At 38.3% G+C, this 72,089-nt stretch overlaps 1 protein-coding gene and 2 non-coding genes across 4 annotated transcripts; 1 reads left to right on the top strand and 2 right to left on the bottom strand.

Moving 5' to 3' along the window:
• Window positions 1–14,768: 14,768 nt before the first annotated feature.
• LOC107630696 (GDSL esterase/lipase At4g10955) lies at window positions 14,769–17,502 on the top strand. 2 transcript variants are annotated; one of them, XM_016333900.3, is made up of 3 exons: window positions 14,769–14,971; window positions 15,790–15,890; window positions 16,285–17,502. In XM_016333900.3, exons 2-3 carry the CDS (start codon window positions 15,829–15,831, stop codon window positions 17,300–17,302), a joined length of 1,080 nt encoding a protein of 359 aa, XP_016189386.1. In that variant the 5' UTR covers window positions 14,769–14,971; window positions 15,790–15,828; the 3' UTR covers window positions 17,303–17,502. The 2 variants fall into 2 exon arrangements, with proteins under 2 accessions (XP_016189386.1, XP_016189387.1); XM_016333901.3 differs by lacking the exon at window positions 14,769–14,971 and having other exon boundaries at window positions 15,695–15,890.
• Window positions 17,503–36,832: 19,330 nt separating this feature from the next.
• LOC148571826 (small nucleolar RNA R71) lies at window positions 36,833–36,939 on the bottom strand. Its single transcript, XR_015908896.1, has one exon. It is a non-coding gene; the product is annotated as a small nucleolar RNA R71 (small nucleolar RNA).
• A 15,540-nt stretch (window positions 36,940–52,479) lies between these two features.
• On the bottom strand, window positions 52,480–52,587 carry LOC148571825 (small nucleolar RNA R71). Its single transcript, XR_015908274.1, has one exon. It is a non-coding gene; the product is annotated as a small nucleolar RNA R71 (small nucleolar RNA).
• Window positions 52,588–72,089: the final 19,502 nt, after the last annotated feature.

Below are 72,089 nucleotides of genomic sequence, written 5' to 3'. Positions count from 1 at the left end.
AGTAGAAGTTGTCAAAGAGAGCTTGATGATATGGCTGATGAGGCAGCAACTATAGAAGCAGAAGAAGATACTACTACTGCTGCAACTGGAGGGTAGATCCCAGCCCAACTTGCACGAGCATCACCACCACAAAAAAATCCTCTTATTAATGCATTCCAACAATAAAACCCTACTCATGCAGCTATAAATCCAAGACCCAAATATAACCCTATGGTCTCAACAGAAACAATAAATGTTGCAAGCCCAGCTATGAGAAGGAAGTTTCTATAGTTCATGCTAACCCCAAGTCTGAGACAAAAACATGCACTTGGTCCAAGACCCTCAAAACTGGTCCTAAGAGGAGTTCCTGGGAGAAGCGCTAGCCCAACTACACCAAGTGGCCCAGGTGGCCTAAGTGGAGGTGGGACAATACAAGAAGCTGTAAGTGGAGGTGGGACAATGCAATTAGCTGCAACTCAAAAATAGGATCCAGGATGAAGGCTATTTGCATTTTTTTGTTATTTCATGTTTGCACAACTTTTAGATTTGCTATTTTGGTTATGATGATACACTTTTCTTAGTTTGGTTTCTGGTAATATCTCGTGCAGTATGAAAGTGATTTTTATCTTAATTAGGTGTTTCTACATTGTTTGGTATGTTTTTTGGGAAGTCAGTGACTACTATCACTGTTATGACTTGTTTGTTTTTGTGATGGAGCGGTGACTTCTAAATAATTTTATGGGTATTTTTGGTTGTTCCAATGAAAATGAATTGCTTGGTTATGATTGACAATTACTACTATTAAGGTTGAAAATTGTTTGTTTTGTCATTAATTTACATTACACAGGTTGAAACTTGTTTGTTTTATCATTGATTTGTATTACACAGGTTGTAATATGGAATTTACAATGACACATAACTATTTTCTTCATTTATTTATTGAATGTAAATAACAAAGTCATTACACATAATTCTCACTTTTGAACATATACCATAAAGATCCATAATGCACAAGATCTCATCTTAATACACTTCATTTCTTCACTAATCTGATTAACTGTCTTCTGTAATTTCTGCACATCTTATTTCACCTTTTTTGCACCCTCTGTAAACTTAATCATCTTTGGATATGATTGTTTCCATGGGCTTCCTTTAAATTTATCCTCTGTCCCTACATTTCTAAACTTTTCTTCAACTTCGTCAACCCATACAAAATACTCACATCTATGTTCAGCACTTTGTGCATTTGACACAATTATCATATCACATACAAAAGAAAAAAATGGATGAAACCCTAAAGCCAATTTTAGAAAGCAAGGCAACATGAAAAATACCTCCTACAGAGGACATCGCAGAAATAATCTTCTTGGATAATAGTCCGTTCCAGACTTCAGTACTACTGCTTCAATCCTGTACAAACACTTGCCATTGTTGTAGTCGAATTTCTTCTTCTTCTTATTTTTCAATAACGAAGATCTGCCACCAATAGCGCTGTCACAACCTAGGGATAACGAGCTCAATGTTTTCTAGAGTGAACCTCTGTTCTTAGTTCTCCGTTAGGATTTCGAGACTTTTTGTAATTTTTGGGGATAAAAGAGACGGAGGATTTTAAATTTAATTTTCCTTAATAATTTAAATATAAAATTAAATTATTTAATTTGAGTTGGCAGTAAAAGAGACACATCATTCACAGTGACAATGCCATCATGGACTATAGCCCCATGTATGCACTGAAACTAACGATGACACACGCTGATGGCTGAAAAGGTGAATGTATGTGTCGGAGTAAACAAATAGTGTACACGCATGACTCATTAAATAGTTTAGGTGTAATTATAACTAATGTATAAATTTTTTTAGGTGTATTTTTGTTTATTCTTCCTTAAATTATACAATAATGCTCCACATCCATGCAAAATCAATTTTTCATTAATGCGCGTCACCCCACCTCCCAAGTCGTTTGTCATACGTGCACTCTCCGATATTAATGTAAACCTTCTCTGCTCAACGTAAAGCTCTCGAGGTTCTTCTCTGCTCTCGTCGTCCTTCTTCATTTTCTTTATCGATCTGCATTGCATTTATCTTTAACGTAATAAGCTTCGCCGTTCTTCCCTGCTCGTATCCTTCTTCTTTGTTTTCTTCTTCGATCTGCAGTTGCATTTATCTTCTTCCTATTCTTCTTCGTTTTCTTCTTCGATCTACACTTAGCATTTATCTTCTGAATCAAAACAAATAAATGATTCAACTTCAAATAAGTTGAATGAGAGCAATTTGGATTATTCTTCTGAAACGAATCAAGCAGACAAGATTTGGATTATTCAATTTTGAATTGAATTGAATAGAATGCAATTGCTAAATTCTAGACGTAGCTGTTCTGATTTGGATTGAATTGAATTAAATTAAATGGAATGCAATCTCTAAATTCTAGATGTAGGTCTTTCGAATTTGATTTCATATATATACAATGTTTGGTTCATTCAGCATTTCATTGAAAGAGTATTACTCGGTTATTCTAGATGCAGGTTTTCTGAATTTTAATTTATGTAATGGACAACATTCGGTTCATTTGGTATTGTACATTGGTTTCTTTTTTATTATATGTTCGGTTCATTCTGTATGTAGGTGTTCTAAATTTGAATTTATATACTGGACAGTGTTCGGTTCATTTGGTATTATACAATGGTTTTACTTTAATAATATGTTCGGTTCATTCTACCGTCCAGGTGTGTTGTGGATGAACAATTTGTCCTAAAAGTTGGGATGATTTTCAAGACACTAGAAGAAGTTGGAAAGTTCTACAAAAATTATTCCAAACTTGCCGGTTTTTCTACCAAAATAAGGAACATGACTCGGAAGGGAGATGAGATTCAGAATCAACTAATCGTATGCAGTAGAGAGGGGAAGTGCAAATCCAAGATATTTCCAACTCTGAAGACAAACCCCTCAGTCGGCATAAATTGTCCAGCTAGGATTTACGTATATATATTGAAGGACGTCGGTCATTGGACAATTTCCAAAGTTGTTCTGAATCATTCACACCCTTGTTGTCCAGACCGGGCGGAGATGCCGAAACAACACAGGGAGCTAAGCATGTTTGTGCATCGCTGATAAATCACTATTTTACGGTTTATCTTGTATTGAATTGAGTAGATTCTATCAACTTTACTCACACTTATCCATATAATTTTCATGTTTTTAAGTTTTCTTCCGAATTTTGTGCTATGATTAAAAACATGCTTCTTAAGCCTTAAAATCACTAATTTTTAATCCTCTCTTATTACTATTCGATGCCGTGATATGTGTGTTAAGTGTTTTCAGAGTTTATAGGGCAGGAATGGCTTAGAGGATCGAAAAGAAGCATGCAAAAGTGGAAGGAACACAAGAAACTGAAGATTTGAGAAGCTAGTGCCGACGCGCACGCATGGATGACGCGTACGCGTGAATGGTGCAGCAGACAAACGACGCGCACACGTGGCTGACGCGTACGCGTGACAAGCGTCACGTGCCTCAGTTACGAGAAAACGCTGGGGGCGATTTCTGGGTTGCTTTTGACCCAGTTTCAGGCCCGAAAATGAAGACAAGAGGCTGGGGAGTGGAGCTGGATCATTCATTCATCATTTATTTTTTATTTAGACACACTTTAGGTTTTAAATGTAGAATTCTAGAGAGAGAAGCTCTCTCCTCTCTCTAGGTTTAGGGTTTCTTCTTTCAATTTCTCCTTAGGTTTAAGTTTCAGTCTTATTTTAATTTAGTTTTCTCTTACTTTTATTTGTTCTAGAACTTTAGTTATCTACTTCTCTCATTGATTCCTTTATTTTGCCCATTTATTTATGAACGCTTATGTTACTTTTAATTTTCTTTTTTAATACAATTTTAGTTTCCATATCTTTTTTATATTTGCCTTGGTTTCTCTTATTTCTTTCTTGCTTGTGTTAGTTATAGCTTTTATTAATTCTTGCATTTTATGATGTTTCTCTTTATTGCATTCTATGTGTTTGATGAAATGTCTCTTTTAGCTATAGAGTAGATTTTTCTATTCTTGGCTTGGGTTGGTAACTTGGGTGATCTTGAGTTACTAATGTCCAAGTGATTGACGGTTGATGTCCATTGACACTAGCTTTCACTAATTCGATTAGTGAGTGGCTAGGACTTATGGATTGGGATTGATGAAGCTCATTTGACCTTCCTTCAATTGTTAGAGGATGACTAAACGAGATTGATCCCCACAACTATCATATTGTGGTTAGTGACAATGATAGAGATCCTTAACCATTAACCCTTGCCAAGACCTTTTTACCATTTGAGTTTTCCTTACTTTCTTGCTATTTACATTTCTTGTTCCTTATTTCAAAATCCCAAAATATACTTTTCCATAACCAATAATAAATACACTTCCTTACAATTCCTTGAGAGATGACCCGAGGTTTAAATACTTCAGTTATTTTTATTGGATTTGCTTAAGTGACAAACAATTTAAATGTTGACCGAGGATTGCTTGTCGGTTTAGAACTATACTTGCAATGCGATACTTTTGTGAAAATATTTACCGACAAATTTCCTCCGTCAATCGCACCATCGAAAATAATGAGGAAGCTAGAATCAGACTGATCAAAACATACCAATGATTCATAGTAGCAGCGGGCAGTCATCGAGAACTAAGTTTTATAGAAAAAGCCGTGAGAAATTATATCACAAGGGAAGAATGGAATATTTCCGAATAGGATGATGCCAAAGAATTCGGGAAGTACTTATTAAGAATGAAAGAGAAGAACCAAAATTTCTCTTTCGAGCTCAAACTCGAAGGCGATCACTCCATCAAAAATACATTCTAGGCCGATGCAAGAAGCAGGGCTGCATGCGAGTATTTTGGAGATGTCGTTTCATTCGACACCACTTACAACACAAACAGGTATTTGATTCACCAAAATTAAGTCTTAGGTTCACACAAGCAACACATTTCAGTTCATAACTGTTGCCAGTGTCCATTTTGCAGGTACAATCTGGTTTTTGGTTCTTTTGTGGGCATGAATCACCACGGTCAGTTGACACTTCTTGGATGCGCTCTGATGAAAAATGAGAACATCCAATAATTCAAATGGCTATTCGAGTGTTGGCTCCTTTGCATGAGAGGGAAGGCACCAAAAGGCATTCTCACTGATCAATGCACATCGATGCAAAGGGCCATCGAGATGTGCATGCCAACAACAATTCATCGGTGGTGCATCTGGCACATCATGAAGAAGATCCCAAGCAAACTAAACGGCTACAAGAGACATGAAGAAATCGAACAAGTGATGAGCCACATCATTTGGAACTCGTTCACAAAAGACACATTCAACAGAAATTGGAACGATTTTGTCACAAAGTACAACATCGGAGGCAATAAGTGGCTCTCAGGTAACCGAGGTTTTAATTTGAATTATTTGATGCGGTTACTTTTTGGTTAAAACATGCATAACTTTCAGTTTATCTGAGCTCATGTTTTTAGTTCATTCTGCAGAGCTATACGAAGATCGACATTTATGGATTCCAGTTTATCTGGATCACCACTTTTGGGCCAGGATGAGAAGCACACAAAGGAGTGAGAGCATGCATATATTTTTCAATAAGTTCATCACACAGAACAACTCCTTGATTCAATTTGTGAAGCAATACGATAATTGCCTAGCAAGCAGAGAGTAAAGAGAGAAAGAATTTGATGCTGCAGATTTTTACACCGTAATACCTGCGCAACAAAATCAGTAATAGAGGCTCAATTTCAGCACGTGTATACTCACAAAAAGTTCAGGAAAGTTCAAGCACAATCAGAGGAAAGGTAAACTGCATCACAAGATCAATGCACTCCACCTTAGGTTTTACGACATACGAAGTCGTAGACCAAGTTTCTAACTCCACAATCAACAAGTTTTTTGTCACCTACGACGTAGTATCACGAGAAGTAAAGTGCCATGCCTGCTGTTCGAGTCAATGGGCATATTGTGCTGCCATTCCCTGAGCGTCTTAAGCTTTGAGCAAGTAGATAAAGTGGCACCGAAATATATACTGGAACCCTGGAGCAAGAACATAAAGAGGAGGCACACACACATCAAGAGCAGCCAAGACGAGCTTCTATTAGAGTCGAGAAGCAAGAGATTCGACGATTTGGTGTTTCAGTCGCACAACATTTGCGAATTTGCGTTAAGAGTCCAAGGAGCTGACCGGAATTTTGCATCGGGCTTTTGACAATGTCATGGCCGAGATGCAAGAATATCAATCGAAAAGCAAAGGAAAAAGTTCGTTATCTCACGAAGAAGCGACGTTGAGCGATGTGAACGACCTCCAAAGCCCGCCACGTGTTAGAACAAGAGGCCGTCCCAAGAACAGGCTGGGATCAAACATGGAAAAAAAGATCGCAAATGCAACAAAGAAAAAGAAAAAGATAGCTCTAAGCGAGGTAACATTGATTTACCTTCGCTTAGGGGAAAATTCGTTTATGCATTTTGCTAATATATGATTTATTTTTGTCTTTTGCAGCTGAACCGTTTAGACGGTGGATCAATGATTCAGTCAAGTTCTAGCTTTTACGCTGCACAGGATATGAATGATCCTAGAGAGGATTACAGGAGTTTTAGTTTTTATTAACATAATTTTTCATTCATGTATGAGTAAAATTCGGTTCATTGAAGTTGTAGGATGGTTAATTTTTGATTGATGTTATTCTTTACTGAACAGTCACCTTTTTGTTATATCAAAGAGTTTAGGTGTTTCTGAAATTGAACTACTTTCGGTTCATCTAGTGAATTATTTTCGGTTCATTTGTATTTTTTGGGTCTCTTAATGTTTGATAAATACCCTCAATCCATTCACTTTGATCCTAGAAAAAAACAGTAGCCTAGACAGTTCCAATAGATATATACATTAACATTAGATTTCCATTAACATTACATATATACATTAACATTAGATTTCCATTAACATTTACATTAATATTCACATATATACATTAAAGAAGAAGTGTTTGCTTTTTCAAACAAGTTAAACAAAATAGTGTTAATTACAACGAGTCAAAGAAACTATAACCCATTTACTGTCTATATCCCCAGATGTGAGTTTACAAAAAAGGGATTGAGAGGGCAGCAGATGGCTTCGGGAGTCTTATGGCTTTAGATGCCTGAATCACTTGGTCTCTTATTTTGTTAATTTTGTAAAACAGAATGTTTGGCCCATATTCGCACCTGAAGGCATCAATTTCTTCCTACAATTCAATTGAAAGGAATTAGTTAATCTGAACCCAACTTACATAGGAAATGAACCGAATTTTATTAATTTAGAAATTACTTACTTGGGTCCAGTTTTTATCTTGATACCGCTTCCCTGTTTTGATCTTTTGAGGATCAATTGTTTCTAGCCATTTCATCACATATATCCCGCAATCATAACTAAGCAAGAAATAAGTAAAATATGATTAATAGGATACATAATAAAACACATTAAAAATAGCACTATAGCAAAGAAAGATTTTTACTTTGTTCGTTGACCGTTGAGCCTGATATACTCTGTTTCAACTCCCTCTCTGTCCTCTATCAAGGGTTCTGCCCCAACATAAACCCTCATCTGGGATACTATTAATCCCTGAAAAGGATACAAAAAGTAAAATCAGGCACCCTTAACAAGAAAGAACTCAACTAAACACTTAACAATCAAGTGAATCTAAATCACCAACTCCAATTAACCAAATTCTAATATGTTTGAATAATTTAAAACAAAAATATGTATGATGTAAATAACTTACAACAAATTTGCTCAGTTTAATTCTTGTCTTAGGTATTTCATCTTTCTTTTTGTTGACAGGGTCAAGCACATAAAAGGCCTTCTTCTTGACATCGGTAATCCACAACCACCAATGGCCTCCATTGCAAACCAGTGCAAACAGCTGAAGTTTGGAAAAATGATATAATATTTCAGTATAAATAATAGCAAACGACAGAATTATTAAACAAGTTTTTAGAAATCACAACTTACAAATGGATGCGATGCCAGTTTTTTTTTTGTCAAAAAAACGGAGGTAGTTCGTATATTGATTGATCCGGTAAGCCTTGTTGGTATTTGGATCAATGTAATCCACGCCAAGGTTTTCCAACATAAAATTCTGCAAAATTTGGCAGATGAACCGAATTATTTATTAGAACCAGTAAATTACTTAAGGAATAAAAAATTTGGCTTACCACAATATCTGTCGGCACACAGTAGATTTTTTCCTCAAGCCGGCAGCATTTTTTGTCGTTGAGAATCATATACACTACACTGAACACCTATAGAAAGAAAATTTATTAGATATATGGTATAAAAATTTTTAGAAAAATCATTAATATTAATATAATAGGCAAAGAATTTATCGTGTTTTCTACATCTTGTTCGGGCATTAGAGACAAGAAGTGATGTCTAAGCCCCTCCAAATGTGCTTCATGGTTCATGGTGAATATGGTGTCATATTCATTGGTAGTATCTTTGGTTTTCTTTAAATGTGTCATCCAATGATAACACTTCTCCTTCAACTCCTCCATGATTTCTTTTTCTTTCTCCAGAGTTTTGTACCCTGTCAAGCTCGGCTCGGCACTTGTTTCCTGAGCAAATTTCAATGCTGCCGTCACTCCAGCAACCATCACCACATCCGCCAGCACTTTAAGTTGCATTATTGTTAGTTGAGAGGCCGGGGGAGTTAGTTGAGATGTTGGAGGACTTATCCCAAGGTTGAAGGAAGGTGCATCATCTTTCCAGTTCCAAGGAGGAGCTCCACTGCAAGACGACAAACGAAAGTTTTAAGTAATAATGAAAAAGCATTATGATATAACATGAAAGCTAATAAAAAGGATATTAATTAAAACTTACACATTTAGCCGAGGTTCTGGCTCCGTCTGCCTTGGGAAAGATTCTTCGCTAGCCTAGTTTTCGGGTTCCGGAGGGCAGTTGTAACAAATAGAAGAGAGTCTAATAAAGAACACATCGAATTTATTTCTAGATTCAAATAAACGATGTAATGAATTGAAATTACCCATATTTGAACAAGCGGTAAAACTTACACATCAAGGTGTGATTTTTCTTCCAATTGCTTTGCCGTCGGAGCTCCTTCGCACGGTTGTTGTCGTTCTTCCAGAGGGCTACTGCATTAAACAGAAAAAAGTTAAATAAGGACCCGAAATTATTATTCTATATCATTAAAACTAATAAAAAGAATTTTAAGTGGTACTTAATCATTAACAGAAGCTTCTTCTGTTTGACTCTCCGAAGGGATATAGTTGAAGATGTTTTGCTCTTTTATTATCTCTTCCACAAGAGAACTCGGAAGAGACACCGCAATAGGAGCTCTAAGGAAGATAAACAAGGAAGAAGTTAATATTGAATTACGAAAATAGGTATTGAGAACCTGAAATATGCACATTTAAAAACTCACATATCGAAAGGTTGAGAAAGAGTTTCTCCTTCAACAACAATGATTTGTAGTTGAGGATCAGGTGTAGTGCTGTTGACAATTAAACACAAATTTTGTGTGATTAACTAGAAAAAAATTATTACCTAAATCTAAAAGACCAACATAAATATTTCAACTTAAATAGTTGCAGATTTTAAACTCTGTTTTTCCTTTTTTTGGTGCAGTTTCTTTCTTCGAAAAACTTTTACCGGGGTATTTTTCCTAATAAAAAAAATACTAAATTAACATCATCAGCCAAGATTAAAAGCAGAGGATTAAAAACACATGAAATTCATTTTTGGAATCCAATGAACCGAATTTAAACCAAGAAAAGAACCGAATTTACCTGGTATTGGCCGGTGGATTTACAGATGGTGTCGAGCTCGTTTGAGTTTCTAACAGAGGTTCGCTGCCCAAATTTACAGTCGGCAGTCTAAGCAAAAAAAATACAAATATTATTCAGTAAATCCAGAGAAATTATATGAGGTTTTAGGAAAAGTTAGCAAACAAAGAAAAAGAACTCGATATAAGAAGCTCGATATTCAATAAATCTAACATTTGTTTTCTTTTTGCAGCAGCCCTGTCCTCTATTTGTTCACTTTTGAAAATTCATACAATAAGTATCAATGAACCTAAAATAAATGTAGAAATCAACCGAAATAATCATTTAAGAAACTTACTCCGTTCAGATTCAGTTTTTCTTTTTGAATCCGTCAGAACAAGCTTCCTTATTTTGGTTTATTTTTTTGCCACCCTATGTGGTTGTTTTCTCTTCTGTGGCAGCGTTTTCACGATTTCTTTTTCTTATATACAACACATACAAAAAACACATCAAATGTATACCGGAAACAAATATCAGAGCTGTAATTAACTTTACAATCATACATGAACAATTTTCAGCAAATACAAGCAAAACTAAACTAAATGAACATCATACAAATACAACAATGAATAAAAAAATAATCATTTCCTAAACTTACTGGTTTTTAGATTCACTTGTGCTTTCTGAATCCGTCGAAACAAGCTTCCTTATTTTACTTTGTTTTTTCACTACCCTCTGTGGTTGTTTTCTTTCCCTTGGCAGCGTTTGCTCACTTTCTTCTCCTTCTCCGTGACACATACAAAATGTTTCATTAAAATAACAAGATAAAAATTTAAATAAACAGATATTTTTCAACAAGGGATGGTGAGAAGTATACTCAGATTCAAAAAAATTGTCTTCTTCCAAAGACGAATGCAGCACAACAATTTTCTTTTTTTTCTTTCTTCTCCTTTTTCTTCTTTTCCCCCTTCATAAAAACTGTTTTCGACATTTCCGCTATCTTTCTCCCCTTTGATTCTGCTCTGTACACAACTCACTAAAACACAAACTTATTTAGTTAGCAGTATATTTTAGAAGCAATTGAACTAAATTTTCAAGGGAAATTTTTGTTTAGTTTACAATTGTATCAGTTGCTTCTTCAACGATCCGCTCGAGCATCTTCTTCCGTGTCCAATAGGCCACCCACAGTGGTCCAGGAGTGTCAGGTGCATATAGTCGAGGGAGCTTGGATTCATGAAAATATATTATCATCAAGATAAAGTTGCAGCCGTCAACGGACTGTTTCTTTCCCTTTTTCCGAGCTTCGATCCCCTTCCTCAAGAAGCTCAGCACATGAGTTGCCCAATCCCATTGTCGGATGTTGTCATACAAAGGCAGGCGGCTTATGGACCGGGGAGGCCATGCTTACCATCATGGGCAGCAAGAAGCACTTCTCGACAAAGACGACAAAAGTCCTTGAATTTCTTCCGGTTCTCCTCCCTTTCAACACTCATATTAAGGACATATTTTGTCAAAGATGCCAATGTAGCACCTTTGAAGCTGTCAATTATCTGCTTGTTTTCCTCACTGAGTTTGCTGTACTCAATTTTTTCAGGAAAACGATCCCCTACAATATTTTAATAGCAACAAATTAGTAAAAAAGGCCCAATTTCATTTTCTGTATTCAAATGAACCGAAATTAAAGCAACTATAGAACTGAATTAAGCACAAGGTGGAAAGTATATTACCGTCGTGATTTATGGCCAGCGCATGTGCTAACTTGGCAAGTGTTATGTGTATTCTACCATAAAGAGTGTCTAAGTATCCATAATAGTCATCATAGGAACCGATCAATTCTCTCAAAAGTTTGTGAGAGACATTCATTTTCGGGACATGTACCAGCGCACCGAATCCCATTTCTTCAACAATATATTTCTTTTGCTGACTCATTCTCTTGAACACCCTTGCTATTGCTTTTGTCTGGCATCTAACATCATGAGTTTTCTACAAGGTTTTCAAACAGTATTTTATGATATATCTATAATAAAATAATAGAGTTTATTTAATATGTATATGCTTACATTATAGGTCATCTTCTCCTTTTTTGTCACCATCGTCTTTTTCATTTTTGCTGTAAGGACAAAGAAAGTTGGTCAATACACCGACAAGCACGATCATGCATATTTCAATCAAGTAAACCTAACTCAAATCCCAATGAACCGAATTTTCTTCATATTTGAATAAAAAGTGATAAACATTCAATAAGCAAGAAAATCAATTTTCAAATTATTTCTGCATGCAAATTAACTCAAGTGAGCACTTAACAATCAAGTGCACCTAACTCAGATCCCAATGAACCGAATTTTATTCAAGTTTGAATAAAATGTGATAAACATTAAATCAGTAAGAAAATCACATTTCAAATCATTTCTATATGTAAATGAACTCAAATGAGTACTTAACAATAAAGTGAATGTAAATCACCAATCCAATGAACCGATTTCTATTCATTTTTGAATAAAATGTGATAAACATTAAATCATCAAGAAAAATATTTCTGCATACAAATGAAGTCTAGTAAAGTAAGTGATGAACCGAATCATATATCAGAGAAAAAAATAACAACACATTTCTATTCGTATGCCCTAGTTACGAAAAAAAATCGAATCAGAATAAGTCAATCTACTAAACGAACTAACTCAATCCATTAAACCTAAAATTGAACTAGGAAAAACGCGAGATTTGCGAAAAATTAAATGAACATAATAAGAATAGGTTTTCTCATACCTTGCGGAATTTTTGTTGTTGTTTTTGTGTGTTTTTTCTTCTTTCTTTCGAAAGCTTTACTCAATTCTTTAGTAGCAGCCGTTACGAACGAGGTTTGAGAGATTTTGAGAGAGATTTAAATTTCTCCAATAGCGATTTTGAGGGAGAAAAAGAAACGTTATTTCATATTCAAAGCGCGAATGAATATTAACGTTTTTGGGAGTTTCAGCGCGTGTAATACACATTTCATTTACACTATGTTTGGTTTAGGGAAAAAATTGGAGGAAAGAAAAATGATGGAAGGAAAATGAGTGAAAAATGTCATTTTCCTTTGTTTGATGCCAAAGAAAACAGAAAGGAAAGAAAATTTTGGTGTGGGTCCCACCAAAAAAATTTTCCATCCATTACAAGCAAAAAAACAAGAAGGAAATGTTATCTTTAATGTATTTACAATATTATCCCTAATTCTATTATTATTAATAATTATCAATATAAATTTAGTTTTAATATTTTTAATAAATTATTATAATAAAGATTCACATTTAAATATTATATATGTATTAGATAAATTATTTATAAAATTATATTATTTTATAATATTTATAAAATGAAATAAAACATAAATAAATAAAAATATTTATACTTTATTTTATTATAAGGGTATTAATGTAATTTTTTATCATTATGATTTTCTTTTTTCTCACTTTTCTTTTCATCCAAACAAAAGAAATTTTTTTCTCTATTTTCTTTCCATCCATTTTCCCTTCATCCAAACAACACATAAATAACTTTACTTTTTCTTCTATGAAAAAACTACCAAAAGTACCCATGAAGTTTACGAATGCTGACAAAAGTACCCATAAACTAAGGAAATTAACGCTGTACCCATGAAAGATGGGTTCTGTAAGACAAAAGTATCAAAATCCTATTTTTTTAATAAAATTCCTAAACTATCCCACCCTAACCCCATTCTACCGTCACTCCCTCTCTTCTCTTCTTCCTCTCTCCTCACTTATTCCTAAAAAATCCTCATAGAGTCACAGAAACTCTCCTCCTACCTCCTCATTGCCGTCCGCCACTCACCTACTCCATTACCGCCAATCTCTTCCCCTCTCATTGCTTCTCCCTCTCACTATTAAGGTGACTACAACACCTTCATCACACACCTGTGACCCAATCTGAGGAGAAAGCTGCCGTGGCGCGCCTGTTGCAGCCGAAGAGAACGTCGTCGTGACATGTCTGACCCAACTGAGGAGAACACCGTCGTCGCACATCTGAGAAGAGAGAGGGGTCGTGGTACTCTTGCATGCAGAAAGGGGGTTCGATAAAGAGAAATCAAAGAAAAAAGGGAGGCGGCACTGTGGATGGAGGTTCTGCCATTGACGATGTTACAGTTGGCCGGCGAAGAAAAAAGTATTTCTTTTTTTTTAAACATTTTTATTTTATTTTTCTTCTTTTTAGAAATTAGTTACTACTAAAATGATACTGTTTTATTTTTTTTAAATCTGCTTCTATTTTTTATGCAGGTTGAGATTGATTTACAAAAAATTCAGTTGATGGCTACTTCTACTTCTGATTTTTGCAGAAATAAATTTCAAATTTGATGAATGGATTTGTTGATTTTTTATGGTTGATGGCTTTTTTTATTTCTAGTTTTGCTAAAGTGAATTGAAATTGGATGAATGGATTTAAAAATTTTTATGTTTTGAGTATTTTTTTGTGTTTGATTAATTTGGTTTGGGTATGGATTATAAACTTATGAGTGAATTGGTCGAGGTCCGATCTTCTACCACCACCAATATCATTGATTTTGGTCTGATTTGTTGTAGGAATAGTTTTGGACTCCATGGCAAGAGTTGGTGCAAATTGAGTTATGAAAGGTTGAAAAAGTGAGTTGAGGTTGAATGTAAAGTAATTTAGGAATTTTATTAAAAAATTAACAAAAAAATTATGATTTAAATACTTTTGTCATACGGAACCCATCTTTCATGGGTATAACGTTAATTTCCTTAATTTATGGGTACTTTTGTCAACATTCGTAAATTTTACGGGTACTTTTGGTAGTTTTTCCTTCTATTTTCTCTTCTCTCATTTTCTTTCCTCTTATTTTCTTTCTTATATCAAAACAAAGCCTAATGAAATTAGATATTTTTAGTATTGAATCTACTTAGATTAAAATTATATGAATGTCTAGCCCATCTTTAAATTAAAAAGGGTGTCGATGGTGGCTGACAACTGTACGTGTAGCTTTAAAAGCATATATGCTTTGAAGCCGGGAATATGTGGACCTGTGGGGTGTGGCAGATCCCTGATCCCTCTTAAAGGGGGAGGAATTACACCATACGACGTCGCTCAACTAATCCAAACACCAAAACAACGTTCCTTTGGAAAGACGATACCAGAGGCCTAGATCTAAGTCATCTAACAATACAACTAATCTAAATCCAACCCTCTTACTCTCCCTCTCCATTTCTCAGGTAACTACTCTCTCCCTCTATTTTCACCCCTTTCTCATTCCGTTCCTCTTTTCATTTCCTTTTTATTTTAATTCTGGTATACGCAATTATAAATTCTATGTAAATCTCAAACCACAAACATAGCCAGTTGCACGATCTCTTATCTCGAATGCGCTTTTCATTCTGTTCCTGAATAGACACATGAATTCTCCGGCCTTATCGTTCTTCTTTTGTCTTTCCTGTTCATAAACAATTGATATGATTTCTTCTATTCAGATTTAATCAGCATACTTTGGATAAAGGAGGAGGAGGGTTGTTTTAGGTCTTTGACAACAGTCATAAAAACATAGTCGAACCCCATGACTTTGGATGTCAGTTTTATGTTTTGCAAGTCACGTTTAAATTAAATAAAACACTCCTTCGAGTAAATTTGCATGGCTAGATTCTCAGAGGCTTGTGTGGTTCGGTTTTCTTTCTGCTCTCTGAAAATTCGGGGAGTTAACCGTGAATATTGCTTTCCGTGATTGTCATCATGCTTCATTTGTCAGGAAGGGATTCGACGTTATTTTGTTTAGTTTATAAAATTTGTTGATTTATGAGAATAAGTACTAATTTGTGGAATTTGCTCGTATGGATTGTCACGAAAGCAGATTTTGGCAGTATGTTATGCAGGTGTACAGTATTGACTTTTGAGATGTTTACTGTTGTCGGAAACAACAGAAATAATTTTTTCATTTTAGCTGTAGATGTATTATGCATCGATGCACTGAATCCGATTGACTTTAAACTGATTCATGTCCTTCCCTCTTTTACCCTCTTTCTTTTGGCAATTTCCGAAGATACTGAGAAGGAAGGCAGCAGGGGTTGTATAGGGTGCAATGGATTTCGAGAGGGAAAATTTTGATCTCTCAGGACCCTTGCATTTGACTTGTGTCCAATGGTAAGATAAATTTTCCCGTGTTTTTCCTATAAGTTTTTGTAGTTAGATGATACGTTTCTATTTACTTCACTACTTCTGTACTTGGATTATTAGTTCTTTTAACCACCTCTAAATAGCAGACATGGATATCATATGCCTTAACTGTGCATAACAGTCTAAGTTCAAGAAAATATAATATGTTGCAAGTTGGCAACTAGTGAGTCTTGTGAGACATAAAATCGGATAATTCCTTTTGCCTATAAGGCTATAACTTTAATACAGAGGGAAACTGACGCTTCAATTTAAATTCTTTTGAGGATACCAGTTGATTGCTAAACGTTGTAGCCGAGAATTTTCATTTATTTCTCTTTTTGGAACTGGTTCGCTAATACACAATATCTACTCTTTGATTCAGGGATAACGCGCATCATCGAATGTCAGTTGCTGCTAGTTTGGTCCAAGCTGTTTACATTCTAGAAAGGGACCGGCAAGAAAAACGCAAAGATCAAAATGCTCTTGCACTGCCTTGGTGGGCATTCTTCCACTTTCAGTTGCTTCGTCCACTTGTAGATGATGTTGATTCTTCCATCTTTGGTGCAATCTTTGAGTTCAAACCTCCATTGTCTCCACGTAATGACACTTTATACCGAAGTCCACGTTATGTGATTGCCTTTCGTGGTACTCTAACCAAACAGCACTCGGTTTCACGTGACATTGAGCTGGATATCCACTTTATCCAACAAGGTCTTCATCAAACTTCTCGCTCTACCATAGCTCTGAATGCTGTTCGAAATATGGTAGCAACTGTAGGTGATTCGAATGTTTGGTTAGCTGGACACTCCTTAGGATCAGCAATGGCATTGCTTACTGGCAAAACCTTGGCTCAGACGGGCACGTTTGTTGAATCTTTTCTTTTCAACCCACCATTTGTATCTGCTCCAATAGAGAGAATTAAGGATGAGAGAGTGAAACATGGGATTCGATTTGCTGGCAGTGTGATAACAGCTGGACTCACCCTAGCCATGAAAGCCAAGCAGCAGCAGCAGGGCAAGCAGCCGCTGCAACAGGGCAAGCAGCCGCAGCAGCAGAAGGATCTGTGTGTTGCATCATTTGATGCTTTGGCTGCTTGGGTCCCAGGTTTATTTGTGAATCCATCGGACCATATATGCTCAGAGTATATTGGATACTTCGAGCACAGAAGAAAGATGGAGGAAATTGGAGCAGGATTCATTGAAAGGTTAGCCACTCAAAACTCGCTTGGTGGATTAGTGATGAGTGCGTTTGGGAAGGAATCTGAAGCCCTGCACCTCATTCCTTCGGCTTCTATGACAGTTAATGTTATTCCTGCACGTGATTTCCGAGAAGCCCATGGGATTCACCAATGGTGGCAACCCGATTTGCGCGTCGAACGCAAGCTCTACAAATACAAGTAGTTCCACGCTGTTTCTTCTGCATTTACATGCAAGGACAGATGAAATTCTTTTCGCATATGCGCAATGTTTAACTGTTCATTTGAACTTCTGTTTCGTAAATACATGTAGAGTGCTTGTGAACGAATTAGCAAATTATATAATTCAATTTAGTTACACTGTCTGGAATGTACATGAAATTAATTCAGTGGTTTTTTTAAAACTATTTTATCTTGAGTGCAAATCCATTCAATGGACAAAGGTACTTCCTTAGTTCCTTTTACATAGGCTCCTTAAATTTGTGGGAAGAAGAAACAAAACTGCTGAATAAACTGCTGAATCAAACAATTATCTCTAATTTATAAATATAATTATATTGTTGTGTATTTTCATATTTGGGTCAAATAGACTAACAATATATTATTTTAAGAGAAAATGAAACTATCATTTTTTTTCAAGACATTAAAATGACATCCCCCTTCTATTTAGAAATAGGACTCCCCTTCTTTACAAAGATTAAAATAATATATTTTTTAGTCTATTTAAATAAAAAGTTTAATTTTGATACACTTATAGTTTAAAATATTTTATATCATTATCTAATTGTATCCTTTCTTTTGGATACTATTAATGCGGTCAATATAAAATGTAGTTACTTTTGTTTATTTAACGTTACGTAATTGGATGAACGTGTAAAACTATTTTATACTAACGATACATTAAAATTAAATCCTTAACTAAAATACTCTTTCAATAATATAAATTAGTGAGAACTATTTGGTTAATTTAAATTATTATATGATATATATTATTTAATAAATTTTATTTATTTTTAATATTTTATCACATAATATAAAATAGTTTCAATTATTACAAAATATTTAATTTAAAGTTATATATTTCATAATTAATGATAAAATATTAAAAAATTATTACTTTATTATTATTATTATTATCAACCAAATAATTATTACTAATTTATAAATATAATTATGATCATTATTAAAAAGTATTTAGGTAAAATAAACTAAAAAATATATCATTTTAATTTTACAGACAAAAAGAATGCATATTTTAAAGAAAAATAATATTTAAACATCTCAAAGAAAAAAGAAGTGTTAATTTTTCAATATTTAATTCAATATGCCAAACGAAGCTAAAAACAAGCTCGAAATGAATTTCTTATGACGAAGAAGTTAACAAAATTCAACTAATCTAGAATCATCAATCATGATATTTGTTAATACTCTGACTCAATAAATAAAAGCCAGGCCCAATAAGATAAAAGGCCCACTAATAAAGTGGCCTTTTACGGTAAAGCCCAACCTCTTAAAGAGGCCAGATATCAACAAAGAGATCTAGCTCTACTCGATCTAACGAGTAACTGCCTCCTGATATTTCTCCGCTACATCTAGAAGGGAGATCTTAACGGACTCCTAAGATAAAAGGAATAGTTATCTATCAGAAAAAATAGAACTACTCCAACAAAGGTGGTTAGCAGCTCTACTATAAATACACTGGAACCCCCAGGTATAACTCACGTTCTAATATACTAAAAGCCTGTTTAAAGCCCTTGCTAACTTAAGCATCGGAGTCTTTTGCAGGTACTACCCCCACCTACTCACTAGGAACTCGGACAGGCAACACCTCGGCCCCAAAGAGGTCAGACGCCACCATATCCAGGGATTTAGACCTCATGTCTAGGCCCAAACTAACATTTCAGGTAACCCTTGGAATATTGGCGCCGTTGTTGGAGACCTGGAATTCGCCCCATGATAAATGGCGGATCACGAGCATGAGGATGGCCACAGGCATCTGAATATGAGCAAGAAGCTCAGCCAGAAGGCCAGAACCTCGTACTTCCTCCTCCACCACCACATAAGGCCCTCACGGGGAAGGGACCTCAGAAAATTCTCGACAAAGGAGAATCCATCCTGAGGTCCACCATCTCGAGGATGAGGACCGACCTCATACAACCGAGATCCTGGACCTGGTTTATGGCCAGGGGGATTGAATACAACAGCTCAAACACGAGGCTGAACGACAATGAAAAGTAGAACGGGAGTTGCGAAAAGAAGTAAGATGACGAAAGGAGCAAGAAGACAAGCTCCGGAAACTAGAAGCTGATCTACAAAGGAGGAATAATCGGGCGGAACGTGATGAAAGTCCCCTGGGAGGACAAGATCCTTTCACAGAAGAGATTATGAAGGCAAAAGTTTTTAGGAAATTTAAATCACCCGACATGGATCTCTACGATGGAACGTCCGACCCGAGCCACCATCTCAGTAACTTTAAAAGCAGAATGTATCTGGCCAACGTTTCTGACGCCACCTGTTGCAAAGCCTTCCTGACTACTTTGACTAAAGCGGCCATGAAGTGGTTTGATAACCTGCCACCCAGGTCTATAGCCTGCTTCGACGACTTGGCCAAAAAACTTTTGACCAGATTCTCCATCCAAAAGGATAAATGAAGCATGCCTGATGCGAGCGGAAATTGGCGAGTTAAGAATGATTATAGAATATGCGTTGCAAGTATAGTCTCAACCAACTAGAAATCCGCTTATCAATTTAGAAGGGTGTCACAGAAATTAAAATGAAAATACTGGGAGTATGAATCTCAGGTCGTCTCCCAACGAGTTGCAGAAAAGTGTGCTATTTTGTTAATCAGATGTTTTCAAAAAGGTTTGAGTTGAATGGCAGAAAATTAAATTAGAGAATTTATATAAATTTAAATAAAAGCCTTGATTGGGAGTTGATTAGCTGGAAGCCCTATTCTTGTTGCAGTACTCTCAAGATTAATTGATAATTGGGGGTTATTCTGTTTAGTTGTTCCTTACTAAGTAAGGGAAAGTTAAACAAGTGGGAATGCTGTTTTATCCACAAGTTCCAATCTGCTCTTGGGAGGATTGGTGTTAGTGACTAGAGAGCAATCCAACAATAAACCCAATTACAATCATTCTCTTGAGCATCCTAACTCAAGGGTTTCTTTCAATCAACTCTCCATCAAGTTGGGGAACTACTCGCTCATTGTAAATGCAAAATCCATAACATAAAAGAGGGAATTAAAGAAAGACATGATAAATAATGATCAAAAGATTAATTAAAAATAAAAATAATTCTTGTATTGATAAATGCTAAAATAATCCAATGGTAAAATTAAGTAAATTAAGGAACATGGAAGAGTAAGAGACAAGTAAAGAGAACGAACTAGAATGTCGAAGTCTTGATGAGGCAATAACTCTTCTCAATATCCCAATGCAAAAACAATGAAAAATAACGAATCCTAAAAACCATGAATGTGTAGAGAGAAAACCTAGAGGAGAGGAAAACTAGATCTAAAAACTAAAAACTATGTGGAATGAATGTTGTTGTTGGTTTCTACATGTTCTCTGGCTCTAGTATGCTTTTCTGGGCCAAAAACTGGGTCAAAATAAGGCCCGAAATCGCCCCCAGCGATTCTGCAGATTATGCAGATCGCGCATGTCACGCGGTCGCGTCATCTATGCGGCCGCATCATTCGGCTTTCTGCTTTGCCACGCGGTCGCGTCATCCATGTGGCCGCGTCACTCGTGCTATTTCATGCCGCGTGGTCGCGTCATCCATGCGTCCGCGTCACTGCGATTTCCTCTCTTTTGCGCGGACGCGTCATCCATGCGGCCGCGTCACTTCTCGCTGGTCATCTCCTCAATTCCTTGTGTTCCTCCCATTTTTGCAAGCTTCTTCTCCAATCTCCAACTCATTCATGCCCTATAAAGCCTGAAACACTTAACACACAGATCACGGCATCGAATGGAATAAAGGAGAAATAAAATACATAATTAAAAGTCTCTAGGAAGCAAGTTTTCAATCATGCAATAACTTTAGGAAGGAATTATAAATGCATGCTTATTTAATGAATAAGTGGGTAAAGATCATGATAAAACCACATAAATAAACACAATATAAACCATAAAATAGTGGTTTATCAACCTCCCCACACTTAAACATTAGCATGTCCTCATGCTTAGTTGAAGGAGATAAAATGAATAAGTAAGAACATGTAAAACCTATGAAATGCAATGCAACCTATATATATGAATGCAACTATATGATTTTTGTCCACTTGATCAAAAGTAAGTAAGCTCTTCAAAACAATTACAAATCAAACTCCACTAACTCAATTCTTATACAGTAAGAACAGATAAAAATGCAAGAAGATAGCTCATGAAAGCAGGGAACATAGAAATTCAAGCATGGAACCCTCACTGATGATGTATGTACACTCTAGTCTCTCTAGTGTATAGGGTCATCACTCTATCCTTCTCTAATCATGCTCTCTAATTTTTGTTCTTCTCCTAACCAATCAATAACATTTAATATACCAATGCAAACATCATGAGGTCTTTTCAAGGTTGTAATGGGGCCAAGGTAAGGCTAAGGATACATATATGGCTAAGTAAGCTTATAATTGAATCTTTAATTAACCCAAGCTTTAACATAACCTATATATATTCTATATAACTTTTAAAATTCATACCTAGCTACCCAGAAATCTCTTTCACATCCATACTCATGTATCAACCTTTTATTTTGATTTTATCATACATGCATTGATCTTTGAATGCTTGACTTAGCATTGGGGTAATTTTGTCCCCTTATTTATTTGTTGAATATTTTTGGATTTTTTTTATAAACATGGAAACATAAAAATAACATAGCTTATCAATGCACATAGAATTTTAATTCTTATAGTTTCACATGAGTAGGTATCCAAATTTCCATAATATTATCACGACTCATTCCCTTATTATCCTTTGTTTCCACAATTTCCCATACTAAAATAACACACACAGTTCTATCTTAAGCTAACCAAAGATTCAATTTGGGATATATAATTGTTTTTCCGCTTAAGGCTAGTAATGTGGTAAAATATAGAACAAATGGGATTTAAAGGATGAAAGTGGCTAACAAAGGTAATTGAAAGGGTAGGCTTAATTTGGATAAGTGAGCTAAACAAATAATGGCCTCAATCATATGCAAACATGTAAATATAATAAATATTGGACATATAGGATAAAACAAAATATAGATTATAATCATAGAGAAGTAAAAACACAAGAATAAAATAATTATGGTTAAATAATGTAACCATTCATAAAGGCTCAATTCTCACAGGTTGTGTGTTCTTTAGCTCAAAAATCATGTTCCAAATACAACTTCAAGCAAATTTAACATAAAAGTTTTAATTAAAATTAGTGAAATTTTGTTCCAAAGATAGGGTCTTAGAAGAAACTTATTGTCTTTTTAATCAAGCAGAACATGCATGCAACTAATCTATTACTATGCAATTTATCCTATTCTATAAAAGAAAAATCTAACTAAATATCCTAATTTATTGGTGCTAGGGAAGAGAAATTACCTCCGGAAGTCAGGTACTGACCGACCTCCCCACACTTAAGGCTTTGCACCGTCCTCGGTGCCATCTGTCAAGAACAAAGGTGGGCTAGTAGCAGTATCTCCACAGTCGGGACCATCATGGCTCCCTGTGCTGGTAAAGGAAGTGGAGTCTGGGGTGTCTGAGTCCTTGAATTTTCCCATGATCAGCTCCTTGAGGTATGTTAATCGGCGCTTGTTACAGCGTTCTCTCATCTTAGCTTTCTGTTTATGCCGATCCAACTTTTCAAGTATCTGATAGAGCAGTTGGGCTGTTGTAGGTGCTTGTGGTGTTGAAGAAGGAATATCTTCAACTGGTTCAGTGGGCTGGCTGATAGTGGCTGCTGGAAGTCTAAGGTACTTCCTGTTGGGGACATACTGATCATCCCGTGGAAGTATGGCTTTGGTGTCCCCAGCTCTGTAGGAGACTCCGGCTGCTGAGACAAGATCAGAGACCAGGGCGGGAAGAGGTAGGTTGCCTGCGATTTGTACGTGTCCCATGGCATTCCGGATGTGTCTTGGTAGATTCAGAGGTTGGTCTGTAAGGATGCACCATAGTAGAACGGCCATGTCCGCAGTGAAGGAGGACTCGTGAGTGCTCGAAAAGACGTAATGGGACATAATTTGTGCCCAGATGTGAGCCTCCAAGGTAAGTGATGAAGCCGAAATTCCCTTAGGGTGGGTACGATGGTATCCATAGATCCATCTGCTGCCAGGTAGTGCGATAACTCTGAGAACGGCGTCCTAGTCAAATTGATACAGCTGGCGCTTAAGTGCGGCTTTTTGAAAGGCATCCAATCCTTCTGGAATAGGGGGAAGACTTAGAACTTTTTGAATGGCCTCTTCTGTAATGGGGACTTGCTTCTGACGGACATAGACAGACTGCAGGGTCGGCAGGTGGAAGTTGGAGTAGAGCTCGACTACCCAAGAAAGATTGACCTGCCTTGGCTGTCTCTGTAGGAAACCCCATTGTCTTCGGGCAATTTGCGGCTCAACAAAGGTAGCAATATTGGGCGGGAGGAGAAGAAGGTATTCGTTGTTGTAACTCCTTTCAGCCAGGATGGGGAACATCTGCTCACAGTAGCGATTGGGGAATCGCCAGTGTCCTTTGCTGAGAAGGCTCTTTCTTTATCATCAACCTTTATGATCCTCTTAATTTTCTTTGTTGAGGGCTTTACCGCAGTTGAAGAGGGTTCTGCCACTAATGCTCTCTTTGTACCTCTTCTTGCTGGTTGTTTGGGAGTAGCTTTCTCTTTTCCTTTCTTGGTGGCCATCCTGAAAAAGGAAAGAGAAAGTAAATTAAATTTAAAGGGATAGAGCAAGGAAGAGGGTGGTGTAAGTGATAATCAATGCACAATAAAGAAGAATGACGTTAACACATGGTCTAGATTACATGTGAAAACTCATTAATGGAAAATAGCTAGTGCATATGATGACAAGTGAATGCAAGGTGTTTATTGGCATGCCGGCAAAGGGCATGAGTAGCATAGATCAAGCATCCAATGTCCAATTTAAATATATCATCACTCGTAACTAACTATCACGTGTGTATTAACAATTAAATTCAATGAATAAAATAGTAAAGAGAATTTGTGAAAAGCAAGCATTGAATAGTAGAGTAGAAAAGTGTAGAGAAGTTCATAATGCCATATGGGCTTTTTCACAAACACATAGCATGCATGTAGAAGAAGCTCTTGAAAATAAGAATTTGAACATACAAGTAATCCCTTAAAAAGCAATATATAATTGTCAAACAAATTTACAACACTCCACAAGCATATAATAATAAATAATGACTCACATAAATTGATAGCACCAAGTAAAAAGGAAAAAGAAAGAAAAAGAAAATATGAATAATGAAGGTAAAAAGAAAAGAAAAGAAGATAACATATAAAAATAATAGAAAAGTAAAAAGGGAAGGAGAATAAGAAGAACCTTGTTAATGGGGGTGAGAGAGAGTAAAAAGTGAGAAAGAAGGAAGAAGGGAAGGAGAAGAAATAAGGAGGGATAAGAGAAAATAGGATTTGGGAGAAAAAGATAAGATAATTTGGCAAATCAGGAAAACTGTGCGGCGCAAGCGACGCGGTCGCATGAGGCACGCGGTCGCGTGACTTGCGCTTAAACTCAATGACGCGATCGCGTCGGTCACGCGGTCCCGTGACCCGTTTTAGGCTAATGGCGCGAGGGTAGCCTCGCACTCGCACAACTCTCTGTTCAAAATCATAATAGTGCCAAATTTTAGGTGACACGATCGCATAGGGCATGCGATCGCGTGAGTGGTCAATTATTGGGATATGACATGATCACGTGAGGCACGCGATCGCGTGAGATGGACTGCACGTCCAGCGCTAGTCCAGCACCACTCTAGCACAACTTTCGGTTGTGCACCCTTGTTACGTCAAAATACAGGTCACGCGGCCGCGTGGGGCATGCGGTCGCGTGGGAGGCCATTATTCCCATATGACGCGGTCGCGTGGGACGATTTGTGCCATTGGCACACCTCCATCCCTGCTCCTGCGTAACTCTCTGTTCATATTATTATTGTCTCCCAGCTCGTTGCGACGCGGACGCGTCAATGAGGCGGTCGCGTCGCGTGATTTTTTTGGTTTTTTTAAATAAAGATATGTAAATGCAGATGCACAAAATGTACTAATGAAGATAAGAGTTATTGAATAAGAAAACTAAAAATAAAGAAAAAAACGATCATACCATGGTGGGTTGTCTCCCACCTAGCACTTTGCTTTAACGTCCGTAAGTTGGACGCTCCACTAGCTCAGTCTTCGGCTATGTGGGGATCTTCCAAGAGGAAGATCTCAAGCTAATTGTTTTTCTTCAGCTTCTCGCCATGGTACAGCTTTAAACGATGTCCATTAACCTTGATAGGTTCAGAGCTTGAAGGATGACTTAGGTGATAGACTCTGTACGGTTCGGACTTCTCTACTCTGTATGGACCTTCCCATCTTGATCTCAACTTGCCTGGCATGAGCCTTAGTCGAGATTTATAGAGGAGGACTAAGTCCCCAGGTTGGAACTCTTTCCTCTTGATGTGCTGATCATGTACAGCCTTCATCTTCTCCTTGTATAGTCTTGAGTTCTCATAGGCTTCTAGGAGAAGGCTTTCCAGTTCTTGCAGTTGCAACTTTCTTTCAGCTCCGGCTCTCTCAATTCCCATGTTGCATTCCTTTACTGCCCAAAAGGCTTTATGCTCTATTTCAACAGGGAGATGACAAGCTTTTCCATAAACTAAGCGGAAAGGACTCATCCCAATGGGTGTTTTGTATGCTGTTCTGTATGCCCAGAGTGCATCTTGTAGCCTGGTGCTCCAGTCTCTTCTATGAGGTTTGACTATCTTCTGTAAGATACGCTTTATCTCTCTATTTGACACCTTGGCTTGCCCATTAGTCTGAGGATGGTAGGCTGTTGCAACTTTATGAATTATCCCATGTTTCTTCATTAGTCCTGTTAGTCTCCTGTTACAAAAATGGGTGCCTTGATCGCTCACGATTGCTCGTGGTGATCCAAAGTGACAAATAATATGATTTCTCACAAAGGAAACAACAGTGTTAGCATCATCATTGCAGGTAGGAATTGCTTCTACCCATTTGGAAACATAATCCACAGCTAACAATATATAGAAATAACCATTAGAATTTGGAAATAGACCCATGAAGTCAATGTCCCAAACATAAAAAATTTCACAGAAAAGCATAATCTGTTGAGGCATCTCATCCCTCCTGGATATATTACCAAATTTCTGGCATGGGAAACAAGATTTACAAAATTTAGCAGCGTCCCTAAAAAGAGTAGGCCACCAGAATCCACAGTCTAAGATTTTTCTAGCAGTTCTTTGTGGGCCAAAATGTCCTCCACTCTCAGATGAGTGACAGGCCTCTAAGATGGACTGGAATTCTGATTGAGGCACACACCGTCTAATTATCTGGTCAGCGCCACATCTCCATAAATATGGGTCATCCCATATATAATATTTAGACTCGCTTTTCAGCTCGTCTCTTTGATGCTTAGAAAAGTTTGGAGGAAAAGTGCGGCTAACTAGATAATTAATTACAGGTGCATACCAAGGGACTATCTCAGATACTGCTTGCAGGTGATCAAATGGGAAATTATCAGCTATAGGAGTGGAGTCATCTGTAATGTGCTCAAGGCGACTCAAGTGGTCTGCCACTAAATTCTGGTTACCACTCCTATCCTTAATTTCTAAATCAAATTCTTATAATAGTAGTATCCAATGTATAAGCCTTGGTTTGGACTCCTTTTTAGATAATAAATACTTTAGAACTGTGTGGTCTGAATACACTACTACCTTCATACCAAGTAAACAGGCTCGGAATTTATCTAGAGCAAAAATAATAGCAAGAAGCTCTTTCTCAGTAGTAGTGTAATTCGACTGAGCGGCATCTAAAGTTTTAGACGCGTAAGCAATAACAAAAGGATCCTTACCTTCACGCTGAGCCAGTGCTGCTCCTACTGCATGGTTGGAAGCATCACACATTATTTCAAATGGTTGGCTCCAATCGGGTCTCTTACAATTAGGGTTTGAGTCAGTGCGGTTTTCAGCTTATCAAACGCTTGTTTGCAATTTTCACTGAACTCGAACTCAATATCTTTCTGCAGTAGTCTGGATAAGAGAAGTGCTACCTTACTGAAGTCCTTAATGAACCTCCTGTAAAAACCTGCATGGCCAAGGAAAGAACGGACCTCCCTCACAGAAGAGGGGTCAGGTAAACTAGAAATAACATCCACATTTGCTGGATCTATAGAAATGCCAGTGTTAGACACAACATGTCCTAGTACAATCCCTTGTTTAACCATAAAGTGACATTTTTCAAAATTTAATACCAGGTTTGTACTGACACATCTATCTAATACTCTAGATAATCCATCTAAGCAAAGGCTAAAGGAATCGCCATAAACACTGAAATCATCCATAAAACCTCCATACAGTCCTCAATAAGATCAGAGAAAAGACTCATCATGCACCTCTGGAAGGTAGCTGGCGCATTGCACAAGCCCAAGGGCATTCTCTTGTAAGCATAAGTCCCAAAAGAACATGTAAAAGTGGTCTTTTCCTGATCCTCAGGAGCTATATGAATCTGGAAATAACCTGTGTAACCATCTAGAAAACAATAATGCGATTTACCTGACAGGCAATCCAGCATTTGATCAATGAATGGAAGAGGATAGTGATCCTTACGGGCTGCTTGGTTGAGGCGTCTGTAATCAATGCAGACCCTCCAGGCGTTCTGAACTTTGGTTGTCAGGAGCTCTCCATGCTTATTCCTCACTGTAGTGACTCCAGACTTCTTTGGCACCACTTGTACTGGGCTTACCCATTCACTGTCTGAGATGGGATAGATGATATCTGCCTCTAGTAGTCTGGTCACTTCCTTTTTGACAACCTCTAGGATAGTAGGGTTCAGTCTTCTCTGGGGTTGACGGACAGGTCTTGCTCCCTCTTCTAAAAATATTCTATGCTCACAAACTTGAGGGCTGATGCCTACTATGTCTGCCAAACTCCAACCAATTGCCTTCTTGTGCCTCCTCAGCATACCAAGTAGCTGCTCTTCCTGTTGAGAAGTGAGTTCCTTTGCAATGATAACCGGAAACTTCTGTTCGTCTTCAAGGTAAGCATATTTGAGGTGTGGAGGAAGGGGTTTTAATTCTAACTTCTGATCATGTTCAGGCTCTGGGTTGTCTGGAGCTGGTAATAGTGGTAAGGCACTGTCATTGTCCTCTGAGAATGTCCCCACACTTGGACTTGTCCTGTGTGCTTCTCTTCAAATTCCTCCTGGTGAACTTCAGCCACGGTTTCATCTATAATGTCACACTTGAGGATAGAGTGATCCTCTGGAGAATGCTTCATAACTCCATTCAGATTGAAGATTACTACTCTGCCATCTATTTCAAAAGAGTATGTTCCTGAAAAAGCATCTAATTTAAACTTTGAGGTCTTCAGGAATGGTCTTCCGAGTAGGATTGATGATGGTTTATCTGAGTTATTTTGGGGCATTTCCAGGATATAAAAATCAGTGGGAAATGTGAGTCCTTTAATGCCTACTAGTACATCTTCAGCAACTCCAGCCACTGTAATAATGCTTTTATCTGCTAACACAAAACGAGCTGCCGACCTTTTTAAGGGAGGGAGCCTCAAAACATCATATATAGACAAAGGCATTATACTTACACATGCTCCTAAATCACACATGCATTTAGAAATTATCACACCACCAATAGTACAATTAACTATACAAGGACCTGGGTCACTACACTTTTCAGGTAAACCTCCCATTAAAGTAGATATGGAACTTCTTAAAGGAATAGTTTCTAATTCATTAATTTTGTCTTTATGTATACATAAATCTTTTAGAAACTTAGTATACTTAGGTACCTGTTGAATAACATCAAATAGAGGAACAGTTACCTCAACCTTTTTGAATATCTCTACCATTTTTGGATCAGGTTCCAGCTGCTTCCTGGGCTTCCTTGCAAGTTGTGGAAATGGGATGGGAGTGGCATTTTCTACAGTGTCTACGCCTTTTAGTGCTTCCTCCTGTGGTTGCACTTCTTCTTCTTCAGCCACGTCCTGTATGTCCTCTTCTTCTTCAACATCTTCTATTTCCACTACCTCTTCAGCTGAGGCATATTCTGGTGAGTTTGGCTCCTCCTGGTTCCTCTCCTGCAGTGTGGTTCTGGACCTCAGGGTGATGGCATTAATACCACCCTTGGGATTGGGTAATGGTTGAGAAGGAATCCCACTGGAGCTCAAAGGTTGGTTATTGGAGTTATTCATTGATCCTATCTGGGAGACAAGAGCCTGCAAAGTAGCGGTCAGACCATTCAGAGTGGCATTAATGTTATTTTCCATGGTCTGCTGTCTCCGATCAATAGATTGTAGTAAGTCATCATTGGTAGATGCAGAAGGATGGGTAAATTGAGAGGTCTGCTGTTGGGTATTCTGTGGTCTTTGGGATTGCCTTAGGTGAGGTGTTCTGTAAGGCTGATTCTGATTCTGCTGGCTGTTGTTGTTGTTATTCCACCTCTGATTTCCCTGATTATCTCTGCCTCCTCTGTTGTTGCTGTCCCTCCAATTCTGGTTAGAATTGTCTTGCCATCCGTGGTTGTAATTGCCACCTTGATTGTACCCTTGGTTGGGGTGGTCATAGAAGTTATGTGTGGCTGCCACGATGTTGTCTTCATGCTGGAGCTGCGGACATTCCTCAGTATAGTGGCTATAATCAGCGCAGATTCTGCAAACTCTCTGTGGGACTAACTGTTGTTTTTGCTGTGGTGGAGAAGGTTGAGCTTGCTGAACTTATTGTTGATTCAATTACATCTGCTTCAGCAAGTTAGTCATTTCACAGATACTCTGAGTTAGAGTAGTAGTCTCTCTACTAGAGGATACTTCTGCAACAGCTTTTGAACGGCCTTGTTTCTGCCTGTGATTCTTAGTAGATTCAGCTAAATCGCTGATCAATTGCCATGCCTCATCAGTGGTCTTGTACTTTTTTATAGACCCATTGCTAGCACTTTCCAATATGGTCTTATCTTGGGGCCTCATTCCCTGTGTGACATAACTGAGTAACACTATCTTGTCAATCATATGGTGGGGGCAAGCTTCCAGAAGGTTATTGAAGCACTCCCAGTACTCATAAAGAGTTTCAGAGTCATCCTGAACAATCATGGAAATGTCTTTCCTCAGTTTATCAGTAACTTCAGGTGGAAAGAACTTTTCCAAGAATTCTCTTCTCAGTGTATCCCAGTTGGATACAATTACTGCTGGTTGAGTGTAGTACCACTCTCTTGCCTTCCCCTCAAGAGAAAACGGGAAAGCTTTCAGCAAAATTGAAGTTTCATCTGCACCATCACGCTTAATAGTAGAACAGGCTGCCTAAAAATCTCTCAGGTGCTTGATAGGCTCTTGAGCAGGTAAGCCATGAAACTTGGGCATCAAATTGAGCAGTGCGGTCTTTATTTCAGAGTTTGTAGCTATCATTGGGTGATGCGCTTGAAATGGTTGCATTGTAAAATCAGGGGCTCCAGCTTCCTGGATAGTAACTCTCCTGGCTGCTGCCATGTTACCTGCATGTAAAACAACCAAATCAGTAGAACGGGGGCTGGTTTCTTTCTCAGATGACATTTCAGATCTGCCCTCAGAGAGGACTAACCGACGCCGAGCTTGCCTTATTCGTGAAATAGTTCTTTCAATCTCAGGATCAAATATTAGCAAGCTTGGATCAGGAAGCAAATGTGTCATCTAACGAAACAAACAAGCAGCTCATAGTAGCAAAATAAAATAAAATGCAAATAAATAAATTCCAATTAATAACTTTAGCACTCTATTGCAAGTCCCCGGGAACGGCGCCAAAAATTGATGTGAGCAGAAATTGGCGAGTTAAGAATGATTATAAAATATGCGTTGCAAGTATAGTCTCAACTAACCAGAAATCCACTTATCAATTTAGAAGGGTGTCACAGAAATTAAAATGAAAATACTGGGAGTATGAATCCCAGGTCGTCTACCAACGAGTTGCAGAAAAGTGTGCTATTTTATTAATCAGATGTTTTCAAAAAGGTCTGAGTTAAATAGCAGAAAATTAAATTAGAGAATTTATATAAATTTAAATAAAAGCCTTGACTGGGAGTTGATTAGCTGGAAGCCCTATTCTTGTTGCAGTACTCTCATGATTAATTGATAATTGGGGGTTATTCTGTTTAGTAGTCCCTTACTAAGTAAGGGAAAGTTAAACAAGTGGGAATGCTGTTCTATCCACAAGTTCCAATCCGCTCTTGGGAGGATTGGTGTTTGTGACTAGAGAGCAATCCAACAATAAACCCAATTACAATCTTTCTCTTGAGCATCCTAACTCAAGGGTTTTTTTCAATCAACTCCCCATCAAGTTGGGGAACTTGTCGCTCATTGTAAATGCAAAATCCCTAACATAAAAGAGGGAATTAAAGAAAGACATGATAAATAATGATCAAAAGATTAATTAAAAATAAAAGTAATTCTTGTATTGATAAATGCTAAAATAATCCAATGGTAAAATTACGTAAATTAAGGAACATGGAAGAGTAAGAGACAAGTAAAGAGAACGAACTAGAATGTCGAAGTCTTGATGAGGCAATAACTCTTCTCAATATCCCAATGCAAAAACAATGAAAAATAACGAATCCTAAAAACCATGAATGTGTAGAGAGAAAACCTAGAGGAGAGGAAAACTAGATCTAAAAACTAAAAACTATGCGGAATGAATGTTGTTGTTGGTTTCTGCATGTTCTCTGGCTCTAGTCTGCTTTTCTGGGCCGAAAACTGGGTCAAAATAAGGCCCGAAATCGCTCCCAGCGATTCTGCAGATTATGCATATCGCGCATGTCACGCGGTCGCGTCATCCATGCGGCCGCGTCATTCAGCTTTTTGCTTTGCCACGCGGTCGCGTCATCCATGCGGCCGCGTCACTCGTGGTATTCCATGCCGCGCGGTCGCGTCATCCATGCGTCCGCGTCACTGCGATTTCCTCTCTTTCGCGCGGTCGCGTCATCCATGCGGCCGCGTCACTTCTCGCTGGTCATCTCCTCAATTCCTTGTGTTCCTCCCATTTTTGCAAGCTTCCTCTCCAATCTCCAACTCATTCATGCCCTATAAAGCCTGAAACACTTAACACACAGATCACAGCATCTAATGGAATAAAGGAGAAATAAAATACATAATTAAAAATCTCTAGGAAGCAAGTTTTCAATCATGCAATAACTTTAGGAAGGAATTATAAATGCATGCTTATTTAATGAATAAGTGGGTAAAGATCATGATAAAACCACATAAATAAAGTGGTGCAGATTTTATAACCCACAAACTAACCGGCAAGTGCACCGGGTCGTACCAAGTAGTACCTGAAGTGAATGGGGGTCGATCCCACGATGATTGATGGATCAAGCAATAATGATTGAGTGATTGGCTTAGTTAGACAAACAGAAAATGGTGTTTTGTGAGTTTGATGACCGGATAATTTATACCCTTTTTGGCATTGTTTTTACATAGTTTTTAGTATGTTTTAGTTACTTTTTATTATATTTTTATTAGTTTTTATTCAAAAATCACATTTCTGGACTTTACTATGAGTTTGTGTGTTTTTCTATGATTTCAAGTATTTTCTGGCTGAAATTGAGGGACCTGAGCAAAAATCTGATTCAGAGGCTGAAAAAGGACGGCAGATGCTGTTGGATTCTGAACCTCCTGCACTCGAAGTGGATTTTCTGGAGCTACAAAAACCCAATTGGCGCGCTCTCAATTGAGTTGGAAATTAGACATCTTGGGATTTCTAGAAATACATAATAGTCCACACTTTGCCCGAGATTTAATGGCCCAAACTGGCGTCCAAAACCAGCCTAAAACTTTCTGGCGTAAAATGCCCAAACTGGCACCAGAATTGGAGTTAAACGCCCGAACTGGCACCAAAGCTGGCGTTTAACTCCAAGAACAGTCTATGCACGAAAAAGCTTCAATGCTCAGCCCAAGCACACACCAAGTGGGCCCCGGAAGTAGATTTCTGCACTATCTGCACTTAGTTACTCATTTTCTGTAAACCCTAGCTACTAGTTTAGTGTAAAAACTACTTTTAGAAATTTATTTAACGTATTTTTGACCATCTTTGGAATCATATGTAACTTTTTATCATCTTTTCACGTTTGGAGGGTGGCCTCACGGCCATGCCTAGACCTCTTTTCACTTATGTATTTTCTACGGTGGAGTTTCTACACCCCATAGATTAAGGTGTGGAGCTCTACTTTCCTTCATGAATTAATGCAAGTACTATTATTTTTCCTTCAATTCACGCCTACTTCTTCTCCAAGATATACTCTCGTAATTAATTCAGTTAAGTCAGAATGAAGGGGTGACCCGTGACAATCACCCAATCTTCGTTACTCACTTAGCCAAGATCCGCGTGCCTGACAACCACAATGCGGTCTACATGATGTTCAACGTAGTCGTTGGATGACAGCCGGAGTATATTCTCTTGGATATCTAATACACGGATCGAGTCTGTGAGATTAGTATCTTCGTGGTATAGGCTAGAATTATTGGCAGCATTCCTGGTTTCTGGAAGGTCTAAACATTATCTGTGGTGTTCCGAGTATGATCTGGGAAGGGATGATTGTGACGAGCTTCAAACCTACGAATGTTGGGCGCAAGTGACAGTGTGCAAAAGGATCAATGGATCCTATTCTGACGCTAGCGGGAACCGACAGATGATTTGCCATGCGGTAGCTGTAGCTGGTATTTTTCATCCGAGATGAGAAATCCGACAATTGATTAGCCGTGCAGAAACTGTAGAAGACCATTTTCACTGAGTGGATCCTACAGCTTGCCATGGAAGGGAGCACGCATGGTTGGGAGAAGGCAATAGGAAAGCAGATGTTCAGAAGCAACAAAGTATCTCCATACGCTTATCTGAAATTCCCATCAATGAATTACATAAGTAACTTTATTTTATTTTATGTTTTATTTATCTTTTAATTATCAATACTCATAACCATCTGAATCTGCCTGACTGAGATTTACAAGGATGACTATAGCTTGCTTCAAGCCGACAATCTCCGTGGGATCGACCCTTACTCACGTAAGGTTTATTACTTGGACGACCCAGTGCACTTGCTGGTTAGTTGTGCGAAGTTGTGAAAAGTGTGAATCACGATTTTCCACACCAAGTTTTTGGCGCCGTTGCCGGGAATTGTTCGAGTTTGGACAACTAACGGTTCATCTTGTTTCTTAGATTGGGTAATTTTATTTTATGTTTAAGCTTTTTATTTTTATTTTTGAAAAATTCAAAAAAATATATATAGTTTTCGAAAAATTCAAAAAAAAATTGTTTTCTTCAGAATTTTTAAGAATGAATTCTAGAGTTTCATAAGATATGTTGAAACCTGGCTGGCTGTTAAGCCATGTCTAATCTTTTGGACCGAAGTTTCCACTTATCTTTGCAGGAGCCTTTTGGTTCCCATCAATTTGGCTGTTGTATGTAATGCTCTGCTAAAGGTTGGCTGGCCATTTGGCCATGTCTAATTCTTTTGGACCGAAACTTTAGACTAACATTGCATGATTCCTGGAATTCTTATTAAAAATTTTGAAATTCTTATTTTTCTTTTTCCAAATTAATTTTCGAAAAATTACAAAAAAAATAATAAAATCATAAAAACCAAAAATATTTTATGTTTCTTGTTTGAGTTTAGTGCCAAGTTTTAAGTTTGGTGTCAATTGCATGTTTTAATTTTTCTTTAATTTTCGAAAATATATGCATTGTGTTCTTCATTGATATTCAAGTTGTTCTTGATAATTTTCCTTGTTTGATCTTTAAATTTTCTTGTTTTGTGTCTTTTCTTGTTTTTCATATGCATTCTTGAATTATTAGTGTCTAAAATTTAAAAATTTTTAAGTTTGGTGTCTTGTATGTCTTTCTTTTCTTAAAAGTTTTCAAAAATATGTTCTTGATGTTTATCATGATCTTCAAAGTGTTCTTGGTGTTCATCTTGACATTCAAAGTGTTCTTGCATGCATTATTAGTTTTGATCTTAAATTTTTATGTTTTGTGTCATTGAGTGTTTTTCTCTCTCCTCATTAAAAATTTAGAAATAAAAAATAATATCTTTCCCTTATTTTGCTCATAATTTTCTATTGATTTAGTCAAAACTTTTAAAATTTAGTTGTTTCTTGTTAATCAAGTCAAAATTTTAAATTAAAAATTCTATCTTTTTCAAATCTTTTTCAAAAATCAAATCTTTTTCATTTTTTTCCTTCATGTTTTTCGAAAATCTTCTTAAAATTTTTTTCAAAATCTTTTTCTTAATTTTATTTCATGATTTTCAAAATTAATGCTAACAATTAATGTTTAGATTAAAAAATTTTCAAGTTGTTACTTGCCTATTAAGAAAGGATCAATCTTTAAATTCTAGAATCATATCTTTTAGTTTCTTGTTAGTCAAGTAATCAACTTTAATTCTAAAAATCAAATCTTTTTAATTTCCTTTTCAAATCTTTTTCAAAATAAATTTCAATCATATCTTTTTCAAAACTTAATTTCAAATCTTTTCCTAACTTCTTATCTTTTCAAAATTAATTTTCAAATCTTTTTCAATTAACTACTTGACTTTTTGTATGATTTTAAAAGTTTTCTATTTCTTATCTTTTTCAAAACTACCTAACTACTTTTCTCTCTCTCTCTAATTTTTGAAAATTACTAACCCCTTTTTCAAAATTCTTTTTAATTAACTAATTGTTTTAAATTCTAATTTTATTTTATTTCTCTTTTTAATTTTCGAATTCTAACTAATAATTAAAATAAAAAAATATTTTTCTTTTCTTCTAAATTAAAATGCGAATACACACACTCTCTCATCTCTTTCTATTTATTTTATTTATTTACTAACACTTCTCTTCTATTTATAATTCGAACTCTTTCCCCCTCTCTGTGTTCGAATTCTTCCTCTTCTCCCTTCTTCATTCTACTCTTCTATTCTTCTACTCACATAAAAGAATCTCTATACTGTGACATAGAGGATTCTTCTTCTTTTTTGTTCTCTTCTTTTTCATATGAGCAGGAACAAGGATAAGAACATTCTTGTTGAAGCTGATCCTGAACATGAAAGGACTCTAAAGAGGAAGCTAAGAGAAGCTAAAGCACAACACTCTGGGGAGGACCTAACAGAAATTTTCGAAAAAGAAGTAATTATGGCAGCCGAAAACAATAACAATGGTGGATATTCAAGGAAGGTGCTTGGTGACTTTACTGCACCAACTTCTGACTTCTATGGAAGAAGCATCTCAATTCTTGCAATTGGAGCAAACAACTTTGAGCCTAAGCCTCAATTAGTTTCTCTAATGCAGCAGAATTGCAACTTTCATGGACTTCCATTGGAAGATCCTCATCAGTTCTTAGCTGAATTCTTGCAAATCTGTGACACTGTTAAGACCAATGGGGTTAATCCTAAGGTCTACAGACTTATGCTTTTCCCTTTTGCTGTAAGAGACAGAGCTAAGACATGGTTGGACTCACAACCTAAAGAAAGCCTGAACTCTTGGAAAAAGTTGGTCAATACTTTCTTGGCCAAATTCTTTCCACCTCAAAAGTTGAGCAAGCTTAGAGTGGAAGTCCAAACCTTCAGACAGAAGGAAGGTGAATCCCTCTATGAAGCTTTGGAAAGATACAAGCAATTGATCAGAAGGTGTCCTTCTGACAGGCTTTCAGAATGGAGCATCCTATGTATATTCTATGATGGTCTGTCTGAATTGTCCAAGATGTCATTGGATCACTCTGCTGGTGGATCTCTTCATCTGAAGAAAATTCCTGCAGAAGCCCAGGAACTCATTGAGATGGTTACAAATAACCAGTTCATGTACACTTCTGAAAGAAATCCTATGAATAATGGGACAACTCAGAAGAAAGAAGTTCTTGAGATTGATACTTTGAATGCCATATTGGCTCAGAACAAAATATTAACTCAGTAAGCCAATATTATTTCTCAGAGTCTAACTGAAATGCAAGCTGCATCAGGCAGTACTAAAGAAGCCTCCCTTAAAGGAGAAGCTTATGACCCTGAGAATCCTGCAATGGAAGAGGTGAATTACATGGGAGAATCTTATGGAAAAACCTATAATCCTTCATGGAGGAATCATCCAAATTTCTCATGGAAGGATCAACATAAGCCTAATCAAGGCTTCAAAAATAATAATGGTGGGAGAAATAGGTTTGGCAATAGAAAACCTTTTCCATCATCTTCTGAGGAACAGACAGAGAATTCTAAGCAGAGCCCTTCTGACTTAGCAACCATAGTCTCTGATCTATCTAAGACCACTCTCAGTTTCATGACTGAAACAAGGTCCTCCATAAGAAATTTGAAGGCACAAGTAGGTCAATGAGTAAAAGAGTTACTGAAATCCCTCCTAGTACTCTCCCAAGCAATACAGAAGAGAATCCAAAGAGAGAGTGCAAGGCCATAACTATAACCAAAATGGCCGAACCCATAGAGGAGGAAAAGGCAGTGATTTCCAGTGAGGAAGACCTCAATGGACGTCCACTGACCACTAAGGAGTTCCCTAATGAGGAACCAAAGGAATCTGAGGCTCATATAGAGACCATAGAGATTCCACTGAACTTACTGTTGCCATTCATGAGCTCTGATGAGTATTCTTCCTCTGAAGAGGATGAAGATATTATTGAAGAGCAAGTTGCTCAGTATCTAGGAGCAATCATGAAGCTGAATGGCAAGTTATTTGGTAATGAGACTTGGGAGGATGAACCTCTATTGCTCATCAATGAACTGAATGCTTTGGGGCAACTAAAGTTACCTCAGAAGAAACCGGATCCCGGAAAGTTCCTAATACCTTGCACCATAGGCACCATGACCTTTAAGAAGGCTCTATGTGACTTGGGATCAGGAATAAATCTCATGCCACTCTCTGTAATGGAGAAACTAGGGATCTTTGAGGTACAAGCTGTAAGAATCTCACTAGAGATGGCAGACAATTCAAGAAAACAGACTTATAGACTTGTAGATGATGTCTTAGTGAAGGTTGAAAGCTTTTACATCCCTGCTGATTTCATAATCTTAGACACTGGAAAGGAAGAATATGAATCCATTATCCTTGGAAGACCCTTCCTAGCCACAGCAAGAGCTGTGATTGATGTGGACAGAGGAGAGTTAGTCCTTCAATTGAATGAGGACTACCTTGTGTTTAAGGCTCAAGGATCTTCTTCTGTAACCAGGGAGAGGAAGCATGAAAAGCTTCTCTCAATACAGAGTCAAACAGAGCCCCACACTCAACTTCTAAGTTTGGTGTTGGGAGGCCGTCATCAAGCTCTGAGTCTCTGTGAAGCTCTCTAAGAGCTCACCGTCAAGCTATTGACATTAAAGAAGCTCTTGTTGGGAGGCAACCCAATGTTATTTAATTATATTTATTTATTTTCCATTATTATTTTATGTTTTCTTTAGGTTGATAATCATGTGAAGTCATAAAAACAACTGCAGAATTAAAGCAAAATGAAAAACAGCATCAAAAATAGCACACCCTGGAGGACAGGCTTACTGGCATTTAAACGCCAGTAAGGATAGCAGAATGGGCGTTTAATGCCCAGCCTGGCAGTATTCTGGGCGTTAAACACCAGAATGGGCAGCATCCTGGGTGTTTAACGCCAGAAAAGGGTGTCTGGCATCTGGCTGGCGTTAAACGCTAGAAATGGCAGACAGACTTGCGTTTAACGCCATAAAGGGGTGTCTGGCGTCTAGCTGGCGTTAAATGCCAGAAAGGGGCAGCAGACTGGCGTTTAATGCCAGAAAAGGTAGCAGAGCTGGCGTTAAACTCCAGGATTGGCACACAGTGGGCATTTGAACACCAGAATGATGTAGGGAGCAGAATTCCTTGACACCTCAGGATCTGTGGACCCCACAGGATCCCCACCTACCTCACCTCTTCTTCTCTCCTCTTCACACCTTTCCATTACACTCTTTCCCATATTCTCTTCACCACTCACATCCATCCATCATAAACCCTACCTACCTCACCATTCAAATTCAAACCATTTCCTTCCCTAACCCACCCCTTCATGACCGAATCCCCTCTCTCTCTTACCCTATAAATACCCCTCCTCACTAACTTCAATTTCACACATCATATGCACTACTACCCCCCTTGGCCGAAACCAACACTACCCTCCATCTCCTCCATTTCTTCTTCTTCTCCTCCTTTCTTTCTTCTTTTGCTCGAGGATGAGCAAACCTTTTAAGTTTGGTGTGGAAAAAGCTCTGCTTTTCTATTTTTTCATAACCACTAATGGCACCAAAGACCGGAGAAACCTCTAGAAAGAGGAAAGGGAAGGTAGTTGCTTCCAACTCCGAGTCATGAGAGATGGAAAAATTCATCTCAAAATCCCATCACTAGAAAGAGGATGGAGCAAACAAGAGAGCCCACTCATGGACCTCAACAAGAGCACTCCATTATCCTCCATAAAATCAGAGAGGACAAAAAGGCCATGAGAGAGGAGCAAGAAAGGCAAGGAAGAGACATAGAGGGGCTCAAGCACTCCATAAGATCTTCAAGAGGAAGAACTAGCCGCCATCACTAAGGTGGACCCATTCTTTAATTTTCTTGTTCTTATTTTTCTGTTTTTTTCAAATTCTATGCTTTATGTTTTGTCTATGTTTGTGTCTTTATTACATGATCATTAGTGTCTAGTGTCTATGTCTTAAAGCTATGAATGTACTATGAATCCTTCACCTTTCTTAAATGAAAAATGTTTTTAATTGCAAAAGAACAAGAAGTACATGATTTCGAATTCTATCTTGAAAATAATCTAATTATTTTGATGTGGTGGCAATGCTTTTTGTTTTCTGAATGAATGCTTGAACAATGCATATTTTTGAATTTGTTGTTTATGAATGTTAAAATTGTTGGCTCTTGAAAGAATAATGAAAAAGGAGAAATGTTATTGATAATCTGAAAAATCATAAAATTGATTCTTGAAGTAAGAAAAAATAGTGAACACAAAGCTTGTAGAAAAAAAAAGAAAGAAAAAAATGGCAAAAAAAATAAAGAAAAAAAAAAGAGAAAGAGAAAGAAAAAGCAAGCAGAAAAAGCCAATAGTCCTTTAAACCAAAAGGCAAGGGTAAAAAGGATCCAAGGCTTTGAGCATTAATGGATAGGAGGGCCTAAAGGAATAAAATCCTAGCCTAAGCGGCTAAATCAAGCTGTCCCTAACCATGTGCTTGTAGCGTGAAGGTGTCAAGTGAAAAGCTTGAGACTGAGCGGTTAAAGTCGTGATCCAAAGCAAAAAGAGTGTGCTTAAGAGCTCTGGGCACCTCTAACTGGGGACTCTAGCAAAGCTGAGTCACAATCTGAAAAGGTTCACCCAGTTATGTGTCAGTGGCATTTATGTATCCGGTGGTAATACTGGAAAACAAAATGCTTAGGGTCACAGCTAAGACTCATAAAGTAGCTGTGTTCAAGAATCAACATACTGAACTAAGAGAATCAATAACACTATCTGAATTCTAAGTTCCTATGGATGCCAATCATTCTGAACTTCAAAGGATAAAGTGAGATGCCAAAACTGTTCAGAAGGAAAAAGGCTACTAGCCCCGCTCATCTAATTGGAAATGAGCTTCATTGATATTTGGAATTCATTGTATATTCTCTTCTTTTTATCCTATTTTGTTTTTAGTTGCTTGGGGACAAGCAACAATTTAAGTTTGGTGCTGTGATGAGCGGATAATTTATACCCTTTTTAGCATTGTTTTTACATAGTTTTTAGTATGTTTTAGTTACTTTTTATTTTATTTTTATTAGTTTTTATTCAAAAATTACATTTCTGGACTTTACTATGAGTTTGTGTGTTTTTCTATGATTTCAAGTATTTTCTGGCTGAAATTGAGGGACCTGAGCAAAAATTTTATTCAGAGGCTGAAAAAGGACTGCAGATGCTGTTGGATTCTGAACCTCCTGCACTCGAAGTGGATTTTCTGGATCTAAAAAAACCCAATTGGCCCAATCTCAATTGCGTTGGAAATTAGACATTTTGGGATTTCTAGCAATATATAATAGTCCATACTTTGCCCGAGATTTAATGGTCCAAACTGGCGTCCAAAACCAGCCAAAAACTTTCTGGCGTAAAACGCCCAAACTGGCACCAGAATTGGAGTTAAACGCCTGAACTGGCACCAAAGCTGGCGTTTAACTCCAGGAACAGCCTATGCACGAAAAGCTTCAATGCTCAGCCCAAGCATACACCAAGTGGGCCCCGAAAGTAGATTTCTGCACTATCTGCACTTAGTTACTCATTTTCTGTAAACCCTAGCTACTAGTTTAGTATAAAAACTATTTTTAGAAATTTATTTAACGTCTTTTTGACCATCTTTGGAATCATATGTAACTTTTTATCATCTTTTCACGTTTGGAGGCTGGCCTCACGGCCATGCCTAGACCTCTTTTCACTTGTGTATTTTCTACGGTGGAGTTTCTACACCCCATAAATTAAGGTGTGGAGCTCTGCTGTTCTTAATGAATTAATACAAGTACTATTGTTTTTCCTTCAATTCATGCCTACTTCTTCTCCAAGATATACTCTCATACTTAATTCAGTTAAGTCAGAATGAAGGGGTGACCCGTGAGAATCACCCAATCTTCGTTACTCGCTTAGCCAAGATCCGCGTGCCTGACAACCACAAAGCGGTCTACATGATGTTCAACGTAGTCATTGGACGATAGCCGGAGTATATTCTCTTGGATATCTAATACACGAACCGAGTCCATGAGATTAGTATCTTCGTGGTATAGGCTAGAATCATTGGCAGCATTCCTGGGATATGGAAAGTCTAAACATTGTCTGTGGTATTCCGAGTAGGATCTGGGTAGGGATGACTGTGACGAGCTTCAAACCTGCGAATGTTGGGCGCAAGTGACAGTGTGCAAAAGGATCAATGGATCCTATTCTGATGCTAGTGGGAACCGATAGATGATTAGCCATGCGGTAGCTGTACCTGGTATTTTTCATCCGAGACGAGAAATCCGACAGTTGATTAGCCGTGCAGAAACCGTAGAGGACCATTTTCACTGAGAGGATCCTACAGCTTGCCATGGAAGGGAGCACGAATGGTTGGAAGAAGGCAATATGAAAGCAGAGGTTCAGAAGCAACAAAGCATCTCCGTACGCTTATCTGAAATTCCCATCAATGAATTACATAAGTAACTTTATTTTATTTTATGTTTTATTTATCTTTTAATTATCAATACTCATAACCATCTAAATTCGCCTGACTGAGATTTACAAGGATGACCATAGCTTGCTTGGTGACTTTGCTGCACCAACTTCTGACTTCTATGGAAAAGCATCTCAATTCCTGCAATTGGAGCAAACAACTTTGAGCTTAAGCCTCAATTAGTTTCTCTAATGCAGCAGAATTGCAAGTTTCATGGACTTCCATTGGAAGATCCTCATCAGTTTCTTAGCTAAATTCTTGCAAATCTGTGACACTGTTAAGACCAATGGGGTTAATCCTGAGGTCTACAAACTTATACTTTTCCCTTTTACTGTAAGAGACAGAGCTAGGACATGGTTGGACTCATAACCTAAAGAAAGCCTGAACTCTTGGAAAAAGTTGGTCAATGCTTTCTTGGCCAAATTCTTTTCACCTCAAAAGTTGAGCAAGCTTAGAGTGGAAGTCCAAACCTTCAGACAGAAGGAAAGTGAATCCCTCTATGAAGCTTGGGAAAGATACAAGCAATTGATCAGAAGGTGTCCTTCTGACATGCTTTCAGAATGGAGCATCCTATGTATATTCTATGATGGTCTGTCTGAATAGGCAATTAAAAAGATGCAATTGACACCAAACTTAAAACTTGACACAAGACTCAAACAAGAAACACAAAATATTTTTGGTTTTTATGATTTTATTAATTTTTTTGGATTTTTCGAAAATTATTTTTGAAAAAGAAAATAAAGGAATCCAAAATCTTTAATAAGAATTCCAGGAATCATGTAATGTTAGTCTAAAGCTTCGGTCCAAAATTTTAGACATGGCTTAATAGCTAGCCAAGCTTTATGTGAAAGCTTCGGTCCAAAAGATTAGACATGGCCAGATGGCCAGCCAAGCTTCAGCGGAGCATTACATACAACAGCTAAATTGATGAGAAATCCAAAGAAGCTCTTCTAGAGATAAGTGGAAACCTCAATCCAAAAGATTAGATATGGCTTAGCAGCATCCAGGCTTCACATATCATCTGAAACTCTAGAATTCATTCTTAAAAATTCTGAAGAACATAGAATAATTTATTTTTTTTTATTTTTTTCGCAAGCTTTGTCTATGCACTGCTTTTTTTTGCTTCAAGAATCAATTTTTTGATTTTTCAGATTATCAATAACATTTCTCCTTTTTCATTATTCTTTCAAGAGCCAATAATTTTAACATTCATAAACAACAAATTCAAAAATCTGCACTGTTCAAGCATTCATTCAGAAAACAAAAAGCATTGCCACCACATCCAAATAATTAAACTAATTTCAAGATAAAATTCGAAACCATGCACTTCTTGTTCTTTCGTAATTAAAACATTTTTTCATTTAAGAGAGGTGATGGATTCATAGGATATTCATAGATTTAAGGCATAAACACTAGACACTAATGATCATGTAATAAAGACACAAACATAGATAAAACATGAGGCATAGGAAACGAAAAACAGAAAAATAAGGAACAAGGAAATTAAAGAACGGGTCCACCTTAGTGATGGCGGCTAGTTCTTCCTCTTGAAGATCTTATGGAGTGCTTTAGCTCCTCAATGTCTCTTCCTTGCCTTTGTTTGCTCCTTCCTCATGGCTCTTTGGTCTTCTCTAATTTCATGGAGGATGATGGAATGCTCTTGGTGCTCCATCCTTAGTTGTCCCATGTTGGAACTCAGTTCTCCTAAGGAAGTGTTAATTTGCTCCCAATAGTTTTGTGAAGGAAGGTGCATCCCTTGAGGCATCTCAAGAATTTCATGATGAGGAACTTCCTTATGCTCTTTTTGAGGTCCATGAGTGGGATCTCTTGTTTGCTCCATCCTTTTCTTAGTCATGGGCTTGTCCTCTTCAATGAGGATGTCTTCCTCTATGACAATTCCAGCTGAATTGCATAGGTGACAGATGAGATGAGGGAAGGCTAACCTTGCCAAAGTGGAGGGCTTATCCGCCACCTTATAGAGTTCAAGGGAAATGATCTCATGAACTTTTACTTCCTCTCCATTCATGATACTATGGATCATGATAGCCCGGTCTACAGTAACATCAGACCGGTTGCTAGTAAGAATTATAGAGCATTGGATAAACTCCAACCATCCCCTAGCCACGGGTTTGAGGTCAAGCCTTCTTAGTTGAACCGGCTTGCCTCTTGAATCTCTCTTCCATTGAGGACCTTCCACACAAATTTCCCTAAGGACTTGGTCCAACCTTTGATCAAAGTTGACCCTTCTAGTGAAAGGGTGAGGATCTCCTTGCATCATTGGCAAGTTGAATTCTAACCTCACATTTTCCGGACTGAAATCCAAGTATTTCTCCTGAACCATTGTGAGCCAATTCTTTGGGTTCGGGTTCACACTTTGGTCATGGTTTCAAGTGATCCATGCATTAGCATAGAACTCTTGAACCATTAAGATCCCGACTTGTTGAATGGGGTTGGTGAGGATTTTCCAACCTCTTCTTCGAGCTTCATGTCAGATCTCTGGATATTCACTCTTTTTGAGCTTGAAGGGGACCTTTGAGATGAATCTCTCCATCTTCCATGACTCGGTGGTGGAAGCAATTGTCTTTCCTTTCCTCTTTCTAGAGTTTTCTCTGGCCTTAGGTGCCATTAGTGGTTATGGAAAAACAAAAAGCTTTAGCTTTTCCCACACCAAACTTAGAAGATTTGCTCGTCCTCGAGCAAAAGAAGAAAGAAAAGAGTAGAAGAAGAAATGGAGGAGATGGAGGGGGTGTAGGTTCGGCCAAGGTGGGTTGAGTGTGTATGATGTGTGGAAATGAAGGTGGTAAGGAGGGGTATTTATAGTGCGAGGGAAAGAGGGTATTCGGCTATGTGTGGGTGGGTTTGGGAGGGAAATGGTTTGAATTTGAATGGGGAGGTAGGTGGGGTTCCTGTGGGGTCCACAGATCCTGAGGTGTCAAGGAATTTGAGTCCCTGCACCATTCTGGCATTCAAACGCCCATTCTGTGCCAAATCTGGCATTTAACGCCAGCTCTGCTACCTTTCCTAGCATTAAACGCCAGTCTGCTGCCCATTTCTGGCGTTAAACGCCAGCCAGATGCCCATTTCTGGCGTTTAACGCCAGCCAGTGCCAGACAGCCCTTTCTGGCATTAAACGCCTGGAGTGCTGCCCATTCTGGCGTTTAATGCCCAGAATGCTGCCAGGCTGGGCGTTAAACGCCCATTCTGCTATCCTTACTGGCGTTTAAACGCCAGTAAGCCTGTCCTCCAGGGTGTGCTATTTTTGATGCTGTTTTTCATTCTATTTTTGATTTTTTTGTTGTTTTTGTGACTTTACATGATCATCAACCTAAAGAAAACATAAAATAGCAATGGAAAATAAATAAATATAATTAAATAACATTGGGTTTCCTCCCAACAAGCACTTCTTTAATGTCAATAGCTTGACAGTGAGCTCTTAGAGAGCCTCACAGAGATTCAGAGCTTAGTGGTGGCCTCCCAACACCAAACTTAGAAGTTGAGTGTGGGGGCTCTGTTTGACTCTGTATTGAGAGAAGCTTTTCATGCTTCCTCTCTATGGTTACAGAAGAAGATCCTTGATCCTTAAACACAAGGTAGTCCTCATTCAACTGAAGGACTAGCTCTCTTCTGTCCACATCAATCACAGCTCTTACTGTGGCTAGGAAGGGTCTTCCTAAGATAATGGATTCATCATCTTCCTTCCCAGTGTCTAGGATTATGAAATCAGCAGGGATGTACAGGCCTTCAACCTTCACCAAGACATCCTCTACAAGTCCATAAGCCTATTTCCTTGAATTGTCTGCCATCTTTTGTGAGATTTTTGCAGCTTGCACCTCAAAGATCCCTAGTTTCTCCATTACAGAGAGGGACATGAGGTTTATACTTGATCCCAGGTCACACAGAGCCTTCTCAAAGGTCATGATACCTATGGTACAAGGTATTAAGAACTTTCCAGGATCTTGTTTCTTCTGAGGTAATTTCAGTTGAACCAGATCATTTAGTTCATTGATGAGCAATGGAGGTTCATCCTCCCAAGTCTCATTACCAAATAGCTTGGCATTCAGCTTCATGATTGCTCCTAGATATTGAGCAACTTACTCTTCAATAATATCTTCATCCTCTTCAAAGGAAGAATAATCATCAGAGCTCATGAATGGCAACAGTAAGTTCAGTGGAATCTCTATGGTCTTTATATGAGCCTCAAATTCCTTTGGTTTCTCATTAGGAAACTCCTGAGTGGCCAGTGGACGTCCATTGAGGTCTTCCTCACTGGAAATCACTACCTTTTCCTCCTCTCTAGGTTCGACCATGTTAGGTATATTTATGGCCTTGCACTCTCTTTTTGGATTTTCTTCTGTATTGCTTGGGAGAGTACTAAGAGGGAGTTCAGTAACTCTTTTACTCAGCTGACCCACTTGTGCCTCCAAATTTCTAATGGAGGACCTTGCTTCAATCTTAAAACTGAGAGTGGTCTTAGATAGATCAGAGACTACAGTTGCTAAGTTAGAGTGGCTCTGCTTAGAATTCTCTGTCTGTTGCTGAGAAGATGATGGAAAAGGTTTGCTATTGCCAAACCTATTTCTCCCACCACTATTGACAAAAGGCTGTCATCTAGAGTCTTTGAGACAGGACAGAAGGTCCTGCTGTTTAACTTTAGGCTCAGATTGTTTCCTGGGAAATTGAAATCTCGGTGGAGGGGCCCATATGTGATTACAATGTTGAGCAAGAATGCTCAAAGCTGAGACTAAGTTAAAAGCTCAGTAAAGTCCAGCTAAAGACAGTAAAGAAGACTTGCTGGGAGGCAACCCGGCCATTATCAATAATGAGATGTTTGTAACAATTAGATAAGTCTTTTTAATTTTGTTTTCCTTGTTAATTAATATATTTTCAGTGAAAAAGTCAGGAAAATGGAGGTTCAAGCCATAAAACAGAGAAATCACAGAGGAAAGGAGCTCACCGGCATCAAAACGCCAGTAAAGAGGCAATCTGGGCATTAAACGCCAGAATGGCTACCATTCTGGGCGTTTAACGCCAGTAAAGGTATCATTCTGGGTGTTAAACGCCAGAATAGGCAGCATTCTGGGTGTTTAACGCCAGAATTGGCAGCATTCTGGGCGTTCAGAAAAATGCCCAGTGAAGAAGGATTTCTGGCGTTTAAACGCTGGGCGTTAAATGCCCAAAATGGCTACCAGATGGGCGTTAAATGCCAGAATGGATATCATTCTGGGCGTTTAATGCCAGAACAGATAGGGGAGAGGTAATTTCATTTTCAATCCAAATTTTTTCGAATTTTCTTGTTTTAATTCAAAATTTTCTGCATCTAAACATTACAAACATTCAATTTCTAACTTCCATTAACAAAAATTCATAATCTTATAAGCTCCTTTTAATTCTCCTTCAAATTCTTTTCAAATCTTTTTCAAAAACTCATTTAACTTCCCAATTTCTTTTCAAATCTTTTCAATACATTCATATTATCTTTTATTTCTTAGATACATAAACAAAAATTCAGATTTAACTTCCTCATATCTTTTTCATATCTCTTAAATTTTAAAAACAATCTTCTCTTTTGCATATCATGTTTATCTCTTATCAATCATATCTTTCAATCATATCTTTTTCTTTTTAAATTTTCGAAACCATACCCTCCCTCCCCTCTATTTATACATTCAGCCATCACCCCTCCTCCATCATTCAAATCATTCTCTCCATCTACTCATCTTCTTTCTGTGCTTTTGCTTGAGGACAAGCAAACCTCTAAGTTTGGTGTGATTTTCCATGATCACTGACCATGATCATGGCCCCTAAAGGAAAACAAACTACTCCAAGAGGCAAGAAAGAAACAATCTAAAACTACAATGGATGCATGAAAGGTTCTGCACTAAAGAACATGCATATCATTACTTTAAAATAGTGTGCAGAAGATCAGTGATCCCTGATGAGCGGATAATTTATACGCTTTTTGGCATTATTTTTACATAGTTTTTAGTATGATTTAGTTAGTTTTTAATATATTTTTATTAGTTTTTAAATAAAATTCACATTTCTGGACTTCACTATGAGTTTTTGTGTTTTTCTGTGATTTCAGGTATTTTCTGGCTGAAATTGAGAGACTTGAGCAAAAATCAGATTCAGAGCTTGAAGAAGGACTGCAGATGCTGTTGGATTCTGACCTCCCTGCACTCAAAATGATTTTCTGGAGCTAAAGGAGTCCAAATGGCGCGCTCTTAATTGTGTTGGAAAGTAGACATACAGGGCTTTCCATCAATATATAATAGTCCATACTTTGCGCGAGTTTAGATGATGAAAACTGGCGTTCAACACCAGCTCCCTGCCCTATTCTGGAGTCAAACGCCAGAAACAGGTTGCAAAGTGGAGTTAAACGCCAGAAACAGGTTATAAACTGGCATTTAACTCCAAGAAAGACCTCTCCACGTGAAAGCTTCAATGCTCAGCCCAAGCACACACCAAGTTGGCCCCGGAAGTAGATTTCTGTAGCATTTACTTATCTCTGTAACCCTAGTAACTAGTTTAGCATAAATAGGACTTTTTACTATTGTATTTGAGATCTTTTGGAACATCTTTGGACGTTTAGTTCTGAGATCATGGAGGCTGGCCTCTCGGCCATGCCTGGACCTTGTTCTTATGTATTTTCAACGGTAGAGTTTCTACACACCATAGATTAAGGTGTGGAGCTCTGATGTTCCTCATGAATTAATGCAAAGTACTATTGTTTTTTTATTCAACTCAAGCCTATTTTTTATCTAAGATATACACTTGTTCTTCAACCTGAAGAAGGTGATGATCCATGACACTCATCACCATTCTCACCTATGAACGCGTGCTTGACAACCACCTCCGTTCTACTTGCAATCGCTTAAGTGCATATCTTTTAGCCTTCTGGTTCATGACGCATGGTTGCCTCGCCTGACAACCGAGCCTTCCATTCCATGAGATCAGAGTCTTCGTGGTATAGGCTAGAATTATTGGCAGCCATTCTTGAGATCCGAAAAGTGTAAACCTTGTCTGTGGTATTCTAAGTAGGATCTGGGAAGGGATGGCTGTGACGAGCTTCAAACTCGCGAGTGCTGGGCGTAGTGACAGACGCAAAAGGATGACTGAATCCTATTCCAGTATGATCGAGAACCGACAGATGAATAGCCGTGCGGTGACAGCGCATTTTGGACCATTTTCACTGAGAGCACGGGATGTAGCCATTGACAACGGTGATGCCCTGCATAAGCTTGCCATGGAAAGGAGTAGGAATGATTGGATGAAGACAGCAGGAAAGCAGAGGTTCAGGAGGAACGAAAGCATCTCTATACGCTTATCTGAAATTCTCACCAATGAATTACATAAGTATCTCTATCCTAGTTTATATTTTAATTATGTTTTAATTATCAATTCTCCATAACCATTTGAATCCGCCTGATTGAGATTTACAAGGTGATCATAGCTTGCTTCAAGCCAACAATCTCCGTGGGATCGACCCTTACTCACGTAAGGTTTATTACTTGGACGACCCAGTGCACTTGTTGGTTAGTTGTGCGAAGTTGTGACAAAGTGTGATTCACGTTTGAGAGCGCCAAGTCTTTGGCGCCATTGTTGATGATCGCAATTTCGTGCACCAAGTTTTTGGCGCAGTTGCTGGGGATTGTTTGAGTTTGGACAACTGACTGTTTATCTTGTTGGTCAGATTAGGTAATTTTATTTTATTTTTAAGCTCTTTTATTTCTTATTTTCAAAAAATACAAAAAAAATAATAAATAAATAGTTTTTCAAAGCAAATTAATTTATGTTCTTCAGAATTTTTAAGAAGGAATTCGGGAATTTCATGGGATATGTTGAATCCTGGCTGGCTGTAAAGCCATGTCTAAATTCTTTTGGACTGAGGCTTCTTCTTCACATGCTTGAACTATGTATGCTGAAGCTTGGCTGGCCATTGGCCATGTCTAGTGTTTTGGACCGGAGCTTTCACTGAAAGTTTGGCTGGCTAGTAAGCCATGTCTAATTCCTGGACCGAAGCTTTAGACTAACATTGCAAGATTCCTGAAATTCCTATTAAAAATTTTGAAATCCTTATTTTCCTTTTCAAAAGAATTTTCGAAAAATTTAAAATTTTTTTTAATAAAATCATAAAAATAAAAAATAATTTTATGTTTCTTGTTTAAGTCTTGTGTCAGTTTTTAAGTTTGGTGTCAATTGCATGTTTATCTCTTTCTTGCATTTTTCAAAAATTCATGCATTGCATTCTTCATGATCTTCAAGTTGTTCTTGATGAATCCTCTTGTTTGATCTTCATATTTTCTTGTTGTGTGTTGCATCTTGTTTTTCATATACATTCTTGCATTCATAGTATCTAAAAACTAAAAATTTCTAAGTTTGGTGTCTTGCATGTTCTTTTTTTCTTCAAAATTTTCAAAAATAAGTTCTTGGTGTTCATCTTGACATTCAAAGTGTTCTTGGTGTTCATCTTGACATTCGTAGTGTTCTTGCATGCATCATTTGTTTTGATCCAAAACTTTCATGCATTGAGTCTTTTTATTGTTTTTCTCTCTCATCATTAAAAATTCAAAAAAAAAAAATATCTTTCCCTTATTTCACTCATAAATTTCAAAAATTTGAGTTGACTTTTTCAAAACTTTTTAAAATTTAGTTGTTTCTTATGAGTCAAGTCAAATTTTCAATTTAAAAATTCTATCTTTTTCAAATCTTTTTCAATTTTCTTCTTAATATTTTCGAAAATTTCAAAATTTATTTTCAAAATCTTTTTCTTATTTCTATTTCATATTTTCGAAATTAATGCTAACAATTAATGTGATTGATTCAAAAATTTTAAGTTTGTTACTTGCCTAGTAAGAAAGGTTCAATCTTTAAATTTTAAAATACTATCTTTTTGTTTCTTGTTAGTCAAGTAATCAACTTTAATTTTCGAAATCAAATCTTTTTAAATTTATTTTTCAAATCTTTTTCAAAATAAATTTCAATCACATCTTTTTCAAAATTAATTTCAAAATCATTTCTAACTTCTTATCTTTTCAAAATTTGATTTTCAATTCTTTTTCAATTAACCACTTAACTTTTTGTTTGATTCTTAGCTTTTTCAAAACTACCTAACTAACTCTCTCCCTCTAATTTTCGAAAATCCCTTCCCTCTTTTTCAAAATTTATTTTTAGTTAACTAATTGTTTTAAATTTAATTTAATTTAATTTAATTTTTTTTATTTTCAAATTCTAACTTTAATTTTTAAATTAAAAACAAAAAAAATTATTTTTATTTTGTTTAATTTTCGAATTATTCTCTCATCTCTCATCTCCTTCTATTTATTTATTCATCTACTAACACCCCTCTTTCACTGAAAAATTTGAACCCACTCCTCTCCCCTGTGTTTGGATTCTTATCTTTTTCTTTTGCTACTCTTCTCTTCTTATACTTACATAAGGAATCTCTATACTGTGACATAGAGGATTCCATATTTTCTTTTGTGTTCTCTTCTTCTTCATATGAGCAAGAACAAGGATAAGAACATTCTTGTTGAAGCTGATTTTGAGCCTGAAAGGACTCTGAAGAGGAAGCTAAGGGAAGCTAAAGCACAACTCTCTAGAGAAAATTTGACTGAAAATTTTGAAAAAGAAGGAGACATGGCCGAAAATAATAACAATGCAAGGAAGATGCTTGGTGACTTTACTGCACCAAATTTCAACTTACATGGAAGAAGTATCTCAATCCCTGCCATTGGAGCAAACAATTTTGAGCTTAAACCTCAATTAGTTCCTCTGATGCAACAGAACTGCAAGTTTCATGGACTTCCATCAGAAGATCCTTTTCAGTTCTTAACTGAATTCTTGCAGATCTGTGATACTGTTAAGACCAATGGGGTTGACTTCGAGGTCTACAGGCTTATGCTTTTCCCGTTTTCTGTAAGAGATAGAGCTAGAATATGGTTGGACTCTCAACCTAAAGATAGCTTGAACTCTTGGGATAAGCTGGTCACGGCTTTCTTAGACAAGTTCTTTCCTCCTCAAAAGCTTAGTAAGCTTAGAGAGGATGTTCAAACCTTTAGATAGAAAGAAGGTGAATCCCTCTATGAAGCCTGGGAGAGATATAAGCAACTGACCAAAAAGTGTCCTTCTGACATGCTTTCAGAATGGACCATCCTGGATATATTCTATGATGGTCTGTCTGAGCTATCAAAGATGTCAATGGACCATTCTGCAGGCGGATCCATTCACCTAAAGAAAACGCCTGCAGAAGCTCAGGAACTCATTGAAATAGTTGCAAATAACCAGTTTATGTACACTTCTGAGTGGAATCCTGTAAGTAATGGGACGCCTCAAAGGAAGGGAGTTATTAAAATTGATGCTCTGAATGCCATATTGGCTCAGAACAAAATATTGACTTAGCAAGTCAATATGATTTCTCAGAGTCTGAATGGAATGCAAGCTGCATCCAACAGTACTCAAGAGGCATCTTCTGAAGAAGAAGCTTATGATCCTGAGAACCCTGCAATAGCAGAGGTGAATTACATAGGGGAACCCTATGGAAATACCTATAATCCCTCATGGAGAAATCATCCAAATTTCTCATGGAAGGATCAACAAAAGCCTCAACAAGGCTTTAATAATGGTGGAAGAAACAGGTTTAGCAATAGCAAGCCTTTTCCATCATCCACTCAGCAATAGACAGAGAATTCTGAGCAGAATCCATCTAGCTTAGCAAATATAGTCTCTGATCTATCTAAGGCCACTTTAAGTTTCATGAATGAAACATGGTCCTCCATTAGAAATTTGGAGGCACAAGTGGGCCAGTTGAGTAAAAAGGTCACTAAAACCCCTCCTAGTACTCTCCCAAGCAATACAGAAGAGAATCCAAAAAGAGAGTGCAAGGCTGATGCCAAGGCATCTTAGGCTAGTTTCACTAGTATTTTTTCTGTTAGTTTTAGTGGTTTTATGCATTTTCTTGAGCTTAAAGTAACCAAGAATGGTTAAAAGAATAACAAAGCAATGAACCATCCAAACAATATGATTTTGATGCAAATTCCATGAGTTTTAGTTATATTACTTGAATGCTATGAATGGAAGATTTCTCATGAAATTTTGCAAGACTTTGATGCAATTGTTTGGATGATTTCAGGGAAGAAGAGGCTAGGCAAGGAAGCAACAAAGTCAATAAAGGAAGCTTGAATATCACATGTGGAGTTTAAGTTCCAGTTTAAGCCTAAACTGGAGCTTAAACGCCAGAATCATGAAGGCTAAGAAATGCTGGAATTGAAGTTTAACCTCCAGTTTAACCTTAAACTGGAGGTTAAACGCCAGAATGAAAAGTCTCACCAAAGAAGCATTCCACGTTTAACCTCCAGTTTGACCTCAAACTGGAGGTTAAACGCCAGAATGAGAATGCCAATCAGGAAGCATTTCCACGTTTAACCTCCAGTTTAACCTTAAACTGGAGGTTAAACGCCAGAAATGGGAAGTGCACCAGGGAGCCATTTCCACGTTTAAGCTCCAGTTTGACCTTAAACTGGAGCTTAAACGTGTTCGACCAAGTTCTTCCTCCAGGGTTGCTTTCTCCATTTCCACGTTTAAGCTCCAGTTTAACCTTAAACTGGAGCTTGAACGTGTTCGACACCTCCAGGGCTACATTTCTCAGCTTCCACGTTTAAGCTCCAGTTTAACCTTAAACTGGAGCTTAAACGTGTTCGACCTCCAGGATGCCTTCTTCCATTTCCACGTTTAAGCTCCAGTTTAACCTTAAACTGGAGCTTAAACGTGTTCGACCTCCAGGGCTGCCCTTCCTATCTCCACGTTTAAGCTTCAGTTTAACCTTAAACTGAAGCTTAAACGTGTTCGACTACATGACTCTCCAGGGCTGCCTTCTTCCATTTCCACGTTTAAGCTTCAGTTTAACCTTAAACTAAAGCTTAAACGTGCTTCTACAAAAGGCTTCACTGGAAGTGTCTGGCGTTTAAGCTGTAGTTTAAGCTTAAACTACAACTTAAACGCCACTCTTGGAAAAGGTTTCTGGGCCAAAAATATTGCGGTTTAAGTTAGTCTTTGAGCACAAACATTAACTTAAACTTACTCTGGCATGAAACCCAATTGAATATCATGGTTTATGGGATTGGGCCTGAAGGATTGATGAGTCTGAAATTTCAATTTGTTGAGTCATGTATTATTATTTGATTATCACTAAGTTGGCTCAATAAATGTTACAGAATTTGGATCAACAGCCTCATCAAGATTATGGATCATAAACCCAAGGCAAAAGGAAAGCATGGAGAGGCCTCAAAGCCCAAGAAACACAACAGAAGCTCAATATAGAAAGTGTATAAATAGGATAGAATTTAAGTTAGGGAGGACTTGGACCTTCACTTTTAGCTAGTTTTCATATCTTTGTAATTGAATTCAGAGCTATGACTCACTAAACCCCCTTTCATTGGGTTAGGGAGCTCTATTGTAATTCAATGAATCAATAATAGTTTATCTTCTTCTTCAATCTTTTCTCTTGAATTTTGTTAGAAAGCTTCTCGATCTAATTCCATTGGGTAGTTGTCTTGGGAAAGAAACTACCCATAATTGGAATCCTTCGGAACCTTGGGAAAGGAATGGAGGATTCATGCTAGAGAAGCTTTCTCACAGTGAATTGGATTGGGGTTTGGATGGATATTGTGACATGTAATCCTACCAAATTGTGGTTCATGAAACTGTGTGGTATAATCAGTGATCGAGCATCATCTCTTCTTATGAACATTTAAACCAAGGGATTGGGAATTTGTTCATTTTTAGAGAGAATTGGTGAGCCAAGGGATTGGGATCCAATCATATAAGATTGCCAAGCAAAATTCAATGAACGCATTGCTTGAGGAAGAGATAAACCTGTTTTGATTCGGAGATCTCAATATCTCCTATAACCCAATGAATCCCCCAATTCTGATTTCCATCTTCTCTTTACATTCTGCAACTCAATTCATGCAATCACCCCCATTCCCTTTTAATTTCAGCAATTTAGTTTCTGCTCTTTAATTCATGCAATTTAAGATTCCGCCATTTCAATTTCTTGTCATTTACTTTTCCCGCCAATTTTACATTCCGCAATTCTCATCTCAATCTTGATTCCGCTCAACTAGAACACACTTCTAATCCGAATTGCTCACTCAACCAATCCTTGTGGGATTCGACCTCACTCTATTGTGAGTTTTTACTTGACGATAACCGGTGCACTTGCCGGAAGGAATTTTGCCGATCGTGCAATTTCCTAAATCGTTGCATAACTAGTTTATGCGCATCAAAGGCCATTACCTTGCTTGGTGTGGCTGAACCCAAAGAGGAGGAGGAAGACATGAATCCCAGTGAAGAAGACCTCCTGGGACATTCAGTGACCAATAAGGAGTATCCCTTTGAGAAACCGAAGGAATCTGAGGCTCATCTAGAGACCATAGAGATTCTATTAAACATCCTTCTGCCCTTCATGAGCTCTGATGAGTATTCTTCTTCTGAAGAGAATGAAGACGTTACTGAAGAGCAAGTTGCTAAGTACCTTGGTACAATCATGAAGTTAAATGCCAAATTATTTGGTAATGAGACTTGGGAAGATGAACCTCCCTTGCTCACCAATGAACTGAATGCATTGGATAGGTAGAAATTACCTCAAAAGAAACAGGATCCTGGTAAATTCCTAATTCCCTGTAACATAGGCACCATGACCTTTGAGAAGGCTCTGTGTGACCTGGGGTCAGGAATAAACTTAATGCCACTATCTGTAATGGAGAAACTTAGGATCTTTGAGGTGCAAGCTGCCAGAATCTCATTAGAGATGGCAGACAACTCAAGAAAAGAGGCTTATGGACTAGTAGAGGACGTGCTAGTAAAGGTTGAAGGCCTTTACATCCCTGCTGATTTCATAATCCTAGACACTGGGAAGGATGAGGATGAATCCATCATCCTTGGAAGACCCTTCCTGGTCACAGCAAAAGCTGTGATTGATGTGGACAGAGGAGAGTTGGTCCTTCAACTGAATGAGGACTACCTTGTGTTTAAGACTCAAGTTTCTCCTTCTGTGACCATGGAGAGGAAGCATGAAAAGCTTCTCTCACTGCACAGTCAACCAAAGCCCCCATAGTCAAACTCTAAGTTTGGTGTTGGTAGGCCACAACCAAACTCTAAGTTTGGTGTTGAACCCCAACATTCAAACTCTAAGTTTGTTGTTGGGAGGTTCCAACCTTGCTCTGATTATCTGTGAGGCTCCATGAGAGCTCACTGTCAAGCTATTGACATTAAAGAAGTGCTTGTTGGGAAGCAACCCAATGTTATTTAATCATATCTATTTTATTTTTCTTTTTGTTATTTCGTGTTTTATTAGGTTGATGATCATGTGGAGTCACAAAAACTACTGAAAAATCAAAAACAGAATGAAAAACAGCATTAAAAATAGCACACCCTGGAGGAGGAGCATTCTGGCGTTTAAACGCTAGAAACAAGCATCTGTCTGGCGTTTAACGCCAGAAACAAGCACCAAGCTGGCGTTTAACGCCAAAAATAAGCATCTACCTGGCGTTAAATGCCAGAAACAGGCTACATTTGGGCGTTTAACGCCAGAAACAAGCAGCAGTCTGGCGTTAAACGCCAGGATTGCACAGCAAGGGCGTTTTACACGCCTAATTGGAGCAGGGATGTTAAGTCCTTGGCCCCATTGGATCTGTAGACCTCATAGGATCCCCACAGGATCTGTGGACCCCACAGGATCCCCACCACTTCTTCTCTCCTCTTCACACCTTTTCATAACTCTCTTCCCCATAAACCCTACCTACCTCTTTTCAAACTCTAAGTTTGTTGTTGGGAGGTTCCAACCTTGCTCTGATTATCTGTGAGGCTCCATGAGAGCTCACTGTCAAGCTATTGACATTAAAGAAGTGCTTGTTGGGAAGCAACCCAATGTTATTTAATCATATCTATTTTATTTTTCTTTTTGTTATTTCGTGTTTTATTAGGTTGATGATCATGTGGAGTCACAAAAACTACTGAAAAATCAAAAACAGAATGAAAAACAGCATTAAAAATAGCACACCCTGGAGGAGGAGCATTCTGGCGTTTAAACGCTAGAAACAAGCATCTGTCTGGCGTTTAACGCCAGAAACAAGCACCAAGCTGGCGTTTAACGCCAAAAATAAGCATCTACCTGGCGTTAAATGCCAGAAACAGGCTACATTTGGGCGTTTAACGCCAGAAACAAGCAGTAGTCTGGCGTTAAACGCCAGGATTGCATAGCAAGGGCGTTTTACACGCCTAATTGGAGCAGGGATGTTAAGTCCTTGGCCCCATTGGATCTGTAGACCCCATAGGATCCCCACAGGATCTGTGGACCCCACAGGATCCCCACCACTTCTTCTCTCCTCTTCACACCTTTTCATAACTCTCTTCCCCATAAACCCTACCTACCTCTTTCCAAACTCTAAGTTTGTTGTTGGGAGGTTCCAACCTTGCTCTGATTATCTGTGAGGCTCCATGAGAGCTCACTGTCAAGCTATTGACATTAAAGAAGTGCTTGTTGGGAAGCAACCCAATGTTATATAATCATATCTATTTTATTTTTCTTTTTGTTATTTCGTGTTTTATTAGGTTGATGATCATGTGGAGTCACAAAAACTACTGAAAAATCAAAAACAGAATGAAAAACAGCATTAAAAATAGCACACCCTGGAGGAGGAGCATTCTGGCGTTTAAACGTTAGAAACAAGCATCTGTCTGGCGTTTAACGCCAGAAACAAGCACCAAGCTGGCTTTTAACGCCAGAAATAAGCATCTACCTGGCGTTAAATACCAGAAACAGGCTACATTTGGGCGTTTAACGCCAGAAACAAGCAGCAGTCTGGCGTTAAACGCCAGGATTGCACAGCAAGGGCGTTTTACACGCCTAATTGGAGCAGGGATGTTAAGTCCTTGGCCCCATTAGATCTGTAGACCCCATAGGATCCCCACAGGATCTGTGGACCCCACAGGATCCCCACCACTTCTTCTCTCCTCTTCACACCTTTTCATAACTCTCTTCCCCATAAACCCTACCTACCTCCAAAATTCAAACTCTTTTCCCTCCCAAACCCAACCCTAATGGCCGAACCCTAAACCTTCCCCACTCTTATATAAACCACTCATTCCTTCTTCATTTTCACACAATGCAACCCTTTCTTCTTACCCTTGGCCGAATACACACCTCTCTCCCTCTCCTCCATTCTTCTTCTTCTTCTCCTTCTTTCCCTCTTCTTTTGCTCGGGGACGAGAAAATATTTTAAGTTTGGTATGGTAAAAAGCATTGCTTTTTATGTTTCCATAACCATTAATGGCACCTAAGACCTCAAAAAAGAGGAAAGGGAAGGCAATTATTTCTACCTTTGAGTCATGGAAGATGGAGAGATTCATCTCAAAGGTCCACCAAGACCACTTCTATGAAGTTATGGCCAAGAAGAAAGTGATCCCTGAGGTTCTTTTCAAGCTAAAAAAGAATGAGTATCCGGAGATCCAACTTGAGATCCAAAGAAGAGGTTGGGAAGTTCTCACCAACCCCATTCAACAAGTCGGGATCCTAATGGTTCAAGAGTTCTATGCAAACGCATGGATCACTAGGAACCATGATCAAAGTGTGAACCCGAATCCAAAGCATTGGCTTACCATGGTTCGGGGGAAATACTTAGATTTCAGTCCGGAAAATGTAAGGTTGGCGTTCAACTTGCCAATGATGGAAGAAAACGCACGCCCCTACACTAGAAGGGTCAACTTTGATCAAAGGTTGGACCAAGTCCTCATGGACATATGTGTAGAAGGAGCTCAATGGAAGGTTGACTCAAGAGGCAAGCCGGTTCAATTGAGAAGACTGGACCTTAAGCCTGTAGCTAGAGGATGGCTGGAGTTCATTCAACGTTCAATCATTCCTACTAGCAACCGGTCTGAAGTTACTATAGACCGGGCCATCATGATCCATAGCTCAGTAGTAGAGCATTTGACTGCAAAATAAGAGATCATGTACCTCAACAAGAGCATGAGGAATTCCCTCATCAAGAAATCCCTGAGATTCCTCAAGGGATACATTTTCCTCCACACAACTATTGGGAGCAACTAAGGATAGAAGCACCAAAAATCATTAGGGATGAAGCAACAAAGGCAAGGAAGAGACATAGAGGAGCTCAAGAGCACCATTGGTTCTTCAAGAAGAGGAAGACGTCACCCTCACTAAGGTGGACCCGTTCCTTAATCTCCTTGTTCTTATTTTTCCTGTTTTTCGGTTTTATGCCTCATGTTTATTTATGTTTATGTCTTATTACATGATCACTAGTGTCTAAGTGTCTATGCCTTAAAGTTATGAATGTCCTATGAATCCATCACCTCTCTTAAATGAAAAATGTTCTAAAAACAAAAGAACAAGAAGTACAGGGTTTCGAATTCATCCTTGAAACTAGTTTAATTATTTTGATGTGGTGACAATACTTTTTGTTTTCTGAATGAATGCTTGAACAGTGCATATGTCTTTTGAAATTGTGGTTTATGAATGTTAAATATGTTGGCTCTTGAAAGAATGATGAAAAAGAAGAAATGTTATTTGATGATCTGAAAAATCATAAAATTGATCCTTGAAGCAAGAAAAATCAGTGAAAACAAAGCTTGCAGGAAAAAAAAAGGAAAGAAAAATGGCGAAAAAAAAGAGAAAGAAAAAGAAAAAGCAAGCAGAAAAAGCCAATATCCCTTAAAACCAAAAGGCAAGGGTAATAAAAAGGATCCAAGGCTTTGAGCATCAGTGGATAGGAGGGCCTAAAGGAATAAAATCCTGGCCTAAGCGGCTAAACCAAGCTGTCCCTAACCATGCGCTTGTGGCGTGAAGGTGTCAAGTGAAAACTTGAGATTGAGCGGTTAAAGTCGAGGTCCAAAGCAAAACAAAGAGTGTGCTTAAGAACCCTGGACACCTCTAATTGGGGACTTTAGCAAAGCTGAGTCACAATCTGAAAAGGTTCACCCAGTTATGTGTCTATGGCATTTATGTATCCGGTGGTAATACTGGAAAACAAAGTGCTTAGGGCCACGGCCAAGACTCATAAAGTAGCTGTGTTCAAGAATCAACATACTGAACTAGGAGAATCAATAACACTATCTAAATTCTAAGTTCCTATAGATGCCAATCATTCTGAACTTCAATGGACGAAGTGAGATGCCAAAACTATTCAAGAGGCAAAAAGCTACTAGTCCCGCTCATCTGATTGGAGCTAAGTTTCATTGATATTTTGGAATTTATAGTATATTCTCTTCTTTTTATCCTATTTGATTTTTAGTTGCTTGGGGACAAGCAACAATTTAAGTTTGGTGTTATGATGAGCGGATAATTTATACGCTTTTTGGCATTGTTTTTACATAGTTTTTAGTATGATTTAGTTAGTTTTTAATATATTTTTATTAGTTTTTAAATAAAATTCACATTTCTGGACTTTACTATGAGTTTTTGTGTTTTTCTGTGATTTCAGGTATTTTCTGGCTGAAATTGAGGGACTTGAGCAAAAATCAGATTCAGAGGTTGAAGAAGGACTGCAGATGCTATTGGATTCTGACCTCCCTGCACTCAAAATGGATTTTCCGGAGCTACATGAGTCCAAATGGCGCGCTCTCAATTGCGTTGGAAAGTAGACATACAGGGCTTTCCATCAATATATAATAGTCTATACTTTGCCCGAGTTTAGACGATGAAAACTGGTGTTCAACACTAGCTCCCTGCCCTATTCTGGAGTCAAACGCCAGAAACAGGTTGCAAAGTGGAGTTAAACGCCAGAAACAGGTTATAAACTGGCGTTTAACTCCAAGAAAGACCTCTCCACGTGAAAGCTTCAATACTCAGCCCAAGCACACACCAAGTGGGCTCCGGAAGTAGATTTCTGCAGCATTTACTTATCTCTGTAACCCTAGTAACTAGTTTAGCATAAATAGGACTTTTTACTATTGTATTTGAGATTTTTTGAAACATCTTTGGATGTTTAGTTCTGAGATCATCGAGGCTGGCCTCTCGGCCATGCCTGGACCTTGTTCTTATGTATTTTCAATGATAGAGTTTCTACACACCATAGATTAAGGTGTGGAGCTCTGCTGTTCCTCATGAATTAATGCAAAGTACTATTGTTTTTCTATTCAACTCAAGCCTATTTCTTATCTAAGATATACACTTGTTCTTCAACCTGAGAAAGGTGATGATCCGAGACACTCATCACCATTCTCACCTATGAACGCGTGCCTGACAACCACCTCCGTTCTACTTGCAATCGCTTAAGTGCATATCTCTTAGCCTTTTGGTTCATGACGCTTGGTTGCCTCGCTTGACAACCGAGCCTTCCATTCCATGAGATCAGAGTCTTCGTGGTATAGGCTAGAATTATTGGCGGCCATTCTTGAGATCCGGAAAGTCTAAACCTTGTCTGTGGTATTCCGAGTAGGATCTGGGAAGGGATGGCTATGACGAGCTTCAAACTCGCGAGTGCTGGGCATAGTGACAGACACAAAAGGATGGCTGAATCCTATTCCAGTATGATCAAGAACCGACAGATGAATAGCCGTGTGGTGACAGCGCATTTTGGACCATTTTCACTGAGAGCACGGGATGTAGCCATTGACAACGGTGATGCCCTGCATAAGCTTGCCATGGAAAGGAGTAGGAATGATTGGATGAAGACAGCAGAAAAGCAGAGGTTCAGGAGGAACGAAAGCATCTCTATACGCTTATCTGAAATTCTCACCAATGAATTACATAAGTATCTCTATCCTAGTTTATATTTTAATTATGTTATAATTATCAATTCTCCATAACCATTTGAATCCGCTAGACTGAGATTTACAAGGTGACCATACGTGGGATCGATCCTTACTCACGTAAGGTTTATTACTTGGACGACCCAGTGCACTTCCTGGTTAGTTGTGCGAAGTTGTGACAAAGTGTGATTCACGTTTGAGAGCACCAAGTGTTTGGCGCCATTATTGATGATCGCAATTTCGTGCACTGGTGCACAAATTGTGAATCACACTTTTCACCACTCGTACCACTGACCAGCAAGTGCACTGGGTCGTCCAAGTAATACCTTACGTGAGTAAGGGTCGAATCCCACGGAGATTGTTGGTTTGAAGCAATCTACGGTTATCTTGTAAATCTTAGTCAGGAAGTCAATTATGTTTATCAGTTGAATTGCGAATAACCAGGAGAGCATAAATTAAAGGTTACTTGTTGTGCAGTAATGGAGAATATGTTGGAGTTTTGGAGATGCTTTGCCTTCTGAATCTTTGCTTTCCTCTGTCTTCTGATTCACGCATGCACGTCCTCCTATGGCAAGCTGTGTGTTGGTGGATCACCGTTGTCAATGGCTACCTTCCATCCTTCCAGTGAAAACTACGCTCACGCGCTCTGTCATAGCACGGCTAATCACCGGTTAGTTCTCGATCCGGTTGGAATAGGATTTACTATCCTTTTGCGTCTGTCACTAACACCCAGCCTTCAGGAGTTTGAAGCTCGTCACAGTCATTCAATCCTTGAATCCTACTCGGAATACCACAGACAAGGTTTAGACTTTCCAGATTCTCATGAATGCCGCCATCAGTTCTAGCTTAGACCACGGAGATTCTGATTAAAGAATCTAAGAGATACTCATTCAATTGTATATAGAACGGAGGTGGTTGTCAGGCACACGTTCAGGATTTGAGGAAGGTGATGAATGTCACGGATCATCACCTTCATCACAGTTAAGCGCGAATGAACATCTTAGATAGGAACAAGCATGTTTGAATGGAAAACAGAAATACTTGCATTAATTCATTGAGACACAGCAGAGCTCCTCACCCCCAACAATGGGGTTTAGAGACTCATGCCATCAGAAAATACAAAGTTTTTGATCTAAAATGTCATGAGATACAAAATAAGTCTCTAAAAGTTGTTTAAATACTAAACTAGTAGCCTAGGGTTACAAAATATGAGTAGACTATGATGGATGATGCAGATATTCACTTCTGGGGCCCACTTGGTGTCTGCTGGGCTGAGACTTAAGCAATTCACGTGCAGAGGCCATTTGTGGAGTTGAACGCCAGTTTTTATGCCAGTTTGGGCGTTCAACTCCAGCTTTTGATCATTTTCTGGCGCTGGACGCCAGAATTGGGCAGAGAACTGGCGTTGAACGCCAGTTTACGTCATCTATCCTTGTGCAAAGTATGGACTATTATATATTTCTGGAAAGCCCTGGATGTCTACTTTCCAACGCAATTGAAAGCATGCAATTTTGAGTTCTGTAGCTCCAGAAAATCCATTTTGAGTGTAGGGAGGTCAGAATCCAACAGCATCAGCAGTCCTTTTTCAGCCTGAATCAGATTTTTGCTCAGCTCCTTCAATTTCAGCCAGAAAAATACCTGAAATTACAGAAAAACACACAACTCATAGTAAAGTCCAGAAATATGAATTTTTCCTAAAAACTAATGAAAATAGACTAAAAACTAACTAAAACATACTCAAAACTATATGAAATTATCCCCAAAAAGCGTATAAAATATCCACTCATCACAACACCAAACTTAAACTGTTGCTTGTCCTCAAGCAACTAGACAAATAAAAAAGAAGACTAATAGGTTGAGAAGCAATAATATCTCAGAGTTTTTGATTGAAGCTCAGATTCTAATTAGATGAGCGGGACTAGTAGCTTTTTGCTTCTGAACAGTTTTGGCATCTCACTTTATCCATTGAAGCTCAGAGTGATTGGCATCTATAGGAATTTAGAATTTAGATAGTGTTATTGATTTTCTTAGTTCAGTGTGATGATTCTTGAACACAGCTTCTTTATGAATCTTGGCCGTGGCCCTAAGCACTTTGTTTTCCAGTATTACCACCGGATACATAAATTCCACAGACACATAATTGGGTGAACCTTTTAGATTGTGACTCAGCTTTGCTAAAGTCCCCAATTAGAGGTGTCCAGAGTTCTTAAGCACACTCTTCTTTTTGCTTTGGACCTTGACTTTAACCGCTCAGTCTCAAGTTTTCACTTGACACCTTCACGCCACAAGCACATGGTTAGGGACAGCTTGGTTTAGCCGCTTAGACCAGGATTTTATTCCTTTAGGCCCTCCTATCCACTGATGCTCAAAGCCTTGGGATCCCTTTTATTTGCCCTTGACTTTTGGTTTTTAGGGTTATTGGCTTTTTCTGCTTTTTTTTTTTGAATGCAAGCTTTGTTCTTTGCTGCTTTTTCTTGCTTCAAGAATCATTTTTATGATTTTTCAGATTATCAATAGCATGTCTCATGTTCATCATTCTTTCAAGAGCCAACATATTTAACAGTCTTAAACAACAAATTCAAAAGACATATGCACTGTTCAAGCATTCATTCAGAAGACAGAAAGCATTGCCACCACATTTAACTAATTAGAATTTCTCTTATTAAACTCGAAATTTTATTGCCTCTTATTCAAAGGATCTACTACTTTATTCATGTTTGCTGATGATGAGAAAAATAAACTATAGCTTAATTGGAGATAAAATCAAAATAGACATTAATTACTACTATATGACTTCTAAGGTAAACTTTTATAAGGACACTGTCACAGAGTTAAGGTAGAAATTGGAAATTAACAACCTTTATTCTGGGGGCACGGGGGTTCCTCTGATCCTTGGGGTGCTTGGTCCTACAAGAGAAGACTTTTGGCGCTTCAATTCCCTTAAGTCACGCCCCTGATCCTCTTGTTCTTTAAACATATAGGTCAGCATTTGACTGTGTTCCTTCTGTTCTTTTATTATTTGCTCCATAGCTTCCCGTATCTTGGTAACGGACGTCTCAAGATACTCCCAGTATTCAGATTGAGGGATCTCTGGGAGGAATTCCTGTGCTCTCTTCTTGATGGGATCCTCCTGTGCTTGTTGTTTTTCCATTGATGCTTTGGTGATTGAATTTTCAATTAGGATATATTCAGTTATTCCCATCCTTACTCCAGCATCCTTGCAGAGCAGAGAAATCACGCTTGGATAAGCCAACCTGGCCTCTTTAGAATTTTTGTTAGCAATTTTGTAGAGTTCAGTTGAAATCAGTTGATGAACCTCCACTTCCTTCCCCATCATGATGTAATGGATCATCACTGCTCTTTTAACTGTGACTTCAGAACGGTTGCTAGTGGGCAACAGAGAACGCCCAATGAAGTCCAGCCATCCTCTGGCGACTGGTTTGAGATCCTCTCTCTTGAGTTGATTTGGGACACCCTTTGTGTTGGTGGTCCACCTGGCTCCAGGGATACATATGTCCTCTAGAATCTTATCCAGGTCAATGTCTGCTCTCATCATCCTCCTGTTGAAGGAATCTGGATCATCCTTTAGCTGAGGTAGCTTTAAGATCTCTCTGATCTTGTCAGGGGTGGTATGAACAATCTTCCCTCTGACCATGGTCCGAAATTCATAGAAGGCAGTTCCAGATAGTTTTTGCTTGTCAGTCTGCCACATATTAGCATAGAACTCTATATAAACAAATAAAAATAAAAATAAAAATAGGGCAAAATGCTTAGAGGATTGTTGCCCCATGGCTGGGTTGCCTCCTAGCAAGCGCTTCTTTATTGTCTTTAGCTGGACTTTGCTGAGCTTTTAATCTAGCTTCAGCCTTGAGCATTCTTTCTCAATGTTGCCTTCAAGATAATGCTTGATTCTCTGTCCATTGACGATGAACTTCTTATCAGAATCAATATCTTGAAGCTCCACATAACCATATGGTGACACACTTGTAATCACATATGGTCCCCTCCACCGGGATTTCAGTTTCCCGGGGAATAGCCTGAGTCTAGAGTTAAACAACAGGACCTGTCCTGGTTCAAAGATTCTAGATGACAGCTTTCTGTCATGCCATTTTTTTTATTTTTCTTTATAAAGCTTGGCATTTTCGAAAGCTGTAAATCTGAACTCCTCTAGCTCATTTAGCTGGAGCAATCTTTTTTCTCCTGCTAATTTGGCATCAAAGTTTAGGAATCTGGTTGCCCCGTAGGCCTTATGTTCCAGTTCCACGGGCAGGTGACATGCCTTACCATACACCAGTTGGTATGGAGAGGTCCCTATAGGGGTCTTGAATGCTGTTCTGTAAGCCCACAGAGCATCATCCAAGCTCCTTGCCCAATCCTTTCTACGGGTATTTACTGTCCATTCCAGGATTCTCTTTAATTCTCTGTTAGAGACTTCAGCCTGCCCATTGGTTTGTGGATGATATGGAGTGGCCACCTTGTGGCGAATTCCATACCGAACCATGGCAGAGTAAAGCTGTTTATTGCAGAAGTGAGTGCCCCCATCACTGATTAGTACTCTAGGGACACCAAACCTGCTAAAAATATGTTTCTGGAGGAACTTCAGCACTGTTTTAGTATCATTGGTGGGTGTGGCAATAGCCTCAACCCATTTTGATACATAGTCAACTGCCACCAGAATATAAGTGTTTGAGTATGATGGTGGGAAAGGTCCCATGAAGTCAATTCCCCATACGTCAAACAACTCAATTTCCAAGATTCCTTGTTGAGGCATGGCGTAACCATGAGGCAGATTACCAGCTCTTTGGCAACTGTCACAATTACGTACAAACTCTCAGGAATCTTTATAGAGTGTGGGCCAATAGAAGCCACATTGGAGGACCTTGGTGGCTATTCGCTCACCTCTGAAATGGCCTCCATATTGAGATCCGTGGCAATGCCACAGGATCCTCTGTGCTTCTTCTCTAGGCACACACCTACGGATAATTCCGTCTGCACATCTCTTAAAGAGATAAGGTTCATCCCATAAGTAGTACTTTGCATCAGTAATTAATTTCTTCTTTTGTGTCCTGTTGTACTCCTTGGGTATGAACCTTGCAGCTTTATAGTTTGCAATATCGGCAAACCATGGTGCTTCCTGAATGGCGAATAAATGCTCATCAGGAAACGTTTCAGAGATCTCAAGAGAAGGGAGGGGCGTCCCTTCCACTGGCTCTATCCGGGACAGATGATCAGCCACTTGGTTCTCTGTCCCTTTTCTGTCTCTTATTTCTATATCAAACTCTTGCAGAAGCAATACCCATCTGATGAGCCTGGGTTTTGAATCCTGCTTTGTGAGTAGATATTTAAGAGCAGCATGGTCAGTATACACAATCACTTTTGATCCTACTAAGTATGATCTGAACTTGTCAATGGCGTAAACCACTGCAAGTAGTTCTTTTTCTGTGGTTGTGTAATTTTTCTGGGCATCATTTAGAACGCGACTGGCATAATAAATGACATGAAGAAGCTTGTCATGCCTCTGTCCCAATACTGCACCAATGGCATGATCACTGGCATCACACATTAGCTCAAATGGTAATGTCCAGTCTGGTGCAAAAATGACTGGTGCTGTGACCAGCTTGGCTTTCAGCGTTTCAAACGCCTGCAGGCACTTTGTGTCAAACACAAATGGCGTGTCAGCAGCTAGCAGATTGCTTAGAGGTTTTGCGATTTTTGAAAAATCCTTTATAAACCTCCTATAGAATCCTGCATGCCCCAGAAAGCTTCTGATTGCCTTAACATTGGCAGGTGGTGGTAATTTTTCAATTACCTCTATTTTTGCTTGATCCACCTCTATTCCCTTGTTTGAGATTTTATGCCCAAGAACAATTCCTTCAGTCACCATGAAGTGACACTTTTCCCAGTTTAAAACTAGGTTGGTCTCTTGGCATCTTTTCAGAACAAGTTTCAGGTGATCAAGACAGGAGTTGAATGAGTCTCCATATACTGAGAAGTCATCCATGAAGACTTCCAGAAATTTTTCCACCATGTCAGAGAAAATAGAGAGCATGCATCTCTGGAAGGTTGCAGGCGCATTACATAGCCCAAATGGCATCCTTCTATAAGCAAACACTCCAGATGGACATGTGAATGCTATTTTCTCTTGATCCTGGGGATCCACTGCAATCTGGTTGTAGCCTGAGTAGCCATCCAGAAAGCAGTAATAATCATGACCTGCTAGTCTTTCTAGCATCTGGTCTATGAATGGTAAAGGAAAATGATCCTTTCTGGTGGCTGTATTGAGCCTTCTGTAGTCAATACACATGCGCCACCCTGTAACTGTTCTTGTAGGAACCAGTTCATTTTTTTCATTATGAATCACTGTCATGCCTCCCTTTTTGGGACGACTTGAACAGGGCTCACCCAGGGGCTATCAGAAATAGGATAAATAATCCCAGCCTCTAGTAACTTGGTGACCTCTTTCTGCACCACTTCCTTCATGGCTGGATTTAGCCGCCTCTGTGGTTGAACCACTGGTTTAGCATTATCCTCCAATAGGATTTTGTGCATGCATCTAGCTGGGCTTATGCCCTTAAGGTCGCCTATGGACCACCCAAGAGCTGTCTTGTGTGTCCTTAGCACTTGAATAAGTGCTTCCTCTTCCTGTGAACTTAGAGCAGAGCTTATGATCACTGGAAAAGTATCACCTTCTCCTAGAAATGCATATTTCAAGGATGGTGGTAATGGCTTGAGCTCGGGTTTAGGAGGTTTTTCCTCTTTTAGAAGAAATTTCAGAGGCTCTTTCATGTCCTCTGAATCCTCCAAATCAGGCTGAACATCTTTAAAGATGTCTTCCAACTCTGATTCGAGACTCTCCGCCATGTTGATCTCTTATACCAAGGAGTCAATATGATCAACTTTCATGCAGTCTGTTGATGTGTCTAGATGCTGCATGGCTTTGACAGCGTTCAACTTGAACTCATCATCATTGACTCTCAGGGTTATTTCCCCCTGTTGGACGTCAATAAGAGATCGTCCAGTTGCTAGGAAGGGTCTTCCTAGAATGAGAGTAGCACTCTTGTGCTCCTCCATTTCCAGCACAACAAAGTCAGTGGGAAAGGCGAATGGCCCAACCCTGACAATCATGTCTTCAATCACGCCTGATGGGTATTTAGTGGAGCCATCAGCAAGTTGAAGACATATCCGGGTTGGTTTAACTTCTTCAGTTAAACCAAGCTTTCTGATAGTGGATGCAGGTATAAGGTTGATGCTTGCCCCAAGATCGCATAAAGCTGTCTTGGTGAAATCACCTTCTAATATGCATGGTATCAGAAAACTCCCAGGGTCTTTAAGCTTTTCAGGAAAGCTTTTCAGAATGACTGCACTGCATTCTTCAGTGAGGAGAACTCTTTCTGTTTCTCTCCACTCCTTTTTATGACTCAAGATCTCTTTCATGGACTTGGCATAAGAAGGTATTTGCTCAAGTGCCTCTGCAAATGGAATCTTTATTTCAAGAGTCCTTAGATAATCTGCAAAGCGAGCAAATTGCTTATCCTGCTCCTCTTTCCGGAGTTTTTGAGGATAAGGTATCTTGGCTTTATATTCCTCAACCTTAGTGGTTAAAGAAGCCTTTTTAGAGGGGTTGTTATCAGCACTTGTGTGTGTCTGGTCCCTCATTGGCAATTGAGTGCCAGAGTCAGAAGCTGGAGAGAAACTGGACGCTAGCTCCTTGTCTGCTTCTGGCGTCTGAACGCCAGAATTGTGCCCATTTTGGGCGTTCAACGCTGGTATCTTGCCCATTTCTGGCGTTGAACGCCAATCCTGCCTTGTTTATGGCGTTGAACGCCAGTTTTGGGCATGGTCTGGGCGTTCAGCGCCAGCCTTCCACCAATTCTCTGGCGTTTTAGCGCTAGAATTATTTTTCCCTGGGCTCTTACTGTCCTCAGGTGAATCTTTGGTGGGTTGCTCATTTCTTGACTTTTTGATGCCTTGAGGTGGGGTATTTAATGTTTTCCCACTTCTTAATTGAACTGCTTGGCATTCTTCTGCTATTTGCCTTGATAACTGCTGCTTTGTTTGCTTAAACTGTTCGTCCATATGTATATTAGCTATCCTTGTCTCTTGTAGCCTGTCCTTGAATTCAGCTAGCTGCTTTGTTAGAAAATCCAATTGCTGATTGAATTCAGCAGCTTGTTTTACAGTACTGAATTCAGCAGTTACTGTTTCAACCTCTTCATTCATGGAAGGGTTGCTGCTTAGGTACAGATGCTGATTCCTGGCAACTGTATCAATGAGCTCTTGAGCCTCTTCAATTGTCTTTCTCATATGGATAGATCCACCAGCTGAGTAATCTAGAGACATCTGAGCTCCTTCTGCGAGCCCATAGTAGAAGATGTCTAACTGAACCCACTCTGAAAACATTTCAGAGGGGCATTTTCGTAGCATCTCTCTGTATCTCTCCCAGGCATCATAAAGAGATTCATTATCTCCTTGTTTAAAGCCTTGGATGTCCAGCCTTAGCTGTGTCATCCTTTTTGGAGGGAAATATTGATTCAGGAATTTTTCTGTCAGCTGTTTTCATGTCCTTATGCTGGCCTTAGGTTGGTTATTTAACCACCTCTTAGCTTGATCTTTTACAGCAAATGGAAACAGTAATAGTCTGTAGACATCCTGATCTATTTCCTTATCATGTACTGTGTCAGCAATCTGTAGAAATTGTACCAGAAACTCTATAGGTTCTTCCTGTGGAAGACCGGAATACTGGCAACTTTGCTGCACCATGATAATGAGCTGAGGATTCAACTCAAAGCTACTGACTCCAATGGAGGGTATGCAGATACTACTCCCATATGAAGCAGTAGAGGGGTTTGAATATGACCCCAGAGTCCTCCTGGACTGTTCATTTCCACTTAGATCCATGATGGAGAAAGGGAGATGATATAAAATAGGAAAAAATATTTTTATTTATTTATTTATATATTTATTTCGAAAATGAAATAAATTAAAATAGAATAAATAAAAATGAGTAAAAGATTTTCGAAAAAGTGAGGAGAGAGAAAGTGGTTATGAGATTTTAAAAAAAAAAGATATGATGATTTTTGAAAAAGGTTTTAAATTTTGAAATAAAAATCTGAATTTTTTAGAGGTATATTTCGAAAAATTGTTTTCAAAATAGAGAGAAAGGATATTTTTGATTTTTAAGAGGAAGGAGAAAAACGATAAGATGGCACAAGATTTAAATTTTTTTAGATCTAATGCTCCTTATTTTCGAAAATTTTGGAGGGAAAAACACCAAGGAACACCAAACTTAAAAATTTTAAGATCAAGTCACAAGGAAAACTCAAGAACACCAAACTTAAAATTTTTAGAAAACCAAAATAAATTTTCGAAAAACACAGAAAAATCAACAAGAAAACACCAAACTTAAAGTTTGGCACAAAATTTAATAGAGAAAATATTATTTATGAAAAAGGTTTTTTAAAAAGAGTGTACCAAACTGCCACGGGCTTAGACTAACGCTCTAGCCAATTGGGCAGTAAATGTAACACTTGTTTTAAAGAAGGATATTTTTAACCAAGAACAATAATAAGAGACTCTAAACCAAAAAGAAAAATTTTCCTAATCTAAGCAACAAAATAATCCATCAGTTGTTCAAACACGAACAATCCCCGGCAACAGCGCCAAAAACTTGGTGCACAAATTGTGAATCACACTTTTCACAACTCGTACCACTGACCAGCAAGTGCACTGGGTCGTCCAAGTAATACCTTACGTGAGTAAGGGTCGAATCCCACAGAGATTGTTGGTTTGAAGCAATCTATGGTTATCTTGTAAATCTTAGTCAGGAAGTCAATTATGTTTATCAGGAGAGCAATCTACGGTTATCTTGTAAATCT

Source organism: Arachis ipaensis, chromosome B3, assembly GCF_059453495.1.
Source record: "Arachis ipaensis isolate K30076 ecotype BB chromosome B3, ASM5945349v1, whole genome shotgun sequence".
In the NCBI taxonomy this organism is placed as follows: Eukaryota; Viridiplantae; Streptophyta; class Magnoliopsida; order Fabales; family Fabaceae; genus Arachis; species Arachis ipaensis.
Note: the sequence above shows the minus strand (reverse complement) of the source record. Positions and strands in the feature narration are given on the sequence as shown.

Excerpts from the sequence above, each read along its gene's own strand:
- LOC107630696 (XM_016333900.3), top strand. The coding sequence starts at position 15,829 with ATGGATTTCGAGAGGGAAAATTTTGATCTCTCAGGACCCTTGCATTTG. Across the intron at positions 15,891-16,284 it reads CATTTGACTTGTGTCCAATG|GGATAACGCGCATCATCGAA; the intron begins GTAAGATAAATT and ends TCTTTGATTCAG.